This window comes from Spea bombifrons, chromosome 4 (genome assembly GCF_027358695.1).
Source record: "Spea bombifrons isolate aSpeBom1 chromosome 4, aSpeBom1.2.pri, whole genome shotgun sequence".
In the NCBI taxonomy this organism is placed as follows: domain Eukaryota; kingdom Metazoa; phylum Chordata; class Amphibia; order Anura; family Pelobatidae; genus Spea; species Spea bombifrons.
In genome coordinates, this window is record NC_071090.1 from 87194991 (window position 1) to 87246535 (window position 51545).

At 39.8% G+C, this 51545-nt stretch overlaps 1 protein-coding gene across 2 annotated transcripts; it reads left to right on the plus strand.

The window, feature by feature from the left end:
* Nucleotides 1-13909: 13909 nt before the first annotated feature.
* On the plus strand, nucleotides 13910-43578 carry MFGE8 (milk fat globule EGF and factor V/VIII domain containing). Of its 2 annotated transcripts, none has more exons than XM_053462392.1 (10): nucleotides 13910-14149; nucleotides 23084-23206; nucleotides 23883-24014; nucleotides 29577-29690; nucleotides 30350-30531; nucleotides 31274-31429; nucleotides 34080-34224; nucleotides 36130-36332; nucleotides 38524-38679; nucleotides 42335-43578. In XM_053462392.1, exons 1-10 carry the CDS (start codon nucleotides 14074-14076, stop codon nucleotides 42476-42478), a joined length of 1431 nt encoding a protein of 476 aa, XP_053318367.1. In that variant the 5' UTR covers nucleotides 13910-14073; the 3' UTR covers nucleotides 42479-43578. The 2 variants fall into 2 exon arrangements, with proteins under 2 accessions (XP_053318367.1, XP_053318368.1); XM_053462393.1 differs by having other exon boundaries at nucleotides 36148-36332.
* The last annotated feature ends 7967 nt before the right edge of the window (nucleotides 43579-51545 follow it).

The window sequence follows — 51545 nt, forward strand, 5'->3', positions numbered from 1 at the left end:
CCTAATGTACCGTATGTCTCAAACAGCCTGGTATGCAAAAGTGGTGAGCGGGAACCCCCTCCAGAAAACGAAGAAATTACTGTACCTTTGGTATAATTAACTACCCTAATATACTGTTTTGCTGTGACCATTGTAGAAAAGTGTGTTTATTTTAATTCTGCATGTTTCTTATATGTTTCTTTTTATAGTAGGTGAAATAATTATGTGAATAGCACTTTTGCACCAGCATCATTTGCTTTATGACGATTAGTCCATTAAAGTTAAATATTTATCTGCCACTGCCTTTTTAATCACTGCTGACCATTGGACTGCCAGCTACTTCGTGGCTGAACTTTATCCTATATTATAAAGCCCTGCTTACGGTGTACTTAATATAAAATAGCAGAAGACACCACTTTGATTTCCAACCCCAAGCATGGCTCAAAAACAAGACTAGGAAATGCTGTATCTACTACTAAATAATGTATGTTAAAGCAGGGCTCAACAAGCCCCGGTCACCATGGCGACTAGAAACCATTTCCTGGCACCCAGGGTTTTGCAGGGTTGTCCTATGCTTTCCTGCTGTGAGGCACCCAGCAGAGTCACGTACTGCATGGCACTCGCCTCACCACGCACCTGCGGGAAAGCATAGGGTGCTGGATTCACGATGGCAGAAGATAGGTAGCGGCATGGCTGGTCTCCATGAGGAGGGAGGGGGAGTAGTGTATGCGAGTGTGTACGCTATTGTGTCAGAGTCAGTGTGTTTGTGCGTATATGTATAGTGTATTTATACTGTAGTGTCAGTTTGTTTGTGCCAGAGTCAGTGAGTCTACTGTGTTGTAGTGCCAGATTTTGTGCATAATTTCATATATGTACTGTATAGTGTTTTTATGTTACAGTATGGCATTAGCGTGAGTGTGTATGTCAGCATATAATGTTGGTGTGTGTATTAGTGTATCATGTTAGCTGTGTGTACATGAGAGTAGAATGTTAGCGTGTATGTGTTACTGTATGGTGTTAGAGTGTGTAGATGTACGTTAGTACGGTATATGGCAAAGCTCAACAAACCCCAGGCACCAAGAAAATAAAAACATAATTGGACCCCAGTTGGAACTCGCCGGTGGTTAGTATGCCACGGGGGAGCGGGCAGCATATGTTTGGCCAAACACACGTCCTGTAAGCTAAGTAGTTGGGGGGCAGGGAAAGAGGCAAATGCTTATGGGGATTGTACAGAATATCTCCATACATTTCTAAGGGGGTCCACATGAAAATGTAAAGGGGCTATGCAGCTATCATTTAAAAAATATATTTTTATAACATCTTCTTTTATCTCATCTCGTATAATAACGCGCTACTCATAATGATACACATACCCTGGACCACCGTCCTGCTCTCTCACTCTGCCCTGTTCTCCCTTCCAAGTCTTCCAAAAACCTCACAAAACCAGAGATCTCCTGTCTGTCTCAACTGCAATTATCCAACTGTGTACCACATTTCTCCCATCTCAAATGGGGCCTGCTCAAACCTAGCTACCTCTTTTTAAGCAATTCCTTGCACCTGGTTATTAGGAAGTAGTCTTAACTACAACCCACTAACCAGATGTCTTTGATGTTGTAGACCTACTGGTGGATTAAATCTTTATCAGCATTGGCCTTCCTGCACTATGAATTGATACTGTTTGTACACTGCTCTAAACCTTGCATGCTTCATTCTCTTTATTTCCTTGTTGTGTCCCTAAAGGCCTCTTTGGTACCTTCAATTCTCTACTTTGCCCCATCATGACTACCCCTTTCGCTAACCTTACAGGTTCTGACTTTGCAACCTACTTTAATGATAACATTCACAAATAGATGTGAAAGGTCTCCTTCCTGCACTCATACTTCCTTTGACGCTAAGCCGGTTCTCACCAGTCAGTAACGGTGAGGTTTCTGCTCTTATTACCTCCTCTTACCCAACCATCTATCCTCTTGATCCTATCCTCTCCCATTTTACTCCTCCACTAGTGTCCCTCTCTGCTCTGGATCCTTCCTATCTTCGTTCAAACATGTCACTGTAACTCCCATCTAGAAAAAGCCATACCTTGATCCAAGCAATCTGTCAAACTACAACCCCATCTATTTACTGCCCCTCCTCTCCAAGCTTCTTGAATGGCTTGTATATTTTCCTGGTTCATATCCTACCTTTCTAATCGCACCTTCTGTGCCTCGCTTTCCTGTAACTTTTCTTCTCAGTTTACAATACCTCCCTTGACAAACTAATTTAGTCCTTTGGCTTTCAGTACCACATCATACCAATGACACTCAATCTACCTTGCATTGCTTCTGTTTCCTTCCGGATGTGTGCATGATTCCTAAAACTCTCCATCCCTCCAACACTCCTTCCCTCCATCCCTCCAATATTCCTTGAACAGTATTCCTTAATGTCAATTGTGCAATCATCAGCCCTTCCTCACATGCTGGTTGCCATGGTGTTGCCATTGGTTCTGACTTCTCATTCACCCCTCACATTATTATTATTATTATTTATTGTTTTATATAGCGCCATCAAATTCCGTAGCACTCACTAAAAAAAAACAAACCTGTCTTTATATGAAAAGTATTGCCTGTCCCTTCCTAACACAAGATGCACTATTTTGTTCATGCAGTCATTATCTCCTGCATTGACTACTGCAGCTCAGTCTTAGCTATTCTCTCACATGCCTGCCTTGTCCCCTTACAATTTTATCATGCCGGCTGGCTAATCTTCCTTTCCCTTGCTCTGCCAACACCTCAAACCTCTTTATGTCAGTCTCTCATCTGGCAGCCTGCTTCATGATTCAATTTAAAATCCTTACGCTCACATATTATGTTCTTTATAACAGTTATCTACATCTAATCATTTATCTCCAGATACAGACCTACCAAGTCCCTCCGCTTATCTGATTATCTTCATCTGTTCTCTGCTTTGCTTTCTACCAGTACTGCAGATCTACAAGACTCTACAAGATCTAGGGTTTCCACATCATTTGAAATGCCCTTCCTTGGCTTAAGAGACATTATCTGTAGTCCTCAAAAAAAAAAAATTCTTAAAGGTTTCCGAAAGGTTAAATCCCCCCTCTCCCACTCACCTTTCCAAGCCTCACTCCTTCTATCAAGCTGTACTTATCACAGCAATATTATTTATTTAATTAGTATCACAATGAGAGACGCTTGTGTGGCTGGCTCATCTCAAACAGCACTTTAACATTTTATGTAATATACCCTAAACTCCTCCTGAAGTTTTGGCTTGTTTGAACAGGGCCCTCCTAATATTTTTTGTTGCTTTTAGTCCAAATTATAATTGGATATACTGCTTGTTATGTACTGTTTATATGGGATTGTACAATATGACAGCGCTATATAAGTCAAAGCGGGCTGGAAAGTCCCTTTTAACAAATCTTTGTCAGCAATAGAAAAAAATATTTCCTACGGTTAATTTAATTATTTTCCATACATGCCCTGTCTAAGCTGCTCATATTTCCTGTATCCAGTGCTAAGGAAAGCTACTTTTCCAAGTTAAAACCACAGCCTGACTAAACGCTTGCTGTGAGTCATAGCAAGAAGCCTAAAAAATGAGAGATAAATGCCGGGTATACCATGTCTATTACATCTACTACCAAGCAAGGAGTCAATGTCTCCATAACAGCGAAAACATAAAAAAGTTACTTTTACAGCTAGTGGTGAAGCCGTGGTCTGATATTTATTAATGCACTTAATTACAGGCAAAATAGTGTTGTGATAATGCTTCACCCATGTTACATAGATGGTGGTTTAGTATCAATGCACACTGTGCTTATGCAATGCAGCATCTCTTTTGCCTGCGCACACTATACATGTGTATTTGGACAGAATATATGCCAGCATAATAAGAATTTAGACACCTGGCACCTAGGACATAAATATTGTCACCAAAGCAAATTTGGGACTGTTGACAACAATTTAATGCTCTGCGGATAAAGTTAATTTTAGGTTAAGAATCCAAGAGACTTTGCATGCCTCCTACCACCCTCTTTTTAATGAGGATATTCATAATAGATAAACAATGGGTAGCCATGTCATCATCATTTATACCCTTTGCGTGTATAAAAGGCCTTTGTTATGAGCAAGCTGCATGCAATTTTTTCTTGAATTTAAACCAGGAGTGGAGGAAGACCACCCAGGGCCCTGGACAATAAAAAGTCATGCCCCCCCCCGTGACAAAGCCCCTCGCTTAGCTATGCCCTATCATGACCACACCTCTTCATGGTTAAGCCCCTCCTTGTGGTTATATCCCCACATATCTCATAATAAAAATAGTGTAAAAATATTTAACTTGTAGTTTCCACACAACATCACAAAAATATAGTTCTTATTAAATAATATGGGCAATGGAAAAATACAACAATATTGCACAAGTAATCATAAGTACGTAAATATATAAATACAGAAACTCAACCTGAAAAATATAAAAATAACTATATTCACTTTCACTGTAAACAAGCACTGAATAGGACATGGGGGGCAGGATGACCAGATGGTAAAATTCTAAACTGAAAAATGCACACTGACCAAGCAACCTGACCCATGCCTTGTTGGTATTACTCTACTCTAAGGATTTTGCTGAACACATGTTGTTTGACAGGGACATATACAAAGAGCAGTAAATTAATTCCTGAAGTACAATGTGTGTAAAATAAAAAAAAATAAAAAAAATACTACCACAAACTTTGGCAAAGGCTGGTGGAAGAATTAGAGTTAAAATAACACCATTTGAGATTTATGGTTTAACGAGGGAAATTGAATTGGCTGGCTTCAAGGATGTCCCGAAAATTTAAAACAATGAAATTGCACATGTCCTAAATGTGGCCTTTTAGCCCCCAAATAATCTGACAAACCCATGCTCGGGTCTGTTGTTTTGAAGTGATATATACCAGGAGCTGTAAATGTATACCTGACGTACTATTTCCGTGAAAAAACGTAGCATTTTCTTCATTCGTTTTGTAGATTTTTTGTAGATGTAAATGTAAACTTTTTTTTAAATTAAAGTCAGAAGAAAAGTCAGAAAAAGCTAAACATGAGCCCTGCAAAAAGGTTAAAACTGCCTCAGTCACAAAGGGTGCAAAAAATAAAAAAACTGCTCTGTAGTAGGGGTAAAAATATTTCAATATAAAATATCTTTGGGAAAAGTTTATAAAGTTATTTAATACATGTTACATACCGTTGTTAAGTACTGCTGGTGAATACGTTTTGAGTATGTCTATACAAGCAGGTACCGGGTGTCTTGCGGGGCGCCGGCGGGGGACATCTACGCAATACGCGCATACAACTTCCGGTTGTATACGCGTATTGCGTAGATGCCCCCCGCCGGCCCCGCAAGACACCCGGGAGTCTGCTCCGGTAAGTCGGGGGGGGGGAGGAGGAGGACAGTGGTAGCATATCGGGGGGAGGAGGACAGTGGCAGCATATCTCGGGGGGAGGAGGACAGTGGCAGCGGATCTCGGGGAGGGAGGACAGTGGCAGTATATCTCGGGGAGGGAGGACAGTGGCAGCATATCTCGGGGGGGGAGACAGAGTGGCAGAATGTTTTTTGGTTTTTTTTGGTGCTTTTTAAAGAAAAAAACTTTTTCTTTAAAAAAGCACCAAACTTTTAGGGTGCGGCCTATATACGGGGGCGGCCTATATCCGAGCCAATACGGTATATCACATGCAAAGAGATGTGTCTGGTCAAATGCATCTCCTGGGGAGGCCACATGCATTTGCAAGGGGGCATTATGTACATTTAAAGTGATCTCTAAGCAATCACAAGCATAAAAGTGCAAACGATCGCTGGAGTGGCTCAAGAGACACATATAAAAATCCTGTGCCCACCTCTGTTTATTTAAAACACCAGTCATGTCAGTTTTGAGTATCGCTGCCCTTTAGCACTATGAATAAACATCATAAGGGTTGTCATGCCTTGTCAACCTTAACTGTACTCTGATGACAGTACGTCTAAAGGTGGGATTGTTGAGATGCCTTTTTGATAATATGGTGTGCACCATGGCAAATAAAAATGCATCCCCAAACTTTAAATATAATATATGAATGCTACGAAGAAGAAATAATGGTCTAGGTATGCTTGTGATAATTATAATTGTTGTTGTAACCAGTTTAATCATCTAAAAGTCTTACTCAGAAATGACTCATCCTTCCTTATGCGTATAGGAAGAGAGACCAAGGGTGCCAGCAGCCACCTTCCCCATCCTCACTGCAGAGGGCAGTCTAAACACTGCCACCAGAATTCAGAGTACCATGATCACACATGCCTATGTAAGTGCCCCTTATTAGAACCATTTGTAAACAATACTGTGTCCCAAAGTTGGTTTGGTATTGCCTAAACTCAGAGCCGGCCCTACAATGGAGCCGACTGGGGCAATTGCCCCAGGCGGCACTTTTGAAGGGGCGGCACTTTGCCGCCCCAAGCGCTTTTTTTTTTTTTTTTTTTTTTTAAAGCGGAGGAGAGAGATAGAGAGGGGCGCCGAGTGGTTTTCGCTTACCCGCTCGGCGCCCCCCTCTCTCTCTCTCCTCTGCAGCGAGTCTCCCTGTTCGGTGCCGGCTTGTAATGCAGAGCGCCGGAAGTGACGTCAATTTCCGGCGCTCAGCATTACAAGCCGGCACCGTGGCAGAGCAGGGAGACTCGCCGCAGGACTGTTTAAAGGTAAGTACCTTTAAACGGGGGGGGGGGGGGTAGATAATGGCGTCGGCGAAGTTTAAAATGCCGGCCCCCCCGGCGTCGGGGGGGGGCGGCATTTTAAACTTCGCCCCAGGCGGCATTAAGTCTTGGGCCGGCCCTGTCTACACTCCACCACAAGAATGGCCGCATTGATTTTAGCAGTTCACGCATTAGAACTGTAATGATAAAAGGAAGGACTCAAAATTGTGTGTGCGTAATGCCTGCCTGCTTCATTAAAACTTGGTGTTCAAGAGAAACAACGCTAATGTCAGGCAGCACTCAATGTTCAGGTGCCGGAGGAGGACTCCACCCAATCCAAGAGCAAGTATGAATAAAAAATGATATTACTCAGCACTCTGTAATGATGTTTATTCACCACTTGATCAAATAAAAGTCACTGTTTACAGAGTGCTGAGTTATATCGTTTTTTAATTCTAGGTTGGTGTTTCTTCACTTAAAAGGAACAGGCCAAACACCATGCAGAATAATCGTAGTTTCGACTCACCAACATCAATATAATTTTGAAGGGTTCTATGCTCTCAAGCTTTTGCCAATCCCAGTGAGCTTCTGTTCCAAGCATAGCTTGTATGGCCTGTATAAAACAAGTTTAACCCCTTCGTGACAAAGGCTGACTTTACTTTTTGTACCCTTCGTGACAATGGCCGTTTTAACATTTCTGCGCTGCTCGTGTTTAGCTGTAATTTTCTTCTTTCCCGTTTACTGAACCCACACAAGTTAGATATTGTTTTTTTCAGGAAGGGCTTTCTTTAGATGACATTGTTTTGATTGTATCATATTACCGTATTGGCTCGGATATAGGCCGCCCCCGTATATAGGCCGCACCCTAAAAGTTTGGTGCTTTTTTAAAGAAAACGTTTTTTTCTTTAAAAAAGCACCAAAAAAAACATGCTGCCACTCTGTCTCCCCCCCCAAAGATATGCTGCCACTGTCCTCCTCCCCCCACCCCGAGATATGCTGCCACTGTCCTCCTCCCCCCCACCCCGAGATATGCTGCCACTGTCCTCCTCCTCCCCCCCAAGATATGCTGCCACTGTCCTCCCCCCCCAACTTACCAGAGCAGACTACCGAGTGTCTTGCGGGGCCGGGGGTGGACATCTACGCAATACGCGTATACAACTTCCAGTGCCGGAACTCAGCGGATGTGCCGGCACCGGAAGTTGTATACGCGTATTGCGTAGATGTCCCCCGCCGGCCCGCAAGACACCCGAGAGTCTTCTCTGGTAAGCCTTGGGGGCAGAGGTAAAACGCTTACACAACCTCCCGTGCCGGCACCCCAACCCCCCCCCCGTGGAAAGTGCTGGCAGGGGAGGCTGTCTGAGCACATCCGAGAGTATGCAGCACCGCTGCGGGGGATCTGTATCCTAACCCTGCTGCCTGCCCGGCGCCCGGGACTGCATGTCCCGGGCGTCGGGCGCTAGACCCCGAATATAGGCCGCACCCCCACTTTAAAGACTTAAAGTGGGGGGGGAAAGTGCGGCCTATATTCGAGCCAATACGGTATTTACTATTAAAAAGTATAAAATATGGTGAAAAATTTAGAAAAAAATCTTTTACTCGTCTATAAAAGGTAATCAAAAAACCTGCTAAATAGATTCTGCTATTTGTCCTGAGTTTAGAAATACCCAAATGTTTTTATGTTTTTTTGCTTTTTTCTACACGTTATGGGGCAATAAGTACAGGCAGCGTTTTGCTATTTCAAAGCCATTTTTTCCAAATCTGGTAATTCTTCCCCCCATGTGCCATTTCGGGTGTCTTTGAAGCCGGCCAATGCAATTTACCCCATCAAGTCATATATTTTTGAAAACTAGACACCCCAGGGTATTTCAAATGCTAGTATTTTAACTCTTTCCATGCACCATATCTACCACCAGTCTTTGTCAAAGTTTGTGGTAGTCATTTTTTTGCATTTGTTTTTTCACACACATTTTACTGCAGGTATGAATAAACAGATTCTGGTATATGTCACTATCATAAAACACCCCAATATGTGTTCAGCAACATCTCCTGAGTACAGCGATACCTCACATGAATGATTTTGCCTGGCTGTTTGGGGGGAAAAAGGGCCACATTTGGGGTATGCACATTTTTCAATGTTGAACTTTGGCATTTGGGGATCCACTGCCCATGCCCTATTTGGTACATCTTTGAGCCGGGCCAATGCAGTGTGCCCAATAAAACCATATATTTTAAATGCTGGTATTTTAACTCTTTGCATGCACACATTTTACCACCAGCATTTTTTCAAAGTTGCAGTAGTATTTTTTTGTGTGTATTTTTCCCCCACACACCTACAATATGTGTTTATTTATATATATATTTTTTTTTTTTGCCTTTTTTTTATTTATTTATTTTTTACATTTTTTTCAACTTGAAGGTTCCCCTGATAGTGACATCAGTGGGAAATTATTTTTACATTTTACTGTTTTTTTTTTAACTATTTTTTTCTAATTATTATTAATTTTATTTTATTTTTTTATTTATTTTTACTAATCACACTGTGATTAGAAAGCTGGGCTCCATTGACTTGCATGGTTGAATGCAGTACCTGTATTCAACCTGCAAGTGGAGCCAGAGTTCTCTAGAGGGTCTGGAGACCATTTAGCGAACTTTTTCATCTTTATTTTTTTTTTTTTACGGGCCGCCGCCATCTTGCGGATGGTGAAGATCACTTGCAGTTACGGCCGCTCTCCGGAGCGGTCACAGCCCGTCCTGGGGTAAGTGTTTTTACATTTAGGAGGTGATCGTTGATCGCCTCCTAAATGCTTTTAAAACGGGCGTTCGCCGCAATACGGCGGATGTTGACGCCCTGGGGAGGGGCCAGACGTGGCCCCTAGTGCCGATCGTGTCTTTGCTGAGTGTCTCGAGGTTGAGGCATTACAGCAACACCGTTTGGGTGCAGAAAGCAAACGTAGATCGCTTTCTGCACCCGTTTAAAGTCATGACGGTCCTGGCACGTCAATTGTCGTTAACCGTTCCTTTTCCGGTGACGTGCCCGGACCGTCAATTGTCATCAAGGGGTTAAAGCAGTCAAACTCATCTCATTTATAGAACTACGCACTATGATTGGCAATTCCTGCTAGGAAAGTAAGCATAGATGTAATAAACAATGGATCAGAGGCGTAACCCTAAATTACAGGAATAGATCACAGGTTGCACACCCCAAAGGCCACCCCTAGCATCCACATTGCCCACATAGAACCTGACCAGCACCCAGATTACACAAACAGATTACAGTCCAGAGTGAGCCAACATTGCCCCCAAAGAGCCCAGCGTGAGCCATCTTTGTCCCATAAATACCCTGTCTGTGCCATTTTGTTCCCAGAGGCGAGTGCTTCTCTTCCTTCCTTCCTACGGCCCTGGGGGGATTTCTTCATTATCTGTCCTTCCCCACATGATTTCTTGGGGGGGATTTGTCCCCCCCTGTCCTTCACGGTTCCCACGCCCATGATATATAATGCACGCTGACAACTTTATTCGGTACTGCAGCACATACTCATTCAAGAACAATTTTATTTTGTCACTGCTGGCAAGATGTGCAAATAACTGACATTTTTTGTTTTTTTTGGTTATCATAAAGCTAAGTTACAACATATCACAAAATATTCTCCCACACGTCCATGCTTGTAGCATACAAACTGTTCTCCTCCTGCCTTCTCACCTCTTTCTTTTTATTCATGATTTTGCTTGCGCTGCCACACATTTCTGATATTCAGTTTGACATAGCCTTCAGTCCTCTTCCCAAGTTAAAGCCATTGGATTTTTTCACATTTATTGGAATAATAAGTACACTATAATAATTTTTTTTTCTGATTTTTTTTTTTTTTGGGGGGGGGCTGGATTATTTAGTTCTGGAAATGACCATCATTAAAAAAACTAGAATTACCAGTATTACAAAACTAAGGAAAAGTATTATGTTGCCCTTCTATTTTGATTGAGGTGCGCTACTACCTTCCTTTTTTTCTTGTGGTTCCATGAGATTAAATGTTTCTGTAATTGTGTACTTGATGACAGTAAACGTACTATTCAGACAAATCAATAAACAAAAGGATTGTACTCTGTTTCCTGAATGTCTAGCACTTTCTGATTTACTGTATATTTCTGAATTATTTACAGTTTTTGTAACATTATCATAAAATAAGTGTGTGCGTTCTGTCTAGCTGAGAGTGTTGAGTGTGATCTATGAGGCTCAGAGTAGAGTGTGTCATCTGTGTGGCTAAGAGAGGTGTCTGTGGCTGGGAGGTATGATTATTTATAAAACAGCTGTTATTTTTTGTAGAGCTATAGTCTTTTTATCTTAAATTATCCTGTAATTAGCATGAATTCAAGTAAGAGCAGAAGACTTGGGTGTTTTAGATAAGTAGTGTTTATTTAATACATACCAGGCACACAATCAACCATGTGAACACAACTAATCTCAACATAATTGCCAAACTACTTTTAAAACAAAGCAATCAAACTGCAAATTACTTAAGTATGCAAAACAAATAAGTTGGGGGGGAAAAACATATACCTTTCCTCTGTAAAACCTGTTTTTAAGATATTTTTTTTTAGAATGGGCTTCAGGGAAAAAAATGGATTTCCCAAACTTTCTAAGACAGACCTTCTGGAGAACTGACGCTAACTGCCACCATTTTAAAATATTGATTTGTTTTCTATTTTACAATAATATTAGTTTTCACATAACAAAAAACATTTTTAGACTTGCATATTGTGTGTTTCAACTCTTATCTTAGCCCAATCAAGTAGATGAGGAGACCGGCTCCTTATTACATGGCCCTGTGTTAAACAATAGGAGTATCTTGGGTCCTAATCACATTCCTCTGAAACATGAGTCTATGGAGCAAAGGAGTTTGCCATAAAGAATCAACTCAATATGGAGTCCGAACAGGGAAAGTAACCCAGAATATCTCGACTGACAAAGCCTGAACCTTTAGTGCCTTTTGACATGGGGTTGTAGCGGCAAATAGAGGTCATGCGTTATGCAATAAAAGAGGATATATAACTTAAGTTCTGGTTGTGCTTGCACTTTGCCACCTTTTCGCTGGCTCATGCTGCGCTATTGGCAGTTGTTTTAAATATAAATATAGGGCGTTATGAGGCTGTCTGTCACTATTGAAGTGAACCGCTAAGTTGTCTGCACTGACCTTGAGTCTGGTGAGCATCAGCAAGGCAGGTGAGCTGAAGGCATGATGGAAGAACTGATGAAAATGCGACCTCCCACCAGCCCATAATGTGTTATTAAGGTATGTTATTAATATATTGTCGTGGCTTTTATTGGGGTAAAGTTACCCTATAATACAAGTCGTGAACTAGTATGGTGTAATGTGATGCCTTCTGGCTTATAGGGCAGTTGGCAAGCTTCTTAAGTTTGGGTTCTCTGGGTATAGGCCAAGAGCTTGTATGTATGTATGTATGTATGTGTGTGTATATATATATATATATATATATATATATATATATATATATATATATATATATATATATATATATATATAATATATATGATATATATATATATATATATATATATATATATATATATATATATATATATAATATATATATGTGTTATTGGTTCTGTTTTCGGTTATAGTTTTGTTGGTAAACTAAATAAAAGACCACAACCTATTTTATCCAAGTTTGTTGTTATGTGTTTTTTATTTATTAGAGTTACTGGAATGTCCCTTACAACCTCATAACAACAACGGTGACCTATAGGTCTCCAGGATACAAAATAAAATGATAAATGGCAAACTGCGTTAGAACAACACTAATGCTCAAATAATATTTATTTTCCATAGGATTTCATCTTTAGCTGAGAACAGAACTATTAGTGATCTTGATCCACAAGATCCTCTTGGAAACATAGTTCACAAACAATAGTAATTACAGCATTCACTGTAATCTACCAAGTGACACTAATTAAGTAATCACGAAAGCTGCTTAGTGTGACAAGCTAAATGCTTGAAAAAGGACCCAGTGCACCAACGTTATTGGCACCCAAAGGAATACATACTGTATATTATGTCTACAAAACAAAGCAAGAATCCAGCGCATGCCCAGCAAATGCAATGAAAAAAACACCTAAGGCATAAATATTGGGGATTCCATCATACTATACGGCCATATATTTCTTAGCCTGCCACTACGTCAAAGTTTGGCGAGTCCTGTCTAAACTTCATGGCTATATAGTGCCCAATGCAGCTGGGAGACCGTTCCATTTATCTACCACCCTCTCAATAAAGGAACACAATAATAAACATACATGTGCTAGTAAGTGTTGGGATTTTGTGGTTGAAAATATTCTCCAAGGTGTAATTTAAGATGTTTACATTAAGGGGATACTGTATTGTCCACATTTTTGTTTTAACTCTTTAACTTGATCATGGTTAAGTCTTGTGTAGTAGATAATAATGATAAGGCTTGACTGGTCCAGTATATTATTGTATATTATTGTGTATATTATTTACCATATGGTAATCAATACTTTATAAAAGCAGACAAAAAAAGTTGAGTTTAGGAAATCACAATAAATAGAAACTGCGAGTTTTACGCTTGATACAAAGTTTTAAAATCCTGTTCTATACCAGGAGACTAAAACTCTAGGGTGCCAAGGAACCAGTTTTCCACTGTAAAAACTGCTGTGGTGTTTCATTATAATGCCATATTTAATGTGAAAGTATGGAATAAAAAAGCTATCTCAATAAGAAGCCGGCATGATCAGGTCAGAGACCAACTCAAGTTTAGCGAGAGCTGGAACTGTCCCGATCATTAAGTCACTGAGAATCCAGAATCATTTAGCAGGAGGCTGGAGGGAGATCCTTGAGGCTATTGTTTCTACGATCCTTACCATCAATGGATTTTGTGGGTTCTAATCACAGGCAGACAGGGTTGTTGTGAGCTTCTGGTCACCATAGGTAGGAATGTGAAGGTAACACAATGCACAATCTATGCAGATCACACATCTCACACATTGTTTAGCTGCATCCATTACAATGGAAACATGACACACGGGCAGGAAGTTTGGAGAATTGTTCCAGTACACGCGGGAGGAAACCCACTGTGGGCAAAACACGGTCAGCCCATGATGCAAAGCCAGTCTGCCAGCAGACACAACAACTCCCTCTGCCCTGCGGGATCCTCCCTGCTGTCTCTGTATCCAGAACTGCCTCCCAACCCAGCGCTATTGGTCAGCCTGGGAGTCACGTGTCCCTGTAATCTGCAATCTCAGGCTCTGGGTAGAGTTCCAGAATTGCTGTGAATGTTTCCCGAGCAGCCAATATTCGGAAAGATCCAAGGAGGACCAGGAAACCAGATCCTCGTCTCGCTCTGCATGGTACACGTTTGGGAAATCAGATCCAGCTCATGTGGGTGACCATGCTTGGCTTTCACTCTCTTAGTGCCACTTTGCTGAGTTTCTGGCTCATTTCAGCTGCACAAGGTAAGTGGAGAAGATCTTGTGACTTTTATTTTGGGAACAGGGGTCAGTCCAGGTTGCATTGACACCTCTAGACATGATTCACACACTTCTCGATCAATAGATCTCCTGGCTACCTTCTGTGACCAGCATTAGCCATTTAAACCCAGCCATATCCTGGATTTGCCTACCTTCTTATTTAGTGTGTGCTATTTGTCTTAAACCACTTTCACTTGTGATGTATAAATTAACCCCGTCCAGGCCACTTGTTGCCATTTGTGTCTGGGTGATTTGCAGCAGTTAACTGATTGCCTTAATGAGTTTGGCAACAGCTAAGTGTAAATATTTGCTGGTTACACTTTAACCGCCTTTACACCGAATTACCTTGGGTAAATTCTCTTTATTGAGATAACATGTAGGTTACTGGACATCTTTGTCGCCCTGATCTTGATTTATTGCGGTTTGGGTGCAATGCACTTGGATTCATTGAATTACGGAAGGATTTCGTGTTAAATTGTAGCGTTTCGCATCCCTGGCAACTAATTGGGCGTTGCGTTATATGGGAGAGAATGAGATCATGTTGGAGACGGGCTGACCTACAGGAGCTGCTTGCAAGCAGGGACTTGATGTTCCGCTTAGTAATATGACTCTGGGCAGAAACTATTTTTATTTCTCGGTATTTTAGATCAGTAAAGCGACGGTGTAATTTCATTTTCCTGCTGATCTTTTTGTTAACGTGCGTTTAATCTGAGGATATGTTATTGTGTCTTCTCTGTGGCCGAATCCAATTATCATGGGTAACATTGTCTAGACTCCGGCATTGTCTCAAAGCTATTACTCTAGTAACGATTCTATTTATACCTTCTTTATCCTAGGATTTACAGATCATATGCCCTTAGACGTAAAGATGTGGCAAACAGGTTATGTCTTCTAGGGGACCGGGTTGCTATATACAAGGGTGACCACGTGTGCTTTTAACGTGTTTCTGAACAGCGCATTTAAAGTACAGTCCACCCGTATGTGGCATGTATAAATATCATACATATTATATTGCACATACCCCAGGACAGCGCCTTACATGAGCTGATCAGCAGTGTTGGAAATATATCCTGACAAAAAATGCCCTGTGTTGTCGCATACCAATTACCCCTTTTCTGCATTTACTAAGGTAGTCACGAGAAATAAAAAAATGTTTATTGCGGCTGTCTCCGAAGTCAAGCAGCTCAAACAATATTTTTCTCCTTGAGCATAAAATCATAAAATACAATGATGTATAATAACTTTGTTTCATCTCACTTTGCTCCAATAAATTTCCTTTGTCTGCAGATGGAAATAATTTGTCAGTCATGTAATATTTTTGGTGGTTTTTCCAGCTTTGTCATCACATTGTTGTGATTGTTTATGGCAATGCTAATGAAGTCCATCCTTCCATAGACTTTCATTAGTCAGAGTGTCTGACTGGTTGATTGGGACTGAGCCGTTCTATGATTTGTCACAGGAAGGGTGTTTGTCTGGTAAACTGGGCTAAGATAAAAACACATCATACAAATGAAACTACCTCTGGACAAGGACATCTTTTCAAAGCAGCTTATCAAATCTCATAGCATAAAGGTGTGGGGCGTTCGTGGTGCTGGTAGACCCCTCTCACTGCATCCACCACTTCTGGGTACGTGTCATGTTCTTGCGCTTGAGGATGCACGCATGATGGCAAAGGCACAGACCTCACACTTAATAAGGAGGAATAATCGCACAGATCCAGAGATCATGAAGCAAAAATGGCTGCTTCCATGGGCTTTTTATTGTCATGGCCGTACTCCACCCACCTGGTTCTTTCCATTACCTTGTCGCGTGTACACAACCTGTCACACAGGAAGCGCGGGTGTGTCTAGTGTGTCCACACTTCCTCCTCAAACATAATAACACAGACAAGACGCACATAATGCATTATACACTCTGTGTGACTGGCATTCAGTAACAATTAGCCGGGGACTTGGCATTCCGTCAGGCTTTGATTCCTCTGTTTATTTGGCCTGTTTCTTGGGTTCAGCTAAAGTTGCTTGTGACCCTGACCTTTGGTTTGTGGCCTGGATTTTCTGCCACGGATTGTCCATTTTCTCTAACTTTTGAATGTTGAATGCTGATGACAGCCGGGTAGGCTGTCATCAGCAGATGGGATCTACGCTTTGCACTTATAGCTAACGTAATTTAATATAGTAATATAATTAGAATTTATAGAATATAACTGTATATAGTTATGGGAAAAGCCTCCCTTACTTTCATCCCAAATGCCGTGTCAAGTTTCTCATTCTTCTTCTTATTGAATGAAAGCGAACTAGAATTCCATGTTGCTCAGAGCTTCTGGCCTCTCAAACTACATGCAAAGCATGGAAAAAACCTTGGTTCATGCAAGGTGATGACCCAAGAGCACATGAACAATTGTCCTACATCTCGCTGCATGATGGACAATAGAATAAAGACGTGAGTATGAGGTAACCATGCTTAAGATGTCTAATGGACATACAGCCTAGAGCTGTTGTACTATTTCAAAGCAGTGTGGACAAAAAAACCCTTCAAAGGGCATTGATCTAGAAAACAAGAATTGGGTGCACTTACTGTAAATTCCAGAACAAAATAGGAGATCTACCTTTAGGAAGATAAGAGGCTCTATCCCCTCCAGGGCCAAATAGACTTGTGGGAGCTACAAGGCATATCACCCAAACCAACAGATCTGTTCAGCGCTTACCTACACCATTAATGAAAAAAGTATGCAGCCTTTAGGACAACAAATTGCATCTTCCTATCGCTGCTTTTCTGTGAGATGGCACTGCGAATATTCGTTGTCCAGTGAAAAGAACTTAATATAAGTGAATGTAAGCTCTCGAGAGAGAATTTATCCTACCAAATCTGTTGGCGCTATATAATTAAATGTAATATATGCAATATTCATTAGGAATATTGCCTGCCGCTTTAAGGTCCTCTGGCTGTTCTGCATTTGAAAGGCAACACAAAAATTCTGGACTTGTATACAAGGTGGTAGATGGAGTCGATGATTCACGCTGTTTGATTTCCTTTGTCGATGTTCCTTTTTTGAATTCTGGTAGCAAGTTGTTCCAGAACCATGTGTTGTTGCGTAATACACAGAGCCAGGGAGTAAACATGGTGAAACATTGGACTGTTCCTTTTAGAGTGCCAGGAAAAATAAGTCTCTCTTCATTTCCAAGAAACTGATGGGGGACCTTGGATACTTTAGGCATCAAAGAAAATAATAGAAAAATGTTGATTTTAATATATATTTATATATATATATAATTTAGAAGCCTGTTTTATGAATGGTGTTAAAGAATTTACTGTTTCACCTTTTAGATCTTGTGGTATCTTCATACCAAAGAATGTTATCTTTTTATTATTGTTTGTTATTACAAGTCTATTGTGTTGTACATTCATATATTTTGCATTGTATTTGTACTTGGTTTTCTTTTTATGTTTAATTTACATTCTTTGAAGTTGATACCTTTTTATTGGGCCAACATATATGTGGTTACATACGCTTGCTTGATGGAAACTCCGCTCATGTGACTTTACATATTTTTTTGTGTTGGCCCAATAAAAGTTAGCATGGAGATTAAAAAGTGTTTTACATGCAATGGAGTCTTCAAACTCCCTTTGAACTCAATAATGTCCCATACCTTGTTTCATTGTTTTGATGTGCTAATAGGCCTTTTGTTTGATATGCTCAAAGGACTGGTAGATTTTCTCTGATAAAGGTCTTTTATACTGGGTGGGGGTCTTTATAGATCTTGCACAATGGTAAGGGACTTTAGCAGCTTGCATGGTTCAGCGCACTTCATAAACATGTGTATGTTTTGAGCAGGACGAAGATGGATTGTCATGCTGTCTGATGGTGTAGTCAGTAATTAATTTGGGTAGCGTTAGCAGGGATACACAAAGTATCTGTTCAAGGACAGTGTCCATGGTATGATTTGTGAAGGTCCACAGAACATCGTTAAATTGTCTACCACATACCCCATTAAATGTCCACCATGCGCAATGTCGGTGTCTACCCCTGACCATTAAACTATAGTTTTAGTTGAGACTGTTTAAGTGAGGAGCTGAGACCGCTTTTGGGACACAGGCGGCTCATGAATGGTCAGAGACTAGCTTGTGCAGTGAATACCAGGGCAACGCAAAAGAGGGAAGTGAGCATCGGGAGACAAGTTATGTTTTTTATTTTTTTTTCTTCCCAGCTCTTAAGGAAACAATTCTGTGAATGCTTTCTTAAAAGTATAACAAACGTAATGCTACTTTAAGTTACTGTGCTCCTTTTGGTGGACATTAAGAATCCTTTGTATGAGTGAGATAGGGAGATACAGTTAGGACGGGAAATTATTTCACCAGCTTAGTCTGTATGTAGACCATATCTCTAAAGCAATTGCTCAGCCTCGGAGTGGCCATCTGGAACTCTGGACAGGTGCCTGATGGGCCGGTGGGACGCTTACCATTACTGCCGCTCCTACAGCAGATTGGGTCCTGCAGCTTTCAGACGCCGATAGGATAGATGCAGCTGCATGCCGTATGAGTATAAAAACAGAACATGCAAGCACGCAGATCGAGCTGGCAGCAGCATACACATCATTTGGTGGCTGCTGGCCTTAAAGTGCCAGGGCCGCCTAGTCAACCCCAGTCCAGCTCTGGTATATAACTATGACAGAGACTACTGTATATTTTCTTGACATGTGAAGCTGCAAACACGACCCGTATTAAAAACAATATTTTGTGTTTAAATGCCGCAGACTGACTTGTCTATTTTTAGTTTGGTGTCAGACATGTATTTTTGGGCAGTCAAACACAATATATTGAAAGGCCTGAAACAAGTATAACAAGTAGGAGAGTTATTTAAAGATCTTTCATTCAATGTAAAATACATTGTTCTATATACCGTCTATGTCTGTGTGTATAAATATAAATATAAATATATATAATCAGTGTAAGAATACGCTGGTGACCAAACTTCGCCCTAAAAAGCCCCCTACTGCTTTATTATCTGAAAGTTCAACAAATTCTTCAAACTCCTCTGGGCTTATGTGTAACAAATTATATTCGAGTGTCCGGCTTTCCTACTCTGCTTATCATGAATTTTCCAGTGGCGTAATTGGGAATGTGCCCAAACTCATGTTTTAAGTGGTGCAGAACGTATGCAAAGGGTGGCTGATAAATGGCCTTTTCTCTACCGGTTTTCTTTCTCCTAATGTTCATTTTACACTTGGTCATCACCTTTTTTCTTTTTTTGCTTTCAATGTTTTTAAAACATGGGACCCATTGGTGGTCTTAATGCCTAAGGCACATGAAAGCTTAGTTTGGTGCTCTAGATAAGAATTAATGCCCACCTGGGATAATTGGAAATAGTCCTCAGTCTACAATGATGATATTGAGATGCCCAACATGTATGCGTAAGAAGCTTTTGTCAGGGCTATATTTAAGGCAGTGCCAAAAAGGCAACTGCCCAAGACCTAAACCTTACAGAAGGACACTTGGCCAATATGCCTCACTAAGGTAGTGGCTGGAGAGCTTGTGGGGGTTTGAGGAGCTTGTGGGGTGTCCAAAAGCAGAGACTTTTCCAGGGTCAATTAATTTGAGCAGTTCCGTCTTGTATATAAACATACCCAGGAATGCTCTGGTTCTCTGGGTCTCCTCTTGGTAGGGGAATGGTGTGTGGCCAAGTCTACTTTCCACTCCTTCCCACTAAAGGTTGTCTGGGGCTACCCACATGCCCACTCAAGCCACTTCCCCAGAAGAGGGAGAACTCTGGGTAGCCTTAATGTATATGTTTTAATTTATATATCTATTATAAGTTTTTATGACTTACAGCTGTATCTGAAAGTAGATTTCAGTAAGGTATTTGACACTGGGCCTGATACTGACTTATACACAAATTACAGTGTTTGGGTTTGGATGTTAAACTAGTTGAATGGCTAAGGCAATGGTTGAGAGACATGACACAGAAAGTTGTAGTTAATGGTGAATATTCAAAGGATAGTTACTTTTTTAGTATTTAGGTATCTCAGGTATCGGTGCTGGGACCCTAACTTTTCAACAGCTTTATTGGCTATATTACGAATGTCTGAATGGTATGGTTTTTTTCCGATGATACAAAGGTCTGCAACAGGGTAGACGTTCTTGGTGGATTAAGCTGTATATATGTAATGTTTAAGCAAATTAATCAAGAATGTTGCAGCTACAGTTTAATGTTGATAAATGTAAAATAATGCACTTGGGACATAATTGCAGAATATAGCATTGAGTGTACTGTGCTGTAGAGAGCTAAGTCTCTATTTTAAAACTCTTGATAATTTTGCTTCCACTTTAAGATGAACCAATTCTTCAGTATAGTAATACTTTACCATCGTAGCGTGACACACAAACAATGTTCCAGTCAAGCGAAAGTATTTGTCTATGAAAAGATATATGTTAGGCAAAAGCAGCTGCGACTGTTTGCTGTTTACCCCATATTACAATTACCCCAGTGAGAAGATACAGCTGTCATGTGTTAGTACAGTAAGGAAACTTAAACATGTATGGGGCAGGCATAAATCTATCCAAACACTTTAGTTATAATGATATAATGGCCATGAACTTGTCACTGTTTCTTTGTGTCAGATGAGACACAAGTCTTTTCTGTTTGCTATGATTATATTAGGGCCAAACTTTCCGTTTAGCAAACTAACCGCTTGCTTTGTGTGCCAGATTTTTAGGGACATAAAGTGGTGTAGTAGGCACAGCTCCATTAACCCGCAACCCTGCAGGAGAGTTGAAACCCTGTTGAAGCTCTCCTGCCAACTCTCCCTTTAGTAAAATCTAATGTCCCTGACACCCCATCTAAAGAAGAATGCGTATTAAAGTACTCTGTACTCAAATAACATTAAAGCTCCTGCCTGACATAGAATAGGCTGCCGTCCATGATCTGGTTGTTCTTGCCACTGATTGGCTGTGTGAAACAGTCAATCGGTGGCGAGAAAGTGCTCCCATTTAGGGACATCTATGTATCAGTCAGTCAATAGCCTATAAAAATATAATAAACGTATGTTAAAAATACAATTTTCCTGTAAGATAGGTATGTGTGGTCACACCACCACAACTAGGATATTTAAAAAAGAGTTTTTAAAGTGTTTTTTGGCTTTGTCGACCAGCTCTGTCATCGTAATGATATATAATATAATGAGATTTATTATAGGTAATTTCTTATAGGTAAAACCAGTTTTGACATTCTATTTTAGTTGCCAGGTTTACTTTCTGATGTTATGACAGTTCTTGTATAAGCGTGAGTGCGTGTCACATGCTGCGTTGCCCAATCCATGGTATCTCCACCCAGAGTAACATCTATTCTTCATAGGGATGTAGCCATTCCCTGTTTAGGATGAAACTCCCCAGCTGTGTGATTCCACCTATTGTAAGGCAACTCCTATGAATATGCCCTATAATTACATTTATGTTTAACTGTGACATTAAATTTGATGCTAATTTTATGTTCACATATTCTAGCAATAAAGTAAAATATTTTACCAATCTAGCTAAAACGTGCTTGTTGGTTGTAATACTAGAGAGTCAATAGGTGGTAGATACGTGGAACAGCCTCCCAGTAGAAGCTGTATACTCTAATACAGTAAATAAATAAACAAGCATGAGATGTTGTTTAGTGTTGCTCTTTGTTTATCAGAAGATCAATCGCAGTAAAAAAAACATCAGATATGTGCACCTAGCTGAGATTGTAGAGGGCTGTTATGGGAATATAATAAACCCCTTTAGGCAAGACTTTAAGATCAATAAAAGCCAGTTAAAAATGAAATTAAGCAATGACACTAACAAATTAAATAATTAAAAACAGAGTTTATATGATTGTGCCATCAGACTCAGCCAGTCTAGCCACTTTCCCTTTTTACAGACTATGTAACCACCCCAGTATTACTCTCATTTGGGAGTTGAAGAAAAATGCATAAGGCTTCTGTCCTCCTCTCTCTCTGTTGGCCTAGTTGTTCCCCATTTATTAAACACAGAACCCTGCAATGGAACCGGGATAGCTGGATCAGTGTTGTAGTGATATGGTAGAAGTTTTTCTTCTGTACATTTTAAATCTATTCTGTGGGATTTTCTTTTGTCATCTGGCGGCAGGGGCGTACCTAGAGAATTTGGCACCTCATACATAATACTTACTGATCCCATATGATACAGCATAACTCCTATCACTCTAAACTGAGCCAGACATTGATGGTGGTACAGCGTAACCCCATCACTATACGCTAAGCCAGACATTGACAGTAGTGTAGCATAACCCCTATCATTATATACTAAGCCAGACCTTGACATGGTAGGCCTTTGCCCCTAAAGCAGCCTGTCTGTGCCACTCCTGCCCCTTAACACATATAACATTCACTCACGCATTCATTCACCCTCCTGTCCCCTTACCTCACCTGCAGATTTTACTAGTCCAGGGGCCGGCCAAGCAGCACTGGGGCCTTACAGATGTCTATGCTGCCCGATGGCCCAAATCTTACCGCTGTGGTGCCCGCGCACTGTTCGACGAAACTCTCTTTTCACGTCAAGGGTGGTGGTGTAGGTTTCAAGAATCTCAGTGGGCTGAGACCTGCTTGGAGAAGTGTTTTTTAGAGGCTGTAAACAAGTATTAGGTTATACTGTGTTTAAATATCTCCTATTCACTTCTCAAATCAACGCCCTAGCTGTACTCTTCCATCCATTACCAAATGGGATTTGTGTGGAAAAGACTACTTCATGTTCTAGAATTTAGACAGAAATATATTCTGAGCACTGATTCATGTAATATTCTCTTAAAAATTAGAAGACTTTAATACAAGCGTTATTTTGAAAACATACCTATGTCTTTATTATATAAGTTCAGACTTGCCTTATTCTGTTACCTTAATGACTTGTTTTTTTTCCATTTTTTAGGAGATTTTTGTGAAACAAACATATGTTTTAATGGAGGAACATGTTTATTTGGTGAAAAAATTGATCCATTTTGCCTTTGCCCAGAAGGCTATACTGGTTATCACTGCAACGTGACTGAGAAAGGTAAGCAGATCAACATAAAATGACAAGACATCTGGGCTTTGTCCTTTTACTGTTTAAGAAACCAAACTAATTAGCTGGAACATGGTTCTACCTGACCGCACTGATGCAAAACTTGGCTGTAATCATTTGGTGAGTTAGCGCACAGCCCTGCCAAGTTATCCCAAGTTGGGTTGATGTTTTTTGGACTCTGTCGGGGCAGATTGATGGTAGGTTACCCCTGAATATAGCTGCTTGTGTTCTGCTATTTGTCATTGAACTCAGCAAGGTTGGTGTCCAAAATAAACATTATAATCTTGTGGTTGCGTATAATCTCGTATTTATACTGAATAAAACCAATAAATAATATTATTAATAATAAAAATATTTGTAGGTCTTATTTTAGTTCATATCTGTGTAGTGCTTGTTTATGAGTACTTCATCACAGAAGATACAGTCTAGTGCAATTTTGGGGGGTAAAGCACACGTAAGTGTGATTTTTGTCTGATCTGTATGTATGTGTCTAAACAACTTGGGCAGAATTAATGGTCTACTTGGTTATATCACTCTACATATTACTGATATATGTATGTATGTATGTCTGTGATATATATAATTATGGGATATAGTAGCTAATAAAGCGGAATCTATTAAATCCTGTGAACCATTCATCTAAGCTGTGAATGTTCCCACTTGCTAGGCCCTTGCCACCCAAATCCATGCCAGAACAAAGGAGAATGTGAAGTGCTATCCAATTCTCGAAGAGGTGACACCTTTGCAGCATATTTCTGTAAATGTCCATCTGGATATAACGGAGACCACTGTGAGAACAGTAAGTAGCGTGTGTTGTTTTTTTTTTTTTTTTTAAATGCATGTTCTCAACATGGAAGGGTTGGAGAGCTTAAGTCATTACTAGTGCTGATTCAGAAAGGGTAATTAATAAGCAAGCAGTTGGTAAGAGGGGCACCAGCGAAATGGCAAAATCACCCGGTCACGGTTGCATCGGCTGAACATCGACCCAACGTCCAGTTTTAGCCGTTGTTGGTGTAAGCAGACACATGCCAGTCAAAATCACCAATAGATATGTCCAGATATGAAAGCCACATGAAATGGGCATACCTGCCTCTATGTTAAAGTAGCAATTAAATAAAAACTGTAATTAATCTGAAATTATTACTAATTAGTTATTAACTTATTATGATTATAAAAAAGGAATTACTTTCTGTACACAATTTCTTCAATTTTGATTTGATTTATGATTCTTTCAAACAAGAATTGCTCCCCCCCACACCAGGTATAAGAATGTACTGAAGTATTTTATGTTGACATATCGTTTTGAGACAAAGTTTCTATTTTGCACAAAAGTAACTTGAAAAAACATTATGCCTTTTTAACCGTTTGTCCAGCGGTTAACCCTTAAACCAACATGCCTTCATCATAACGTTAATCCTAATACTCTTCTGGGGGAGAGTTAATCGCAAATGAAATGTAGATCTTCAGGTGTAATAAACCAAATTAGTAAAATTTACAGCAAGTTTTCATCTTAAGTTCTTCTACTGATACATAGGAATTACTTTGTTGACTCCAGTGACTGGAGAGATGTGTTCCTCCTCAGTTCCTTAACTTCTCTATACTGTATGGCGAGCCAACCCAATGAGCTTCTGCTGCAGGAAGAACTTGGCCAGCCCTGTATAATGTATAGTGAAATCAGTGAGCTCTCTTCGAAGTCTCCTAACACATTAAATCATGTATTACCGTATTTGCTCGATTATAAGACGACCCCGATTATAAGACGACCCCCCAAAATCAAAATATTAATTTAGGAAAAAAACAAAAAGCCTGAATATAAGACGACCCTATAGGAAAAAAGTTTTACCAGTAAATATTAATTCATGTAAATTATTTTTTCATGTTTAATAAAAGCTATGATTGAGAAAAATATATTTTTTTAATTTCCTTTTATTTGCCAACCTGCCCCCCCCAGTTATGCCACTCTGCCCCCAGAAATGCTTTATACCCCCCTATTTGCCACTCTGCCCCATGATATGCCTTATACCCCTATATGCCACTCTGGCATATAGGGGGTTAAAAGGCATATCATGGGGCTGAGTGGCATATAGGGGGTTAAAATGCATTTCTGGAGGTATATAGGCATATCATGGGGCTGAGTGGCATATAGGGGGTTAAAATGCATTTCTGGAGGTCCAGAAATGCATTTTAACCCCCTATATGCCACTCAGCCCCATGATATGCCTTTTAACCCAGCATGTACTGGCTGCCTTGGCTTGATAGGAGTGTGATTGCTGTTAGCAGTTTGATATATATATATCAAACTGCTAACAGCAATCACACTCCTATCAAGCCAAGGCAGCCAGTACATGCTGGAACCTGGGGATGATAGTAGTGGGATTACAGCCTCCCTATGCCATGCTACAACCCCCACCCCCCTTACACATCCATGCTATCACACACAAACACATTTAAATACTCATTCATTCCATTAATCACACATACTTCACACATTAAACACACATTAATCACACATACTTACCCAAAAACCCTCCCCCACCCCCTTACCTGAACTGCAGATCTCTCACTCGAAGACTTCTGCAGGGGACCGGCTGTAGAGCAACTTCTCTGGCCCCGCCCCCAGAGGAGGGAGGGGGAGATAGAGCTCTGTGAGGACGCTGCAAGCTTCCTGTCCTCCTGCTTCTAACAGAAGAGACGCTGCTCGCGACCGGTAAGCAGCATGGCCCCAGCAGACATTTTTTGGGGGGTCTGAGAAGACGACCCCGATTATAAGACGAGGGGTATTTTTCAGAGCATTTGCTCTGGAAAAAACCTCGTCTTATAATCGAGCAAATACGGTATATACAGGGCCTTTGAATGTTGGCCCTTCGTAATGAACAGTAAAGCGAGATAAAACACAACTCTCTTGCCAACTCTCCTTTTTAGTGAATAAACTCCATAACTACAAAGTCTGACTAGTTTCCTTCCAGCTGTTTTCCCAGCATGTTCAGTTGCCTCTCTTTCCATAAATTTCAGGAGCACACTATATCTCAAACATCTCTTGAACATTTTTAAAAATAATAGTATTAATATTGTTGTAAGCATTTTTCTTTGCACGGTAGGATTATATTTTTGGATTCCAGACATAAACAAGCTAAGGAGCATGAATCCATAAATATAGCAAGCCTTCGGTTGGGTGACTCATCACAAAAAGCTTTCCGGAAATGTCTTTGGACTGGTTTATGAGAACATTGTGTCACGTTCTGTGAATTACATCCTAAACTGAAGATATTTGAAGGTTCAACAGGCTGGATCCACATCTATAGAGCTATTCGTTTTGACCTATGTTTTGACCAAACTGTTTTCAGACGAAAGAAGAACTAAGGCTTTAAGGTCAATAATGCTCTGGGATCATAGTTTATTTTCTGTTAAAAAACTATATTTACATAGTTTTTTTAGAACCATCATACTGCCATCATTTAACCAACATTACAACTTAGAAATAACTATTGTAACCTAACCCAACCCATAGCCGACATAAGAGTAAAACAACATGTTTGACGTTGTCCATGCATTCAGTATTAGTTTGAATGTATTTACATATGTAGATAATAGATTTTAGTGCCTGGAGTGAGAAATCATTTATATAACGTGTGATGCTTTGCAGCTTCGCACCCAACCCTAGTGGCCATTCTGTAGACTTGCATTAGTGATGAATTGGCATTGGGTCAAGGATTGAGAGGAAGCTAGCTGGGGCTGGGAACGGAAGATATTTTGTTGCCAGCGTATCACATGTAACTGATTATTATGGGGATTTTAGCCCTTTGTTGAATTGTGCCAGGCACAGAATCCTTGTGACAAAATAGTCATTTGCAAAACAACGTTATACGTGAGAGGCTTGCAGGAAAAGAGATTAGTTTTTACATTCTGAGGAATGTTTTTGTTTAATTTTCGACTAACGGTTGCTGAATAACAATCCTCGAATGCTCTGACAACCAGCAGTACTCATGTCGCATAACAAATTATGCTGACTCCAGACCTATGGCTCACATTAGGGTCTGGGTGCTAGAAATAGACCATACAGACATTTGATTACTGTTGCCCTCACATATACTGGATATTGTGTGTGTGTGTGTGTGTATATATATATATATATATATATATATATATATATATATTATTCTCAGATGCAAAATACATATTTTATTAGGTCAACTGTATTGAACTGTAGAACAGTCTACAGCAATATAGGGTAGGATGTAGGCTGAAAACTATAGAAAATCATCGTATCCCCAAAGAACAAATCAAAACTGTCAATCTTGCCCATGTATATATTATTTTACTCCTAAGAAGTAGCACATCAATCAGCCTCCAACCAAGGATATCGTAACTGTATAAAAAAAACAAAATCCCCTTTAAAAAAAAAAAAATTGTATAAAGCCACAAAAAATGTTAGAATATAGAAGAGTTCAACAATCTTAATTAAAAAAAAATAAAATAAAACATTTCATTGATGTATGATAATCGATCACTTTTGTGAGCTTGGGCAAAATAATAATCTGAACTAGTCATAATAATTGAAGAAAACAAAGTGATCGCGTTTCCAGAATACCCATGAAGGGATGCTCTTGTATAGGTTCTGTGTTAACAGAACTGGTGAGATTCATCTTTGTTACAACTGTTCTAGAAGTCCTTCATCCTGGGTACATTTTTGGAGAGCTTCAGAATCAGAAGTGATAATAAATGAATACATTAGTAAATAGTATTCTACAATTAACATGATAAATAAAATAATAATTGTGAGTGCAATCATTTTTGAGATTGTAGAAGGCAGAATATCCATTCTGTGTTGATTACAAGTGGGGCAAAAATCTTTCTTGAATGAAAAGATGACACATTTTGCAGCAGATCTACCATCTTTTTACATTCATAACAGTTCAAGCTTATATTATGGTATTTATGGAATCTCACAGCAGAGAAAGAGCAGAATTTTTTCTTGTAAATACTTCGATATAATTTAACTTACTTCGTCTACTGTTACTTTAATATGCACCTGAAAAAGGCATTTATATTAAGAGTACATTTATAATAAAAGATACATTTTTACCAATTATCAATTTGCAAAAATGTTGCCAACATAAGCGCATTTGTTTTTTCTTGTTTAACCTCACCGATCTGTAGAAATCTCCAGAGGGCTTTAATAAAGAATTGTGCTTAAAACCAGCTTTCCGAACACAAACTCTATTCTCTTAGGCTTTTCCTGAGCCTGGTAATAATCCTGAAATCATTCCGGTATGCGCTGAGGGCCGTAGGAGGACAAACAGATTGAACAGAACTTTATGACTCAAACATTCCACATCGTGACTACAAAATGCGATGCCAGATACCTGTGTTTTCATACCCTGAGTAATCATTACCCACTGTAAGAAAGGAAGCGTTTCCATGTCTACAGAGATGGGTCCTCTTATCTTCCATACTCTGTTTTCTGCTACACTTACTGGAGAAACAGATAGTGACAGGTACAAGAGAATATATATATATATACATATATACAATATATATATATATATAATTGTAATTTAGAGAAGGGCTCCTACAATGATAAATGGTTTGCAAGTCCCTTAGTCTTTCTGGCTTGGCGGAAAGAAAAGAGACGGATGTGATAGAAACATTTAGATACAGGAATTCATCAAAGTGCTAGAAGCGTTTTAATGCAAGGACCTACTTCGCTCTGAGAGTGATGGGTGGTAGAAAATAATACAGTGATATAATTTAAGCATGCATGGGACAGTCATATATTCTATAAGTATGACGACAACGAACAACGTTTCTAAAACAGAAACACAAATAACTAGATTGGCCGAATGGTTCTTATCTGCCGTCAAATTCTGTTTCTATTTTTCCACAAAATTATTTCTTTTAAAGTCATGGGTGCCATTTTTGACAGAAGTGGTATGTTTAGTATATATATAATATATATATATATATTATATATATATATATATATATATATATATATTTATTAGTTATTGTGCAGATATGAAATAACACCACAACCATGATCCCAGTGTTTGTCCCTGCCAAGTTCTTTTGCCTGCTTCTATCCATCTTGTGCCTGCTGCTACTACTAAATGCAGAGCCCAACAACCAAGTGATGTATCTGGATGAGAAATAAGAAGTTCATCTTTAGTTTATGTAAGAAAAACAGCACCAATCCTGTCTCCAATAGTACAGGAACTGAATGTGTCCAAAAAGCGGCCCCTTAAGCTGCAAGGAGCTGAATGCGCTTTAAATCTATGTTGGTAGCCTTATTGTTTTCTTACTCTCCTAAAGTTTAGATTTGTATTATTCATAATGTAATCCAAACCCTTTTTTTTTCTCGTAGGTGACAACCTGTGTTCCTCACATCCTTGTAAACATGGAGGGATCTGCAAATACCATGACAACAGTTACACTTGTAAATGCGCATCACCCTTTATAGGGAAGACATGCCATATGCGTGAGTACATTTAGTTTATAGTTATGTTTCAGATCAATGAACTAACATCTTAAAGGAACAGGGCATGCATTAGAAGCTGCGTCATAAAGCATATTTTTGTTTAGTTTTGTTAATAAAGCAGACTTCTTTCTGTTTCATGTATAAGCTTCTAATAAAATTAAACTTATCCTGATGCAGATACTTGGGGAAGGCACCCTGTATCGCCCAAGAATCTATGTGATATGTTAATGGTATTGGTGATATTCCAGATATACATCGCTTTACCATGGTTGTGTTTTTTAGTTATTGTTTCTGACATAGGACTCAAGATTGTATCATTCGTGACTCATTGGTCTGTTACATGCTAATTGACAGTTCACAATTGACTTGACCAGGAGAAAATGTCCATTAACAAAACAAAAAAGATTTGGGGGTGTTTGCAGTGCTCGATCCGTAGGTTTAATTGGGTTAATCACCAGGGATGCCCATAGAAGTGGAGCAATACGTTACATGGATAATTTGGATGTTATAATATAGTTTACTGAAGCTTTCAAAAGCATGCTGAAATTCTAAAACATTGCTTGGTGAACATTCTTTATTTCCCTATATTTATTCCTACTTTTAATGGCTCTGTCTTGGTTTTTTACCTGTCCTTACCATTTCTCCATGTGTCTTTTTAGGTTGCGCCAATGCTCTGGGCATGGAAGGTGGCGCTATATCAGATGCCCAGATAACCGCCTCCTCACTCTACCATGGCTTTTTGGGTCTGCAGCGATGGGGGCCAAATTTAGCCCGTCTCAATAACAAGGGAATGGTTAATGCGTGGACTTCAAGCAGCTATGACCGTCATCCATGGATTCAGGTATTCCATGGCCTATCCAGAGGGCTCAGCTATAATATATATAGATATATATATAGATATATATAGATATATATATATATCTATAATTACATGTGTGGAAAAAGTGCTGTAAAGTAAGACTGCTTTCAAAAATAGACAGGCCGCCTCGGTTGCTTCTCTCTCTTCATGTAATCTCAGACAGACTTGATGATTTGAGATAAGGGCTCTGTGGTGGCCATATCATCACTTCCAGGACTCCTTGTTTTGCAGGGGTAGGGTTGTTCAATCTACTGGACCACGTAAACACACTTTTAACTAAATTAAACGTTAGAAGTATGATTTTTAGCATTGATGTATGCTCCAACCTTTCCCAGAAATAATTAATCAATTTTTGTATAATTAAGGACTTATGGGCAAGAACACATTTTAGCATAAAAGCAGACATTGATTGTGTTGTTGCCATAGAAACAGAGCTTCTTAAACATCCAGTCAATCAATATATTCATTTGATTAAACCGCACCCAAAAGGGTCGGGATAATTTGTTAAGATTTATTAGAATAAAAATAGTTGTAACTATTCCTTCAAAAAAAGGAAAAAACAAGTTTGTGTCTAAATGCAGCCAATGTAAGAGTTTTCTGTATATCACTATAAACCTATAAATCAAAGTAAAGATTATGGATGTTTGATTCTTCATTGCTTCGATAACAATTATTGCACAGTATGTTTTGGTTCCTTACTTGGGTACCTCTTTTGTTTTGATAGGTCAATCTGTTAAGAGAAATGAGGGTATCTGGCATCATCACACAAGGCGCTAGCCGAATGGGTACTGCAGAGTTCGTAAGAGAGTATAAAGTGGCGTACAGTATGGACGGGATTGATTTTACCGTCTACAAAAGTGAGGGGAAGGATACAGACAAGGTGAGTGATTATCCGCAATGTGGGCTTCACCATGGGCTTCAACTCCAAACCTAACCACGAAGGTGGAAAGTGGTCCCCAGAAACCAACCATGGATCTCAAACATGGACACTGGAGGATCCCAGATGGCTACACTTGTTGTCACCTAAAGCGAACTATAGGAAATCGAATTTGTTGGATTTCGAGTGCATACAAATGTACCCTGGCACTCAAATGGTTAAAGGACAGTTTACTCTATAATTCCCCTATAAATTAACAAAACTTCTGAAATTGTAAAAGGGACCACACGGCTATCATGAGAGCTAAAGTTCATATAATGGCTGGAGTGTTCTCTTTAAAGACAATTGCTAACTTATGTTAATCCTCAAACATCTGAACAGGTGGAAAGTAACATTCCCAATTATTCTGCAAGCATATATATTGTTTGAGCCGGGCCCTTTTCTTTTTTTCTGTAAGTGATAACTTACATTATTCACTACTTGTTATGTCCTGCTTACCCTTGCACAGTGCAATGGAATATGGTGGGTCTATAAATATAAGTCAATAAATAATAAGAAGTTGCAAGTCAATATATATGAGACTGTTCTTTGTCAGTCTCATTTTCAATGTTCTAAAATCATAACCATAAGGAGCTAGTGAGAAAACAATTATCAGTTTCCAAGCTGGTTGCTCCTTGAGTTATTCTTTAACTGCTTCCAAACAAGGACAAAAAGAAGATGACATGTGATGTCAGCAGCCAGACTTGCCCCCTACCCCAGCCAGAAAGTATAAAAAGTATGAAAAAAGGACATTAGGTCTTTCTGGATGCCACTAGTATGAGCTCATTGCGCCATTTCTGATGGAGAAAGGTGGCATAATGACTGATCTGCTGGCATTTGGCCCACTGTCTCAGTGAGATAATATTGTAAGGTACAGTGCTGTGAAAAAGCATTTGCCCGTTCTCGGTTTCTTCTTTTTTTTGCTTATTTGTCACATTTTAATGTTTTAGATCATCCGACTAATTTTATCATAAAACAAAGACAATGTGAGTAAACACAAAATGCAGCTTTTAAATGATCATTTCATTTAGTGGAGTTAATTAAAGCCTATATCACTCATGGGGAAAGAAGTAATGAAGTAACCTAATAACTGGTTGCGCTATTCTTGATGGCAACAGCTGCAATCAAACATCTGTGATTATGCCAATAAGTCTATTAAATGTTATGGAATTTTGGCTCATTCTTCTTGGCAGAATTGTTTTAATTCAGCCACATCGGAGGGTTTTGGAGCATGAAGTGCCTTTTAAGGTCATGCCACAGCATCTTGATCGGATTCAAGTCAGGATTTTGACTAGGCTGCTCCAAAACCTTTATTTTGTTTCTTGTAAACCATTGAGAGGTGGACTTGCTTGTGTGCTTCAGGTCATTGTCCTGCTACGTAACTTAACTGCACTTTAGCGTTGGGTCACAATTGATGACTCTACATTCTCCTTCACGATTTTCTGGTAGAGGGCAGAGTTCATGGTTCCATCGATTATGGCAAGTCGCCCAGGTCCTGAATCGGCAAAAGAGCCCCAGACCATCACACTACCACCACTATGTTTAGCTGTTGGTACGATGTTATCTTTATGCCAGTGCGACACCTGTCTTCCAAAAGTTCCACTTTAGGCTTATCAGTCCACAGAATATTATCCCGGGGGTCATCAAGATGTTTTTTTTGGTCAGCCGTGGTTTTTGCCTTGCAACTCTCCCATAGATGCATTTTTTTTATCTGTCTTTTATTGTGGTATTGTTAACACTGACCTTAACTGAGGAAAGAGAGACCTGCAGCTCTTTACATTCTAGTCTGGGTTCTTTTGTGGCCTCCTGCATGAGACCTTGGTGCCCTCCTGGAGGAATTTTGGTAGACTGGCCACTCCTGGGAAGGTTCATCCTTATTTCCATTTTTACCCATTTATGATAATGGCTCAACTGTAGTTCGCTGGAGTCCCAGAGCCTTAGAAATGGCTCTGTAACCCTTTCCAGACTGATAGAGGTCAATGACTTTGTTTCTCATCTGTTATTGAATTTCCTTAGATTGCGGCATCATGTGCTGCTTTTTGCGAAATTTTTGCCTAACTTACTCACTTAGTGAGTGTTTGATCTTAGTCCTTTAGGGTAGATGTTGCTTGTAGGCGCTGTTCTACCTATGCTTCTGAATTTAACATTTTTGTGACTAAATGCAGCATAAGAAAATTGATTCCTAGTACTGTTAAATGTCCAAACCTTTTCCAGATCTCGTTATTTATTCATTTTAAAAAAAAGTGTCTCATTCATATTATTATTTTTCTTTTTCTGGGGCTGGTATGATATTCATTGTACTCCTTTTTTTTCCATTTCTTTATTTATTTTTTTTATAATTTTGTATATATATTTTTTCTACATCATCTTTTTATAGATATGGGATCAAGCATCCGAATAAAAGATATTTTTTATATTATACGTTTATTTGATTACTTCTGTCTTCATGGAGTGCCGGTGTTCCTTTTTCTGATTCACGCAGGGTAACCGCTACATTTTCTGTATTCCACGTAGCCACCGAGGAATCATACTCCACAGCTTCAATGTAGTGTTCTGCATGTAAAGCAGTAACTGGCAATCAATGGAATAAACAGCTTTTTTGTATTCCTTCTAGATTTTTGCCGGGAATGTAGACAATGAAAGTAGGAAGGCTAACATATTTAGTCCTCCATTTGCCGCTCGCTACATCCGTATCTATCCCCTGACTTGCCGCAGAGCCTGCACGCTACGGTTTGAACTTTTTGGCTGTGAAATGAGTGGTAAGTGTATGAATCACCTTGTGAAGCTGAATTGCTTTATAAATTTAGTCTTGTACGTTCCCTTTGCTTAAAATGATGCTTTTACATGATGCAACATTAAGTGCGCACTTTCTGGGAAAAAGGCAATTCAGAGACCTTCACTTAATCATCTTTCCGAACACGGCACAGACTCTGAACTGTCTTTATTTTAGGGATCATGCTTTCTAGCAGTGGCTCCATCTAGAGGCACAATGTGGAATTTCATGACCACTATCTTCCAAACTGCTTTCCAGAACCTTTACCAAAGCTGTAACAAATGCAAGTTCTGTGTTGTATTGCCCTGGAACAGCAGCTTGGAGATGTCCAATTGTTAAGAAGCTCTTACGATTCTGAATGTTCTCTGCCAACCCGTAGAGATACATATTGTCATCACTATATATTAACAGCCCCAAACTCATGGCTTTACTAACACGACAAATGATTGTAGCCAGATTCTACAATTCATGACATTTGTGCTACATTGAATCTGAATAAATCTCTTTCTGTAGTCTATTTGGCATTGAGCTCCAAATAAAACCACCAAGAAACACCATCCTCATGCTGTTATATTCTTGAAAAAAGGAAGGGGCTTTTATATACATAAAATCATTCAACAAAGTGCAAGTGGTAGGTAGATGTAAAGATGTTAGAACCACGGGCTAAATAAAGTTTGAGGTTTCCAAGGCAGAATAAAAAACGGGCAGCGTAGATTTGCATCTGCCAACAATGTCCGTGAATAATAATAATTAAAAAAATTGAATGATTTTAGCAAATAAAATGAAACAAAGCATTATCTGTTATTTTTGTCAGCAGATATAACTAAATAACATCATCAATACTGGATAGTTGATATTTGCCATACAAGATTTAAAACACTACTAAGTATGTACGTTGTTTCTATGTAATATTGTTTTGGCAATGACTCGGGGGTCTGGGGGCAATGCCAACTCCTTATTTGTGGATGTACTCGCTAATGCAGTTTATGGAATTAAATGAAGGAACAGTGGCATACATTTAAGTCAAAAATGTTTATTTTATTTCAGATTTTCCCACTAAAATCTTAATATTATATTTTTGAAATATTTTAGTAGGTTAATTTTAGATATTTTTTACAATTTTTTATATGTATAAAATGTAGAATTATATACCAGATTCATCTCTTAAAATTCCACAAATGCATGAAGTAAACTGGTGAACCAAATCATACCATACCAATTATAGTAGTGGGATCAGATGAATTAAAATGGAAAGGGACACTTAATATGAGTCACAATGAAAAGTATGCAATTAATGTGTCCACTATATAAAGATTAATTTAATTACATTTTATTCTCCTAAACTGATTTTATGGTGAAATTCCACATTGTACGTTATCTTTGCTATATTAGATTTCATGCCTGGTTTCTTTCCCTGGTTACATTTCCCACGGGAATATTGAAATTATTTTATATATTGATAAATTGTATGGGGTCGCTTGCCATTCCCAATTATTTTTCTTTAACACATCAATTTTTTCTTGATTATTTAACAGTAATGACTGGGACAATAGCAGCTAATGCGAATCATTAAGTCCTAATATAAAGTTAAAAGTATAAATAATAAATTCATGAATGTTCTCTACTTGTAGAAACAAAAATCTAGAAGATGTTTAATTGTAAAAAAAATAATAATAATAATAATTCCCATATAACTGTTTTCTATAGCATAAGATTAAGTTTGAGTCCATCGGGCTGGGGGTGTACCAGGGACTAGAAAGATATTTCAGCTCTGGGTTTTTTACTATATTTTAACTGTTTTGATTTGGATTTGATGCTTTTACCGCTGGCTTTGAGCTTGTGATTCTGAGCACCTCCCTTCTCCACCCTTTTGTGAACTGTTATTTTACAGTGTATTTCAACACGGTAGGTTGCTCTGAACCGCTAGGAATGAGATCCCATCTGATTTCCGATAAGCAAATCACAGCTTCCAGTGTCTACAAAACCTGGGGTCTCGATGCATTCACGTGGTACCCACATTTTGCCCGGCTGGACAAGATTGGCAAGAGCAATGCTTGGACTGCATTGGAGAATAATCACTCCGAATGGCTGCAGGTGGGTCTTCAATGCTTACATCGTCCATTATACACTTACGTTTTTATTGTAACACCAAAGAAAATATGGACGTGTTCCCAGAAATGACGCGATGAAATGTATTTCTTTTCCAACTCCATCCCCAAACTCCCAGTATCAATTTCTTAATCAACATTCATGGCTCATTGTAAGTAGGTCCTAGTGAAATGTATTAACTTCCAGTTCTCTCGTGAGGAATATCATGGACATCTTGGGTTCCATCAATAGAATGTTACTCATATAAACTACAAGCTCTGCCATTCCCAGGGAAATTCGATAAATGTTTGAGTAAAGTGCCACATTTTACTAAATTGCACCTTAACTATACCTGCAAGTTGGAAATGGCTCTTCTGCTTCTGAGACTATTTGTGGTTTAGTGTCAAGTCATTGAAAGCTGCTATGAACAGTCAAACTATGGAAGTGCTCCTGGGGAGCTTGGTCTACAAAGGTCCTTCCATCCTCATCTTCTGGAGAGCTGTGATAATTATTTTACTTTACTGTAGATCAGTGGAACAGCCTCCCAGCAAAAGTTCTCGAGTCTAATTCACTAATGGAACTTAAATATGTGTGGGATAGGCAGAAGGCCATCCTGAAGACAAGACTTATTTGAGTTTGAGTCTTTACATCAGGGAAATTGGGCAGAGTAGATGGGCCGAATGGTTCTTATCTGCTGTCGGATTCTATGCTCCTAGGAATAGTCGCTCACATGGGAGTTTAGCATCTGTGTTATTAGCTTAACACATCCTTGCTTTAAGTCAATAGGGCCCCAGTTTTAAAGTTAAATCTTGCTGTAATTCATATTCATTATGCAGGGCCAGCTCAGCAAACTTATGAGTAGTGAAGGTGGTGACATTTCTCAATTGAGACATTACCTACAGCTCGCAGTTTAGTAAATAAATCCATATGTGTCACCAGATCTGTCTGTAACTGATTTTTATCAATGCAGCAAGAGTTTATTGCTCTATAAGTAAGACTGTTTTGGTTGTTAAAAGGATTAGATGACAGTTTGTTAGTTTAGTTTAGAACATCAAAAGAGAGTGGGGCTATCTCCTAATAGAAGCCATGCGTGAAAGTCTTCCAGTGAGGACTGGGGTAATACATGATGTTTATTTTTCTTAAATTAGAGGGGAAAAAACCCAGAACAGTTTAAAAAATGATTGATATGTTTTGACAGCTTATTGTAGCCAGGAGTTCTATTAATATATGAATGCCCTCTATTTTTAGTTTGAGGCACACCTACCTGGCACTCTTTGGGTTAATTTAGTTCTTCAATGAAATCCGGCTCTATGTAAATAAGAGAAAACTGTGATGCTTAGACTGCTGTTTCAGCTTGAAAGCAGATGTTATCTGAGTCCTAGCCATGCCATGTTTTCTTGGTTTAGTTCCTTAACATTCCTGCAGTTTGTCTGCCTTTGTCCTTGAAAACTCACACTCAAGGTCATAACCCTAACTTTTTAGATGGTTGTTGTTTAATTTTTGGGGGTTATCTTCCATATTTTCCCTTCTAGGAAGTCAGGCTGGTTCCGGGTGTTTTTTTTTTTTTTTTGTACCTTGTAGTTTTTGTAAATGGCTAATATTCTGTTTTTGAGTAGGTTTTATTTTTTAAGCCATCTGGAAAATCCTGAAATGTTGATGTAAATTATATGGAATTTGTTTCAATACACACTAAAAAATTGTTGATTATTGAAAGGGTTTGGGGTTTTTTGGTTAATTTGTTGAATGGTTTTTATGAGACTGATAAAATACAACTGATAAAAGCAGTTCAGCAAGCATATTACAGGACACAAGCGGCATTCTCTGCAAGGAATCGGTGGCTGTGCTCCGTTGAAAGACAATCCTGGCCATTCCAGCTACTGAGGTCTACAGCTCCCTTCATGAACTCCCAGCAAAGGACTGGCTGGGCAAAATGGGAGTTGTAGCCCATATCAAATCACTGATGTTATAATCAATAAACTGAATTTATTCTGCTATTTGCATGTTATGTCAGCACATTTATCATCAGGCATGAGCATGTGTCCCCATGGGAATTTAATAAATTGTCAAAAAACATACACGTGTTTAAATGTTAGTAAAATTAAGCATTTACAATGAGATAAATTATTGTACCTGTTTCACAAATCCGCTCATTTAAGCTTTCTGTTTTTCTAACTACAACGTTTGATGTGTTCAACAGATTGACCTTGAAGTTCCTAAAAAGATCTCTGGAATTGTGACGCAGGGTGCAAAGGATTTTGGCAATATTCAATATGTAGAAGCTTTCAAAGTGGCTTATAGTGACAATGGCACTACCTGGATTATATACCAAGACAGTCATACAAAAACAGATAAGGTATTTATCTACCAGACCCAATGCATTACAATAACATCAGATTTCATGTTGATACTGGAGCAGCTGATATTCAGTTCCTCATATCTCATGGAACCAGTCTCATGGCACCCCTGTGAGTATCACCAGCCCATAGGCTTGCTAAGCACCATGGGATGTGCAGTCCTACATCAATAGAGTACCTATCTGCTGAATCTGTTTTTTATTTTTTAGAACCATTAAGCATTAAATGGTGAAAACTCTGCTCATACATTTTGGAGAATGAACATTGTAACCGTTTGTTTTTCCATCGCTTTTCTGCTAGTGGTATTGTACAGAGCTGTGGAATATGATGGTCCTACACTAATCAGTAAATGGCAATAGTGATATTGGCAGGAAGGCTGCTTCAGCCAAAAGTGGAAGGAGTCTTATTGTCAGTGGTGTATTTACCTCTAATGTAGATTGTGGAGGCTGTACCTCCATGGTGTTAATGGGGGGGGGGGTTGGGGAGATCAGAGATCTCCCTTGTTACCGACCCATTGAGCATTGCCTTTCACCTCAATAACCACAGCACAAACTAATTAATCCGGCCACATCCAATGTCCCTGCGTATGCCACCTCCTTCGTGTCTGATAAGTGACAGTATGTTCCTGTATGATGCTGCGATATCACTGCAGCCATTATGAAACAAGGAGACCGGAAGATCCAGGGACAGAAACTCTGTAACTAATTCTGGAGGGTTAAACAAGGACATGTGTTTCTTTTAATTTGAGGTCTGTTCACAGATGGTGCTTAAAGAATAAATATACAAGAGAAACTGGTCATATGTTTATGGTGGGCAAGGGAACTTTTTTCTGTTTAGTTGGTGTAGAACAGTTGTGAACTTCAGTTAGACAAGATCATTTGGTTGCCAAGAGTCCTACCTTAATTAGAAACATTTACCAAATTACATCATCTATTTCACCCAGGCTGCTCTTCCATGTCGTATCATCCTTTTACCCTCTCTCCCATATCCACACTATTATACACGATATGAGCAAAGTATATGGACACTAATTACTGAGTTTAGATATTTCAGCCACACACATTGCTAACAGGTGTTTAAAATCAATCACATTGGAAGCCATCTCCATAGACAAACAGTAGTAGAATGGGTCCTACTGAAGAGTTTGGTGACTTTAAACGTGGCATTGTCACAGGATGCTCAGTTTGTGAGCTCAGTTCTGCTACAACTACCTAGGCCCACTGTAAGTGCTATTATTGTGACATGAAAGGATCTATTAGTAACAAGAGGTCAGCCATGAAGCAGTAGACCACACACACTCGCAGAACGAGGCCGCTGAGTGCCAAGGCCTGTAACATGTAAAAATCTCCTGTCCTCTGTGCCATCACTCACTACAGAGTTCCAAATTGCCCCTGGAGGCAAGATCAGCACAAGCCATGTGCATCAGGAGCTTCATGAAATGGATTTCCATGGCCAAGGAGCTGCACTCGTGCCAAATATTACTATTTGCAATGCCAAGCATCAGGTGGAGTGTTGTAAAGCACCCTGGCGAAGGTGCTTTCCATTTCCAGCATATCTGTGCCTCTGCAAAGTCCATAATGACATGTTTATGGAGCTCAAGTGGCTTGCAGGAAGCTGTGACCTTGACCCTATTAAACACCATTGGGATGAATTGGAATACCGATTGTGAGGCAGGCCCAAAGCCACACTCCAAAATCATGTGGAGCGCTTTCCCAGAAGAGTGTTTTAGTCGCAAAGGGGGGAGCAAGCTCTGTATAAATGCCCATGGTTTTGGAATGGGATGTCCATCAAGCTCATATAGGTAATGGCCCGAATACTTTTGGTCTTATGGCTTATTTCTCTCTTGAAATACACAATAGTTCCAACACAAAGAGAAAGTTTAACAGCAGAGTAACAGTGCAGAAAGGGCATTGTATTGTAAGCAGTAAGCTGTCAGTTGAAAAGTTGTCCTTTACCCAGATTGTCTATCCATATCATCCTATGTATAATAAACGTGGCTTCTTTAACCTTCAGTTGAATGTTTCACCTCACATTTTTAAATGCCCCCATATCATCTCACATCATTTGTTTTCCTATCCATATCACGATTCCTGCTTCCTGCAAAACATTTCTATAATACAATCCTATCTGTCAACAAAGGCTAAGTGGCTAAGTATGACAGAAATAATTGTAACATTGTCCATGAGAACGATTGTGTAGCCAGTAGGAGAGGAAGCAACCAGAGAAGATGACTCTGGATGTGTAAGAACCAGCAGTGAGATGAAGAGAGCGAGAATGAGGTTAGAATGGTGATTTGCAAGTGCGGCCAACTGGCAAGGGTAGTGTTATTCCTGGAATATGTACCGTCGTAGAGAGAAACAGGAGTATTCTTTCCCAAGCTGCGCAACCAGAACAGGATTATAGCTGCCAGCAGAGCAAGGCTGTGAACGTATTAGTGACCAAAGTAAAAAAAAAAAAAAAATCCGCCAGTGGGCAGTGAAAGTGTTCAATACTCATAATTAATAAAAACCACGGGTATATATGTCAATGTGTATAGAAGTATAATTTCCAAATGTTTATTTTTAAAGAGAATTGAAACGGCTTAAATTGCATTGTGTAACAATAAAGCTACACTTGGATATATATATTCCCTATTTTTATTCAAACAGCTGCTTAAACTGTGAGCCTTTAAATATATGTAAGGAAAACCAAATTCTCTAGATATTTATTATGAGGGACAAGCTTTTTTTTAATACACCACACCGAATAATATCTGCCTTTTCCCATAGCTAGCAAGAAATGTGCCACAGCCACCTTTTTCCTAACTACTTCAGCAGACACGTTCCCCTAAAGCCTTCCTTTGTTAATCCTGAAGACCTTTAAGAAAATATAGTATTGTAAAAACATTTTTAAAGCGATATTTTTTGTTGCATTTATGAAATATTTTTCCAAAAAACTTATTGCCCATAAGGAAGTCGTATCCACTTTAAGGATTGTATTATATGGAATAAAAAAGGTAGAAAAGTACAGAAGAGTGAAATAACAATATAAATGTAGCAGGCATCTTCCCTAAAAGCATATCCCAAAATCGGTACTAAAAACGTATAAATGGAAACAAAAAAAAGTCATGTACATGCAGTATCTGTAATCAGTATATTTTTTTTAAAGCAAGATAGTACAGAACAATATGTACTAATAAATGCATAGGGCATATAGAACACGCCTTTGGTGGATAGCACTGAAGGATCCAATGTGTGGTTGCCAATGGCTTATACCTCTGTATTCCACATTGGTTCCTGATGTCACTGTCCTAACTACCACTTTGGGTGATGTTGCTGCCCCCTTGCCCATAAATTCATCAATGGGCTCCTACTCGGCCCATGTAAACATGCGTAGATGTGGAAATGTGCTGTGGACCAGTAATTATTCCAATATTATTGTTGTTTTTTTTTCTTCTGCCGAATCCTGTTGCTGGGTCCCTTGGTTATTCCCCCAAGCACGTGGTTGCTTACATGGCGACTGCTATGAAAGTGTATTCATTTGTAACACTTTTACACTATCTACCTCTCACATAGACTGTTGTATAATACTTTTATTACTTTTTACTGCCTCTTAATATTATATGATGCAGACTCAAGTTTAATAACTGATCGATACACTTTTATTCTGGCATAGGTTTTCCTTGGAAATAACGACAACTACTCCCATAAAAAGAACATCTTCAGTCCACCGTTTACAGCCAGGTTTGTGCGTATCCTTCCCCAGTCGTGGCACGAACGCATCACACTGCGCATGGAGCTGCTGGGATGTGAAGACTAGACGTTGGGCAGGTAGATGAAGTTAGCGCTGCGCACGGAACGGTCAAGCTGCTGTCATCGACCCATCTACTGATATAATGGCTGTTCGAACCGTATTGTTCCAAACATGATCTTCACTAAAGCACCAAGTCCAGCCCGGACAGAATATCACTTTACGGAAATAACAATGTTGGACAGGTTGGGACTTTTTGCTTCCTGTAACTCTAATAGTTCCTTATAATCAAACTAAAATGCAATTAAAAGCCGGTAGCTTGATATCTTGTACTGAAGTGGAATAATGTGGTATTCGATGTAATTTAAGAACTTTATTATGCATATTGATTTTTATTTTATTGCTGTAACCATTTCAGTGTTTTAAACAAGTGCAATCCCTTCCCTTTTGGAACAGATATCTTCCATTACTTTACAGTTCTTATTTCGTTAACATGCGCTGCTTCACAGAATTGATCTTTCTTTGTTTCACCCGTGTATATAGGATGTGCATTTGAATACAGCTATTTTGTGTGCTAAACAGAATTGTGTAAATGTTAGTCTCCTGATAGATTCACACTGTCCTTACATACTAAATAACAAAAAAAAATTACTTTATTACTCAGCAGGTTTTATTTAACACCTCGACTCAATCCTGTATGGCGGTTTTAAAATGTTGATATTATGCATTTGCTATCTTGAAGAAAACCATAAATAAGAATAATAAATTCAATTGTTGCCAGCTCTTCCAGTTATTAATGTAGTGGTGATGCTGGCCGTCTGCCACAAATATACCATGCTGTAGCCCCCACCCCAGCAAGTAGAACCCCCAGCCTCCTTTACCCCATGCGCGAGTCCCCTCGCATTTTCCTTGTGGGGGGGGGGCTTTTGGCACAAATCCCTATGGCCCTGAGCTGTTCACACCTCTCAGTCCCTCTGATAGTACTACCCTGGGACTTGGCTAGGACTTGGGCAAGTTGGCCTAGGACTAGAAATGGCGCTCAGTACAGCCACATCTTAATTACAGCTAGTAATATTACGTGTAACGTAAAATGTGCAGCACTGATTTCCGTCTCTTGCTCTCTAGTTTTATCGCAGTTGTGAAATACAAGTGGTGGTGTCAACAATTGTCATTTTGTTTGTTTGTCTTTTTATAATTTTTTACTTTGTCCTCCATTAAATGCCAATTTTTCAGCCTTGCTGCTACACTTAAAAGAATAGTTAAAATTAATAGATCGTAGATAGCCAGGAACCTGGGGTCTGGTTGGAAAAATATCTACCCTACATATTAGCACAGCGTTCTGCACTACCTTAATTGGCTAAAACTGGCCCAATAAGAGCCAGATAATAATAAGTAGAGCAGAATAAGCAAACTGAGAGATGTATGTTGTGTTATAGAAATGATCTGTTATTAGACAGAAGTGTTTTGATCAGATACCTTATTAAATGGATACAGTGTGAAATGCTGACTTCCCCGATCACAAACGCATTAACAATCTGCTGGAATGCATGACGAACGGGGCTAACTGATGATATAACTTTGAATTCCCTTAAGCAGCCGTACATAGTAGCAATAGTATCTAAACCTGAATAAAGAAAATAACTTATTTGAAAAAAGAAATATAGCATGGGCGGTGTTTGTTACAGAAATAACCGAAAACATTTGCAGACCAGGAAGAAAAAGATGAGCCTGCGTGATCTGTTATAGGGGATTCCAGATGAGGGATGGTCTCAAGCATTTGACTCCATATGGTTGCTTTGTTTTAACCTCTAGGGTCTCGGAAAAACTTCCAATTACAACAATCTAGACAACAGACAGATTATAAAGGCACCGTGCGTATGTCCTGCTACATGAAACAACCACCACATCTTGAAGGCGTTGCCGTAATTTCATCACGTTCGCATGCAAGTCGTTATTTTTATTTCATGGGTTTCACCTTTGCCTTCAAATAAAACAGTCTAAGACTAAAAGGTGAGAGGTTTATATGTGATGATAGATGTTACAAAGATTATGGTAGATAAGTGGAACAGCCTTCTGGCAGAAATGGTAGTTTTCAAAAGATTCCGCAAGGGAATTTTAACAATCTAGTCATCATAAGTACTTTAATGCGGAGGGTTGTTGAGTTTTCCTTGTTTAAACAGAGACCCAAGCACCACATAGTGTTGGAGGGGGAGAAAATAAATTGACCCAGGCAGCGGAGACACTGAGAGCGCCAACACTGGATGTAGGGAAAGATCCTGGTTCGTGCAAGAGTTCCGGTTTGTCCAACGAGACCTGCGCATGCACAGACATTGCACCCTTTTTTTCAATGGGAAAAGGCTTTCGTTAATTTAAGCAGCAGGTTAATAATATATAACTTAAACTGTCCCTTTAAACACACATAGGACAGGCATATGGCAGATTAGTTTGCTTCTTGTGTGCCAATAAATTCAACAAACATATGGATTGTGATAATGTGATATGCTGGTTCCATCGGAAGGTTGCTTGAGGACACTCCACACTGAGTTTCAATAAATGTAGGACGGTTGACAAACACATTGTTGGAGACCTGGAGTGTTTTCTGTCTGATTTTATATGTAACACGTGTGCTCAGATCACAGTAAATATTGGTGTGTGTAAACACTGCTTTTCTTTACCGTGCCTGACCACATACTTCTATGAACATGTACCAAAAAAAGAAGAGATTGCTGGTACACTCGCTGCAAACACAGGAACGTTTTCAAAATACGTCAGAAAAGTCACCTCTCTGAGAAGGTGACCTGATAAATAAATACACGCGTGCTTTTCATGATTTTTATCTCAGTATGATTAACCCACTTAAACCTTGCATGGCCCTCTGGTGCTGGTTAGATTTAAGTCGTTGAGTCATATCCCTTTCGTTTTCTATGTGAATGTTATTCATTTACAGGATAGGACAAGTAGACTCTTGAGGACCAGCTCTGACCTTTGCTACAGCTGGAAACATGACTTTTTATTTAACTCTTTGATTGGAAAACTGGTAATCACTAACCTCTCGGTATGTAACAGGGTTCACCAAACCCCGTACATATGTATCCTATTGAATAGGAATCCCAGGGTGGATTATACTCTTTGCGAACTGATTTGTGGAGTATGACATCATGACAGTGCAGCAGATGGGATTGTTTTCTGATATATTGTGACATAAAGTTAATCCTTTCTGTAGGACACTAAGGTATTTCATTGCCGTAATCTATGTCAGATCCTTTCCGCTCATCTGATCAGATTGTCTTGTGTTACGGGCTGGATTATAATGCAGATAGCAATCTGCTTTCCACGTTGGCGGTGCCGATTTATTTAGGTTACAACGTCCCTGACTGCATACAAATACAATATAATGTCGCCACCTAAATGAATGCGATCAAATGAAAACCACAACGCCCGCATGTGACATGTTCTAGAACTGCGTCCAGGTGAATCAATCATTTTCACATGTTGCGCAATGACCATGTCAGCGGGCGATTAATCTTTGATCTTTCTCCTACAAGTGACGTTTTAAAGAATTTGACCTTTCATGCGAAAAAAAATAAACAATGTCTTAAATGATGGAAGTGTGTTTATTTCATGCGTGTGATCATTTGCCCGGGAAAGCCGCTGCCTCTGTTTTGTAGCAAAATAACGCTTGATTCTCGTGTTGTGAAATGACGTTGACAAATAGGTGGGTTTTCGACAATGAGAAGACAAATGTTAATTGTTATACACTCGCTGTTTGATGTGCTGACCGTCCATTAACTGCACGTGTCTTTCTTTTGTGCTATTAAAACAGCTGTCCATTAAACACGTTTCGTGTCATAATATTTAATAACAAAATATTGAATTACTCTTCTTCTAATGCTGCTGTAACGGATTACATGTTTCACGAGTAGACCTGTAAGTCCCGTTATGTTATGTGAATTACGTTTGCAGATTCCTTCTAAAACCTTCATCTAAACAGTTTCTTAACTTTCTGTTCTCCTGATCTGCAGTGATTATTTCTGAATCTCTGAATGAAACCCTTTAGAGGATTCTGGAAATATTTCCATGTGTAAGAACGGTATCAAAAATTTCAGTATTTCATTGGGCAAATTGTTGTCACACACACACACACACACACACACACACACACACACACACACACACACACACACACACACACACACACACACACACACACACACACACACACACACACACACACACACACACACACACACACACACACACACACACACACACACACACACACACACACACACACACACACACACACTAACTATATAACATAAAGCTGCATAGAAGAGTTTAAGAAAGTTGAGGCAAGGTGAAGACATGAAGATGAAGCTACAACTCTCCTGCGAGCTCTTTCTAAGGTCAGTTAAGTCCAGAGTGGTCCATACTGAGGCCAACCATAAACTAGGAAAGAGAGAGGTTCCAATTGTCTCTGGAATAATGAAGGTTAAAGAAGACAGCAGTTTTCCTTTGGTTCCAGAGGTTGCTGTAGGGTTTATGTGTAAGATAAGCTGCCTTCTGGTTTTCAGGGTGTTTTTTTTCCTCTCCCATTCTCTTTTTTTGAGTTTCAAAGGACTTTTAATTTAAATACACTAATACAATATAATACATGCAGTTATTTATAGGCGTATTGGTCTACAGACATTTTCATTGGGGTATAATAGGTATGAATATGTTGGGATAGGAGGTTCCTGTCCCATAGACCTTACTGACTAGGAGGGTAGTAGCCCATCTAAAAATGTTCAAGAACCATTATTCTGCTTCCGAGTTATAAAATATGCTAATAAAACAACATCGCTTGCTTGAGAAATCTCAATTTCTAAATGTCCCAAGACATTTCTACCCTTAACACCATAATTAAGTGCGACGATGATAGGATGAGAAGCCATGTCTATTTGTCTGCCTCTTCTGGTCTGGGTCAATATGAAGCCACTAGGGGCACAAGCGATATACTGATTTGGTACAGAGATCTAAAAGATTTACCTAATGCAAGGGCAGCCGGCTGGGATTCAATAGCTAGGTTGCTGCATATTGCCTAGACCCACAATTCTCCACACTACTCCATCGGCTCAGCATAATATTGGAATGGTATGGGGTTCTTCCTATGAAGGGAAATGTCTCTTATCAGGTGCTATTAATTTCTATTGGAAACATGCCCTGGCATCCTTTCACATCTGGAACATTTTGTATGATAATGTAGTTTTAAAAATATATTTTGTAAAGCAATCAATTGTGCGAATTTCCTGGCAATCAGAAGTTGCCTTTCGGTTACAGGGTTGGGGTCACATCGCAGGTACCCTGTGCAGCAGGATGTAAACCTGTGCCGGAAATCGTGAACCAGGTGATAAGGGGAACAAATAAAAATGTCAATTTACTGAATTCTTGGTGTCATCAGCAAGAAATCTTGCTTACCCTTGGTCCGCTGAACTCCCATTTCCGTCAATGCTTTATACCGTCCCAAACACGTACAACAAATAATGCTATAATTGCTTTTATCACAATGGAATGCATGTGTGTCAGTTCCAGTAGAGAATATTTTCTCTTTACACATCGTTTCAACACTGTGGCCAAGCCCTTTTAAGACCCAGAATGGATCATAGCTTACAACAACCCCATATTTCCCAGGACAGTCCTGATATCTGCTCCTATATGCCCAAATTAGGTGCTGTGCAGACAGAACAAGGGAGGGGATGGGTGCTCACGTCATCAATAATGGCAGGAACCGAACGTAACGTCGCTCAGGTATTCTGGGCAGAGCCACAGGTGAGAACACGTAAGCTTCAGTGTCAGAGTGTGTGACAGGCAAGTTGCCAAGTATGTTTTTTTTCTTCTGTGGTTTTATTAACTAAGCTACTCCTGCAAGTGTTGATCATTCATAAACTAAGAATTACCATTATCATTTATTTATATAGCGCCGTCAATTTACGCAGCGCTTCTTACAATACATACATTGAAAGGGTCTGATAAAACTGGAATTGACAGACATAAGAGGAAGCTTACGATCTAGAGGCTGACAACTTTAAGAAACTCCTCTCTCACTTAAAGGGTTGTTTCCTTTCTACAAGAAGAGAAGTCATTAAATTCTAGCCGACTAAATGTGAGGATTTCAACTAAAGGCTGAATACAGTAAAAAAAAATAGAGATCATGAAATGTTTTTCTCTATTTACCTCCCTCTGGTACTTATTGGGTTAATGCACTTGTGAAAGTGGAAATATGATGAAATGCAGGGTAAATAAATACATTTGGCATGAAGCGAGCCGATCATTTAGCACATACGTGTCACGTGTTCTAACTCCTGAGCGCATTCTCTTTGATGTTCCAGAGTCACAGTAAAGCTTCTGTTCTTTCAAGTGATTAACGTATGCAATTAGATACCTCAATGTGTATATTAATTAAAGAGGAAATGATGGAGTTAGGGAACTAGGCTTCTTTACGAAGTACTTAATATGTATCAGCTTTCACTACACTTTCCATACTGTATCTTTAACATTGTGTAACTTGTAGTGTGTAAACTAGTATTTAGCATATTCAACAATTTGTTGGCTAATCTCTGCTACTGATGACCCAATGATGATGTTCTGGATGACTAAATAAATATCTAAAGGTCTGGGTGTCGGGGGCAAATAGCTGTATGGTCTGGCTATATCCCCACCCCACATCTGCTGCCTTGTATTAGGAGACATCATACACTGAGAACCAGCAATTCCAGACCCAACAAGCTCTCACGTATGCATGTAGATTTTATTTCTACAGCTTACAGTATAATAACAGAGGTTATTAGTTATTTAATAGGCGCAGTGGTCAACAGACCTTTTCATTGGGGTACAATAGGTACGAATATGTTGGGATAGAGAGGTCCCTGCCCCGTAGAGCTTACTGACTAGGAGGCTAGTAGCCAGTGGCGGAACTACCGGGGTCGCAGGGGTCGCGACTGCGACCGGGCCCTGGAGTTCTGCCAGTCAGGGGGGCCCAAGGGGTGCCGAGCGGTTGCTGAAAACGTCCGCTCGGCAACTCTTGGGCCCCCCTGACTGACAGAAATCCAGGATGCCTCCGCTCCCCGCCGCTGCTGCCGTCGCCGCTGCCGCCGCCTGCCTCAGCGCTGCCCAGAGTGCAGTGTTGGGAGCGTGAGGTGTTTGTCTCGGGTGCCGGCGCTTCACGCTGAGCGTCGGCATATGACGTCATATGCCGGCGCTTCTCAGTGAAGCGCCGGCACCCGAGACAAACGCCTCACGCTCCCAACACAGCACTCTGGGCAGCGCTGAGGCAGGCGGCAGCTGCGGCAGCAGCGGCAGCGGCGATGGTAAGTGACCTACAAAAGGGGGGTAGGGAGGGAAGTGGGTAGATTGTGAGAAGGGGGGGTAGGGAGGGAGTGGGTAGATCGTGAGAAGGGGGGTAGGGAGGGAATGGGTAGATCGTGAGAAGGGGGGTAGGGAGGGAATGGGTAGATCGTGAGAAGGGGGGGTAGGGAGGGAGTGGGTAGATCGTGAGAGGGGGGTAGGGAGGGAGTGGGTAGATCGTGAGAAGGGGTGGGTAGGGAGGGAGTGGGTAGATCGTGAGAAGGGGGGGTAGGGAGGGAGTGGGTAGATCGTGAGAAGGGGGGGTAGGGAGGGAGTGGGTAGATCGTGAGAAGGGGGGTAGGGAGGGAGTGGGTAGATCGTGAGAAGGGGGGGTAGGGAGGGAGTGGGTAGATCGTGAGAAGGGGGGTAGGGAGGGAGTGGGTAGATCATGAGAAGGGGGGTAGGGAGGGAGAGGGTAGATCGTGAGAAAGGGATAGATGGGTTGGGGGTGTGGGGAGGCCTTTAACAGATTGTCGCACCGGGGCCCTGAGGTTTCTAGTTATGCCCCTGCTAGTAGCCTATCTGAAAATGTTCAAGAATGTTCAAGACTTATGTTGGACTTATGTTGGATTTATGTTAATAATACAATATCACTTTCTTTAGAAATCTCAATAAGTTCCCAATTGCCGCCCTAAATGCCATTATTAAGTGCCATGAAGAGAGTATGAGAAGCCATGTCTATTTGTCTGCCCCTTCTGGTCTGGGTTAATATGAACCCACTAAGGGCACAGGGGATATACAGATGCGGTACAGAGATCTAAAAGATTTACAGTAAAGGCGGTTCTCAGTAAACATAAGACAGTGTAAAATGGAATGTGATACATAGGAAGCATTCATACACGGTCCATTATTAATACACAATGAAGTGGCTTCATGTAACTTAATAGGAACTCAATGTAATCCAGCCCTTTATTAATTTGGCAGGCGATGATGTATAAGTGAATGGAGACCGTGTTATGTAATTCTCTGCCTAATCCTCAGGTTACATCCCTCTAGCAGATCCGTCGTACCATGTTTTCAATGTTCATTTCATTAGTTCATGAATGTTCTTTCATTACTATAGATATTTGTATTAAATCAATGAGATGCCGCCTCACTCCACCTGTGCCTTACTTACACCTGTAAAGAAACCTGCCCTGCCAGAGGCACCTAGGAATGAATGTGTCTTCCAACATATTAGGCGAAATAGTAAGGAACATAAAAGTAATCTGTATTCTTCATTTACTAGTCAATTAGGGAAATTGTTATAAAATAACCTGTAATACAAGGTCAATGATGGTAACATCCAGTCTGCAGACTCAGTGACCACCAGCTCTCCTATATAACAAGAAGTTGCTTCCCTATTAACAATGGATGTGATCGGGCCTTATCACATCCTTATCCTTGTCTTATCTCAATGTTCTATTTCGCTCAGCAATGCAGATACTACAAACAAGGGGGAGAATATTGTAAGCAGTGGCACTGAAATGCCTTCCAAGCTTGTGTCATGAGGCAGGGGCCCCAACCCCTAAGTACAACTGGATGATACTCTATTTGTGGCCTATTAACTCGCCAACTTATTATAGTAACTTATTATACATTAAACACTGTACCATGAGCCCAACCATTAAAACAACTCTCATGTAAAGAAAGTATTTCTTACTACTGTTCTTATCGGCATTACCAATGGAGTATATCTGTGTCTTTGCAAACAACACTATGCACCAGATGGGCCTTTATCTGGTATCACTTTTCTAGGGAGGGGACTAATAAT

Excerpts from the sequence above, each read along its gene's own strand:
- MFGE8 (XM_053462392.1), top strand. The coding sequence starts at position 14,074 with ATGTGGGTGACCATGCTTGGCTTTCACTCTCTTAGTGCCACTTTGCTG. Across the intron at positions 14,150-23,083 it reads GCTCATTTCAGCTGCACAAG|GAGATTTTTGTGAAACAAAC; the intron begins GTAAGTGGAGAA and ends TCCATTTTTTAG. Across the intron at positions 29,691-30,349 it reads AGGGAAGACATGCCATATGC|GTTGCGCCAATGCTCTGGGC; the intron begins GTGAGTACATTT and ends GTGTCTTTTTAG.